Consider the following 72,089-nt stretch of genomic DNA (forward strand, 5'->3'; position numbering starts at 1 on the left):
CGCTGGCAGACATTTGCTCCTCTTCAGTTTGTGATTCTTTAAACTGTGGGTCAGAGCTCAGGCTAATGAAAATCGGTGAAGGAAAGGAGTTGGTGGGTCTACGCGGGGAACCCAAGGCTTTTTCTTAGGATAAAAAAATACGCCAGCATTTTCTCTGGGGAGGCTGCTGATACTCTTCCCTACACCCAACTTGCTAAGTGGCTTCGGATCCACTCAGAGGGCCTGTCACTGAGTGGCCCCTCGGCCTTGTAAGGATGGGGGTGAGGCCTCTGTTCAAGGTCTGTCTGTGGGGCACTGGGGGGGGGGGCTTTGTGTGGACTGTGTGGTCTCTGGTAAGATCTGGGATCTCTGAGGTGTTTCTGTAGGAGGTCTCTTTGAGAGGTCTCTGTGTAAGATCTGGGCGGGAGGTCTTTGTGGGTAGTCCCTGGATACTGGCCTCGGTCAGAGCTCTCTGAGAGATCTGCGTGGGTCTCCGTCAGAGGTCTCTGTGTAAGCTCTTGGTGTGGGTCTCTGTGGGAGGTCTCTGTGGAGGTCTGTGTGTGGGGTCTCTGTCAGAGATCTCTGTGGGGGTCTCACAGTGCGGGGGCGTCCCTTTCCTGCCTTACTGCACCACCGGCAGGAGGAGGGCACAGGGGACTTGCTCCTTCCTGTCTCCTGCTGCTCCCTGGGCATCCTGCCTGTGGCCCTTCTCCGGAGGGGCCTGTGGGGACCGCGTCTACCTCTCGATGCCGCCGAGAGGACCTGGGAGCAGCCAGACTCAGGGACCCTGAGCTGTCAGCACAGAGTTCCCGGGGACCCGGGTGCTCTCTGTCCTGGTCTCCTCTCCCCGCAACCCCCCAGGTCCTGGCCGCACTGTCACTGCTGGCCCCCCACTGCTTCCCCGGAGAGAAGCTGTGCCTGAGCAGGCCTGTGCCCGCTGCCCACCTGCGGGGTCCTGACCTGCGTGGGGGCAGGGCCACCCCTGCTGCGGTCTTCAGGGTCCCTCCTGGGGTGGGACTCCGCACCACGCCAGGGAGTACCCCCACCCTGACCCCCACCCGCCTCGGGGCCGTCCTTGGGCCGTTCGTTAAGTCCCAGTCCGCCCGGGGCCCCCAGACTGCGCAGAAGGGTACCTGCCCGGCCGGGCCTCCTGTGCCAGCCTGGCCGTCTGCGGAGGGGCCCCCGGCAGCCTCCCTCCCCCCCCCTCCTCCTCCCCGGGCTCCTCGGCCGCAGCGGGGGCGGGGGGGGGGGGACCTTGGGGGTGAACCTCAGGAAAGGCTCCTCTCCTCGGGGCCTGCAGGCGGCAGTGGGCACCGCGGGCTCCTGGGTCACCGCACCCCGGGGCAGGGCGCGCCGGTCCCTCGCGGCCTCTGCGCCCCCCACCCGCTCGCTCCCCGGGCCGGGAGCACGTCCTCGTCCCGTGCTGGTTCTGAGTGTGAGAAAGCAGGGGGGTGACGCTGAGCCAAGGGCGGCTCCCGGCCGATCTGCACCCCAGCCCCATCAGGGGTCCCGGGGCAGGCGACGGGTTCGGGGGGCAGGATTCCACCCACCGCTGCCGTCAGGGCCAACCTGGCCTCCAATCTCCGCTCGCGGCTCTGACGCCTGACGCTGTCTTCCAGGTGCCCCGGAACCGAGGGGTTTCTGCCCCTGCAGACCCTCCCCTACAGCCGCCCAAGGTCAAGGTAGAGAGACAGCAGGACAGGAAGGGCGGAGCCAGATCCCGGGGTGGGGTCTTCTGGGTTGTGTTCCTCTTTCGTTTGTTATGGAAACCGAAGGTGTGTGAGGGAGGGGGTCTGAAGTATACCACGTGGCCACCCTCCTTCCAGGGCTCCATTCCTGGGAGCCAAAGCAGGCACTGGGGGAGAGCATGCCCGGATCTTCCCCTTCCTCCCCCCCCCTCCCCCCCCCCCCCCCCCCCCCCCCGCCCCGCGGGGCACAGACAGAGGCCAGCTCCTCTCATGAGAAAAATTAAAAAATAACATATCTTTTGGGAAAATAAAAATTGTGGTGGGAAGAAGCCATTAGCACATAGAGGATGTGCTACCCTGAGAAAAAACAGGCTTTCTGTGCATATACTCAATTTTTTCTTGAAGAAAAGCTTTCCTACCAGGAAAGGCATGAGAAGCACCCGCTGCTTGATGGGATGAGCCACATTTTTGAAGACTGCATACTGGGTGACGGTGGACGTGATCTGAGGCTCCTGCCACCATCGGCTTATGGTGGCAGGGCCCGCTTGGGGACCCTGGCTCCCTGGGTGGGAAGGTTGGCCTGCCATCCCTGTCTCTGGTTCGTTGGCTCTTGTTAGGACAGCTGTGGGACTTGGGGGTGGCCTGGTGATTGGAGGCCGTCTCTCTCATCTCCCTCCTCTGGTCTGGGTAGGGGAACCCACTGGGCCCTGGAATTATTCGTGCTCCTGCTCTTTTACCTCTGAGGCATGAAGTCCTTGGTGGAGTCCCAGTTTCTCCACCAGGATCTGTCCCACAGTTGTCACAATCGTCTGAGTTTCAACAGCTTTGCCGCCACCAACCGATCTGCTTCTTACTGGTCCTCGGCCCTGGACAGTGACTGACGCAGGATTAACTTTTTGAAGGGGATCTTCCAGTCCTTTGCCTTTTTTATTGAGATGAAGATAATGCAGAAAGTACCTCATCTTTTTTCTAAAGTGGCTTTCTGGAAAAATCTGTCCCTTTTCTGGCACGGGCTGGAGGCATTTGCTCCCAAGGCTGTCTCCTGTTCCTCTAACCTGGGGAGGGTGGCTCAGCCTACTGGCTTGGGAAGCCCTCAGTTCTACAAACCCTTTTTCATTCCCTTCTAGTTTGGGACTCTTCTGGTCTTTTCTCTCACCAGTGGAGGCAGTCATCTTGCTCTGGCTCTTACGTGGCTCATCAGCTTTTGGTATACTGGGCTCCTGCTGCCCCTGGCTGCTTGGTCGGCTGGATATCAGGTCAGTTTCTGGCACCAGGGAAGCTGGTGTGTCCCTGCTGGAATACTGACCCTGGGAACCGGAGGATGACTTCAAGATGTCTTCAGCAAGGAAAACATCAGTGTGAGAGTCTTGCAGGAGCACACCGGTGTCACGGTCTTGGACAAGAATGCCGGTGGCAAAGTCTTGAAGGGCGATGTTACGGGGAGAACCTTGAAGAAGTACACCAGTGGCACAGCCTTGAGGCTGGCCCTCTGACTCTTCCTTCTCTTGGAGCTCAAACTTAATAGCCACCTTTGTTTTAAGGATTGGTTCCTTTGGCTCTTGGGCAACCAACTCTGTAGGTGGTGAGGGGCTTTTACTAGTCCCTGGAGACCCCCATCTCCTCCGATCCACATAACTGGTTTGACTGTTGGCCAGCACCCTGGGTCCTAAGATGACTTTCCAAGCAGGGGCCTTCTCAGCCTCCATCGTCTCCCTGGCCTCTTCAGCTCCTGAAGATTGGGACCTGGACTTCATCTCCAGTATTGCTGCTTTCTCTTGTGAAGCCTGAGCCCCCCTTTTCGCCCTTAGCTCATTCCTGGCTATTTCTGAACTTAGACTTGGCTCCAGATTGCCTTTCTTGGCCCCCATAACTGTCTCACTCTGAGGGGTTCTGTTTATGAGGCTGAATGTGAAGGTCGGAGAAGGTGAGCTGCCCTCCTGTCCAGGTAAAGCGGCCTCTGAGGGCTCATGGCTGTCACCTGGTGAGGTCCCTTCCAGGGATTTCTGGATTTCCTCAGATGGGGGTGAGGGGGCAGGCAGGGAACTCCCTGAGGTGGGAAGAGACTCTTCTGCTATCCCCTTTTCTCCCGGATAGGGCTGAGGAGGTTTTCCCAGGATCTTGTAGAACTTGGCTTTTGAGTGGGCCCCAGATACACAGGTGGCCAAGCAGGGAGACGGGGACCGGGGAAAGGGCAAGGGTTGAGCTTCATATGGCTTGAGATTTATGGACTCAAAGGCTCGGAGGGGTGGGCCCCACTTATGCTTCACCCGAAACCTTATGATGTGTGCTTCCAGCATCTGTTGAGTGAGTGAATTAAGGAAAGACAGCTCATGGGAGGTGTTTACGCAGGGTTTCTGACCCTTCAAGGGTGCTAAATTTCTGATTTCCGTGTGAGTGTGGCACTTGGGCAAAATATGGTTGGCCACAAGCCAGGATCGACGTACACTCACGGGGATCAAACCCTCGCCGATCTGTCCCAATTTCTTGCGCAAATGAACTTCCAGGGTTTTTTCTACACGTTTCTTATCTGGGCTCCTAGCCAAGTATTTTCCTGAGTCCCTCTTCAAGGTCCTCATCAAGTATCTTTCTAACTCCTTCTCAGAGCTAGTTCCTGGAACCTTCACTGGGAAGTTGGCCGAGACCCTGGAGAGATCTGTTGGGATCCTTCTCAGACATCGCTGTAGACCCATACCAAAGTTGTCCTTTAGTTGAAACCTTGCTCGGCCCTTCCTACGGGAACTTCTAGGGTGTCTGGACCTGGTCCTCTGTGTGGCCTGGCTGCTTTTGGATTTAGATGCAAAGGACCTTGAGAGCCCCTGCTTGTCCTGTGCCTGACTCACCCTTGGGAATTCACCCTGAGGCCACATCGGGTCCAGAGACACTTGGACCCTGTGGGCCAGACTGCCCTGGTGTTTATCCTTGCTAAGCCTCCTTTGAAGGTTTTGCTTCTGGATATCACAGATGACAAAATCCCTGTGAAAGATGGAAACTGACTCGTGGGCCTCAGAGGCCTGGCTGTCCTGGAGAAGCTTAGGAGAGATACTGCTCAAGAATTTGGGAGATATTTTCAGCACTAAGGGTAACGTCCTTTCCCCTTCTGGTTGCTTTTGCAACAAGGGCTGTTCCCGAGGTTGAATTTCAGTTGGAATAAAAGATGGGGTCTTCTTCTGGGATGGAGGGCCAGATACCCCATGGGTCCTCATCTGGGGTGGAGGAGAAGGAGGTCTGATTGGGACAGAGGGTGCAAGGTGGGCCTGGGGCTGGGACACGGTTGGCGTGGAGGGTTGGGGCTGGATCCCACGGCAGGGCAAAGGTGGGGCAGGGGGAAACTGTGAAGATATTTGCTGCTGAATTAGAATTGGCAAGCAATTAGAGATAACATTGAACAAAACAGAGGGAACGTGTAGCTGAGAACTAGAGGCCAAGGCAGGGGCCTTGAGGGACTCACTGTGCAGAGAGGGGAGACCCCAGAAGAGCTGGCTGCATTTCTGCTGTGAGTTGCCCTCCAAGACCTTGGGGAATGACAGCCGCCGAGGACTGGGCAGCTTCTCGAGTTTGTTTTTCCGGTGCCAGAAGGATCGTGGGGTCGTGGGGTCCTGCTCAGCACCCAGCAACTTCCACAAAGTCCCCCCAAAGTTCAAGGGGTTGTCTGAGTCCAACTGCTTCACAACTGACCCATCTCTTTCTTTCTCCTTCCAAATCTTCTGTTCCGTCCTTTTGGTGATGAGTATCTCCAGCAGCTTCTGGACGTCCGGGTTGACAAATGAGGGGTTACGAGTCTCTATCTGCCTTTTGGAAGGGCCACCCCAGGACAAGGCCTCTTTTGGGTGGCAGGTCAGGTGTTGTTGGTGGCACTCGCGCTGTGCCCAGATGGGGAAGAACCAGGACTTGGTGCTTTCCCACCACCAGGACAAGGACAAGATGGGGTAGCTTGCATGGCCAAGGCCTGAGACGGCTGGAAGGAGAGGTGCCAAATGGGAATTGCCTGGAGGTGAGCTCTCTGTGACTGTGTCCGCTGGGGTTCCCTTTAAGTTAGATTGGTCTTCTTGAGGTCCTACTGGTAGGATGGAGGCCAGGCGTGGAGGGTGTTGGCTGAGAGTGGGGGACGCCGGCGGGGCCGTGGCGGGCGCGGCATCTCTCACGGGCTCCCCGCGGGGCTGATGGGCTCCGGCAGGTGCTGCTTTGCCCTTGGCCCCAGGGGCTTCTTGCCCCAAGAGCTGATGAAGGCCTCCCTGGTCAGAGAGCCGCCCCAAGTGGCTGTGGGAGACACGAGGAGGCACGCGCTGCAGCCGGAAGCAGACAGGGCCGGGCGTGGCCATCACCGCCCTCCGGGCCCCCCCGCACCCGCTTCACAGCACTCCCGCCCTCCCTCCCCCCCCCCCCCCCCGGGGCCATATCCGATCTCCGTCCCCAGGGCTCCCCCCGCCCCCTGCAGCCCTGGGGTCCCACCGGAGGCTCTGAGAGGCCCACCCGGGAGAGAAGGGGCAAGATTCTTTACCTCTGCAGAAGGGAAACCAGGTCCCGAACCGCTTCCAGCTCCTGCAGGCAGGTTCTGTAAGCTGGAGGCGGGAGACCCGGTCACAGAGCCGAAGGCGGGGGCCCGGGGGTCTTACGGGAGGCGGGTGCAGTGTCCCGTTAGGGGACACCTTTGGGGGAGTAGACTCGGGAGCCCCGAACATCGGTGTCCGAGGCCACGTGGTCTCACGGTGGCAACAAGACCCACGGTGGGGGTCGCTTGGTCCTTTACGGAGAGCTTCCCCACTCGTGACCTTGTGGGGGGAGAAAGGGCCGGGTCGCCTCCCCGAGGAACCGGAGCAAAGTTCCACAACTTAGCCACAGCTGGAGCTGGAGGTCCCAGGCCCCTGCCGGGCGACACCCGTGTCCGGCCCCTCAGGCTGGTTCTGGCCCAGAATCTGGGAGGCCTCGGGGTTCCGCCCTCCGTCCCGGGAGCCTCCCGGGGCTCTGTTTCCTGAGGGACGGACGCGGTGTCCCGGAGACGGCGGGGCTGGGCGCTCGGAGCAGGAGGGACACTCGCCAGGGGCGCAGGGCTCCGCGGCGGCCCCTTACCTTTCAGGATCTCGCTGTTCTTGCCTCTGGTGCTCCTTCGCCGTGGCGCCACCTGCTGCAGAGACGAGAGAACACGGGGTTGGGGGACGGGACCCCCAGTCTCTCTCGCCTCTCTGGCTGCAGGTGCTCTGTGTTCAAGAACAGCGCGACTTCCTACATTCAACTCATGGGGCGGCGGCGGGGGTGGGGGGGGGGGGTGGCTTTCTTTCCTGTTCCTCATTTGCAAAGTGGACAAAACTGTTCTCGGTTTTTCTACTTTGAAGAATGGACGCGCGGATTTTCGATGCGAGAAATCTCTCCGTCCCTGTTCCTCTGCTCGAGAAACGTTCCCAGACCTGCGGGTGCGTCTCAGCGCCTTGAGGAAGCACCTCGCTTCCCGAGCCCCGAGCCCCGCTGCCGCCCCTGCTCTGGGCCTCCCGGGCTCGGCGCCGCCCTCGATCGGCCCCAACCGAGGCCAGCTCTCCTGAGACACCTGCCCCGGGAAGGTGGCTGCCGGCCCGGTGCCCAGCAGCCTGTCCTCCCCCGGGCATGGAGCTCTGGGCCTCCAGTCCTCCGGTCACTGTGTTGGGGCCGCGGCCCCGGAGCCCTCTGCCACACCCGGCCTCCCGGCCGAGACCTCCCGGGAGAAGCCCTCCGGCCCCTCTAACCCCTGCCTGGTCTGGCCTGGCCTGGCCTGGGAGGATGGTGCTCTCTTCTTCCCCCGAGAACACCGTTCTGCTCTTTCCCAGCTCGGGAGTCTCCCCAGTGACTCAGAAAAGTGGAAACGATGATAGAAAAGAAGACGGGTCCCCTCTGCTGCGTCCGGGCCAAGGTTCCTTGCCTTTCTGCTGCTTCTGCGTTTCCTTCGTGGTGCTGAGGATGTTGGGTCCGTCTGGAAGCAGGAGATCAACAGGAGGAAGAAGGACAGTCCACCCAGGAAGCAGAAGATGGTCTGGGTTGTCCAGGAGGGGAGGCTGGAGCTCAGCCAATCAGCGCTAATGCTTCTCAGAGCGAAGAGAATATTCTCCATCTCCTTACTCGAAGCGTTAGTGCCTGATCCCACTACTGTCCTCGCGCTGAGCTTGTACCTGGGGACAAGAGCCCTAGGCTCACATCACAGAGCCATGACCTGGTCACAAAGGGCCCCTGAGGGAGGGGGAGGGGACAGAAGAAGAGCAGGCTGGACCACAGCCCCTCTCCCCCCTCCCCCCCAGCCCTGTAGCTCCTCATCTCCCCCCAGCTTCCACACTCCTCCTCTTGATAGGCACCAATCTCTTCTTTGCATCTATGAGTCTGAGTTTTGTTTTGTTTGTTTGTTTTGGTTTTTGATTCCACATATAAGTGAAATCGTGGTACTTGTCTGGCTTATTTCATTGAGCAGAATACTCCCTAGGTCTACCCATGTTGTCGCAAATGGCAAGATTTCATTATTTTTTTATGGCTGAGTAAGTATTCTAGTGCGTGTGTGTGTGCACGTGTGCATGTGTGTGTGTGCATGACATCTTTATCTGTTCATCCCAATACATATGGGTCATTTAAGGTCGATGTTTTCTTACTGATTTTCTGTGTGGATGACCTATCCATTGATGTAAATGACGTATTAAAGTCCTGTATTGTATCAGTCCTGTATTGTATAGTGTAATTATTGTATCACTGTCCCTTTCCCTCTTTAGGTCTGTAAATATGTGTTTTATACATTTTGGTGCTCCTGAGGTATGTCGATACGTATTTGTGTTTTTAACAAATGTTTTTTCTCAATTTTATTTATTTGTTTTGAGAGAGAGAGCAGGGAGGGGCAAAGAGAGGGAGAGAAAGAATCCCAAGCAGGCTCCACACTGTCAGCACAGAGCCTGATGTGGGGCTCGATCTCACAACCCGTGAGATCAGGACCTGAGCTGAAACCAAGTCTGATGTTTAACTGACTGATCCACCCAGGTGCCCTCATATTTGTGTTGTCTTCTGGTTGGATTGTGCCTTTTATCATTACGTAATGCCTTTCCTTGTTTTCTTTTAAAATATAGTCTTTCTTTTAAAGTCTGTTTTGTCTGATAAGAGAACAGACACACTGGTTTTCTTTTCACTTCCATTTGTGTGGAACATCTTTTTCTATTCTTTCCATTTCACATTTAGTCTCTGTGTGTCCTTGTTTCTGAACTGACTCTTTTTTTTCCCCAATATATGAAATTTATTGTCAAATTGGTTTCCATACAACACCCAGTGCTCATCCCAAAAGGTGCCCTCCTCAGTACCCATCACCCACCCTCCCCTCCCTCCCACCCCCCATCAACCCTCAGTTCTCAGTTTTTAAGTCTCTTATGCTTTGGCTCTCTCCCACTCTAACCTCTTTTGAAGTGACTCTTTTATAGGCAGTGTGTAGATGAGTCCTGTTTGTTGTTGTTGTTGTTGTTGTTGTTTTAATTTATTCTGCCACTCTATATCTTTTGATGGGAGAATTTGGTGCGTTTACATCAAAGTAATTGTTGACAGGTATGTACTATTGCCATTTTGGCTTTTTCCTGGCTCTTTCTGTGCTTCCGCTCTGTTCTTTCTCTCTTTTTCTTTTTCTCTCTTCCCTTGTGATATGATGTCTCTCTTTAGTGCTACACTTAGATTCCCTTCTCATTTTCTTTTATATATTTACTACAGTTACTTTCCTGTGGTTACTATGAGCGTCACATATAACACCTTATGTATATAATCATCTGTTTTATGTTGCCACTAACTTAAATGTGAACATATTTTAAAGATCTGCATTTTTACTTCTTTCCCCACACGTTTAATGCTTTTGATGTCACATTTACCTCTTTTTATTTTATGGATCTCTTAAATAAGTATTGTAGTTCTTGTTAATTTTACTATTTTTGTCTTTTAACATTCATACTAGCTTTATAAGTGATTTATTCACTATCTTTGCTGTGTATGTACTATATATTATCTTTTCTGTTAAGAATTTACTTTAACATATTTTCTTGTTATTAACTATGCCATTACTTTTCAGTTTAAATAAAAGTCCCTTAAACATCTCTTGTAAGGCCAGTTTAGTGGTAATGAACTCCTTTATTGTTGCTTATTTGGAAAACTCTAAATCTCCCTATTAATTCTGAATAATAACCTTGTTGGGTAGAGTATTCTTGGTTGGAAGATTTTTTTCTTTCTGCACTTTGAATATGTCATGCTACTCTCTTCTGGCCTACAGAATTTGTGCTGAATAATCTGCTGATAGTGTCATGGGGTTTCCCCAGTGCACAAACAATTTTTTTTTTTGCTGCTTTTTATATTCTTTCTAACTTTTGACATTCTAATTATAATGTGTCTTGCTGTTGGTCTCTTTTTTTATATTTGAAACTCCCTGTGATTCCTGGACCTGGATGTGTGTTTTCTTCTCCAGGTTAGGAAAGTTTTCAGCCGTGATTTCTTCAAATGAGTTTTTTGCACCTTTCTCTCTCTCTTCTCCTTTTGGGACCCCTTTAATTTGAACATTATTTTGCTTGATGTTGTCCCATAGGTTTCTTAAGTTATCTTTAATGTATATATGTTTAATGTTTGTTTATTTTTGAGAGAGAGAGAGAGAGAGAGAAACAGAACATGAGCAGGGGAGAGGCAGAGAGAGAGGGAGACACAGAATCCAAAGCAGGCTCCAGATTCTGAGTTGTCAGCACAGAGCCCCATGCAGGGCTCAAACTCATGAACTGCAAGATCATGACCTGAGCCAAAGTCAGATGCTTAACCAACTGAGCCACCCAGGTGCCCAGTTATCTTTAATATTTTAAATTCATTTCTCTTTCTGCCACACTAGCTGGGTGAATTTTAATGCTTTGTCTTCCAGCTCTCAGACCCTATTTTCTGTTTCATCCAGTCTACTGTTGAACCTCTGTAATGTACTTTTCAGTTTAATTATTGTATTCTTCAACTCTGTGACTTCTAGTTGGTACCTTCTCACACTTCCTATTTCTGTTGAAGTACCCACTGTGTTCATGCATTCTTCTCCTAGGTTCGATGAGCATCTTTATGAAATTGGAGTCATTACATGTAGATTACTTATCTCCGTATCGTTAAGGTTTTTCTGAAGTTTTATCTTCTTCTTTTATTTGGAACATATTTCTCCGTTTCCTCGTTTTGCTGGACTTTCTGTGTTTTCCTATATTTGGCAAAACAACAACTTTTCAGTCTTGAAGGAGTTGCCACATGTAAAGATGAATTTTCTCGCTCACCCTTGTCCTAGTTCTTGGTTGTTTCCTACCTTTTGTCATTGTCTAAACAGGCAGATTTATTTTGATATGCTCCCACTGTTGAGGGGGTGCCAAGATCTGGCAATGTTCCAAGGAGAGGAATCTAATTTAGCCCTTAGTTTCAGGCTGATTGGAAGCCAGACCCTCAGGCAGAAGCTTTTAAAGTGTGAATATATTTATAGTCCTGTAGGGCCACAATCATAAACCCAGCTGGACTCCAGATTGGGGAACCTGGAGGTGTCCCTGGGTAACAGTTTAAAACATCAGGGCCCTAGATAAATGTTTAAGGTCCTTTCTGGGATGTTTGGCAGAGCTATAGTGAGGCCAGTGGGGTGCCCAGGGATGGTGTCTCCCCGCTTCTATTCCCTGGGAGTCTGAGAAACCTGAAGCTTGTCCCTCAGGTTGAAGGGTAAGTAAATCGGTCTTTTTCACAGGAAGACTGGGGGTGTGTTTCTGTCATCTGTGCAGTGCCCTGGGGCAGTTGACCTGCCAAGGAGTGTCTTTCCAATTGTTATGGTCCCCTGGAGCCTAGCAGTGCTGACTCCCTTGGCCACCAGGGCCATGCAAACAAGGGGCATCTCTTGTGTGGTTTGCACATGCCTACTGGCTTTAGCAAGGCAGCTGGTATGTGTAGGGGGCAAAGCATGCTCTCTGGCTTCAGAAAGAGAACACGAAAATGCCTTGAATGCATGCACTCATGGCTTTCAGCAATGCTGCAAGAGATCGCCCTGTCCCAGGTCCCAGGCTGGGGGCAGGAAGATGCCATGACTCGTCCTGCTAGCCTGCCCTAGTCAGGGAGTGAACTAGCCCTAGTCAGGCACAGGTGTGCCCACCTGTGCCAGCAGAGTAGGTGGAAAGCCCACAGTGTCTGCCAGAGCCTCCAGAGAGGCCCCTGACTCTCCCCTGCCCCTCCGGCAGATACCCTCAGGTGAGCAAGGGTCTCAGAGACTTTGACGTACAGTCTAGGCGCTCTTAAAATTGGTGCTTTTGAACAGGCTCCCCCGGTGAGTGAGACCGAACAGGAGCCATTTAAAAGGAGAATCTCTGTTTCCTGTAGCACTTGGGTTCCTGGGATGGCAGCCTCCATGGTTTTCTAAGCCAGGCATCTTTGGGAGTTCATCTCTCTGCTGCAGATCACAAGGGTTAGGGTGCCTGACGTCAGGCACCAACCCCTCACTCTTCCAGAAGAAGCACTAGACTGGTGAGATCCCTCCCTATTGTGTGTTGGGACACTGGGGGTTGAGTTTTTTTTGTGAAGACCTATGTCTCTGCCTCTTCTACATGTCTCGAGATTCTTTTATCCTTTGTGGTGGGGAAGCAGTTCATCTAGATTTCACATCTTTTTCACAGAGAAATTACCCATACATAGCTGTAGATTTGGTGTGTCTGTAGGAGGAGATCAGTTTAGGGTCTTTCTTTGCTGCCATATTGGATCCCTTCCCAGAATACGTTTTTATAGTGTCTTTAAAAAAAAAATGTTTGTTGACTTCACTCATATGAGGACTTTAAGATACAAAGCAGCTGAACATAAGGGAAGGGAAGCAAAAATAATATAAAAACAGGGAGGGGGACAAAACGTAAGAGACTCTTAAATGTGGAGAACAAAAGAGCGTTACTTGAGGGCTTTGTGGGAGGGGGGATGGGCTAAATGGTTAAGGGGCATGAAGGAATCTACTCCTGAAATCATTGTTGCACTATATGCTAAGTTGGATGTAAATTAAAAAAAGAAATAAAATATAATAAGATAAAATAAAATGAAAAGTTTATTTTTGAAAGAGAGAGAGAGAGAGAGGGAGGGAGACTGAGAATTCCAAGCAGACTCCATGCTGTCAGTGTAGAGTCTGACATGGGACTCAAACCCACAACCTCTGAGATCACGACCTAAGGTGAAATCAAGAGTTGGATGCTTAGCCAACTGAGCCACCCAGGCGCCCCAACATTTTTATAGTATTTTTTTATCGTACAAGACAGTACATTTCCATGCTAATTCATCAGCATCTATCAGGTATATTATGTAATGGATTTTTCCTAAGGTTGTTGTTCATATCTATGAGATAGTGTTAGTTTTACTCTTCCTGACCTGTTTCAACCTTTCCACCTCTCTTGAGTCCTAAATGCATGTTGCCTTTATTCCTAAGATCCTGGGAGTGTGCCCAGTTTAAAAGCCTTTATTTTTTTGCCATTGATATTTACTGTTATGCCTTGGCATGGGGCTGATTGATGAGGGTGTTGCATGAACATTGCCCTTGCTTGTTAACTACACTTTATGGGAGTGATGTGAGCTTTCTGTTTTTGGTAATTTACTATATTCTCCACGGAGGACAAAGTAGGGAGTGAGCATATTGCTGTAAGGCCAAAGAGCATGATTGATAGTGTGGATGTAAAACAAGCCAAGAGTCATGGTCCGTGTGTGTAATAGGTTTTGTGAGTGAGGCAGAAATGGGATGGAGGCAGAGGGAGAGAACTGAAGTGACGCTAAGAAGTAATCTCTCTATTTTTATCTTCTTTAATGGCACCAGCCTGGATCAAAACATTTCAAAGCACACAGAACCAATGAGTCAGAAATTATATTGTAATTATACACCCATTATTCTCATATGAGCTCTTGGATCATGATTTATCAGAGATTTTTCTGGACATTTTTATGGATAAATGGAAAGGTGTTTTTGACAGATATCAGTCTAGCAAATGACTTCAGAGACATAGAGAGCTGGCAAGAGCATTGCTGGAAATTAATTACTTTTTGCAAGCTCATCAGAGAACTGAGATTACAGAAAAACACGCAACATGAAATCTAAAAAGTGACGGGCATCCACGGGAAGAAATAAGAGCTCAGCATTACTTAGGACAGACGCAGACTGAATAAGCTATAAGCTCAAACAAAGGTTAAACTAGAAAATCCTTAACAAATTTTTATTTGTTAAAATAAAACACAAATCCTGGGTCATATCTCAAAGAATAAAATAAATGTCCATGCATCCATATAAATATAAATTATTGACCATAAAAATAAATAACAGAAAAATTATTAGTAATACAGATGCAAATATTCCTGACTCAAAGAAGTAGAGCTTAACTCCCTTCCTCTTGAGTGTGCACTGGATTTAGTGATTGGCTTCTAACTGATAGATACTTTTGAGAAAAGAAAATGTAGCTTTACAGAGGAGAAGTCTGGCGGGCACCACCAAAACCCACGATCAAGCTAACACCCCCGGTGGTTAGTCATGTTGACGTCATGTACCCCTTGGGGGTTCTCACCTTCGTGCTATACTTCGTCCAAACCATAACCTCAGTCTAATCAATAGAAAGTATCAGAAAAATCTAAGGGAGAGAACTTCAAACGGAAAAAGTCATGAAAAACAAGGAAAGGCTGTGAGAGTATCACCGATTAAGGATGACTAAGCTGATACATAACGAAATTCTATGCGTTATCCTTATTTGGATTCTGGGAGAGAAAAAGGACATTAGTGGAAAAACTGGTGAAATCTGAATAAAATCTGTAGTTTAGTTAACAGTATAGTACCAATGTTGATTTCTTAGTATTACAGATGTACCATGGTTATATGAGATGTTAATATTAAGGGAAGCAACTTCTAGAAGTCATCGCTTTTATCCTTACAATAAGAAAATTCTGGACAGGTTGGAAAGCAATAGCTTTTCTCGGACTCGTCAGAGAACCAAGGCTTCAAGGCTAATTGCTACCCGCAAGGCTGGGGAGACAGGCACAGGCAGAAAGCTAGGAACTGAGACCTGCTTGCTGCTTCCTGAGATCTGTGGCAGGCACCACTGTAGCCCTGTACTGGTAGGAAGACTTAAATGATAATTCTGACAAATCGCTGGAGGCTGTGTGACTCATTGAGAATGAGAAAGTCCTGGAGGCCACAGTCTTGGGGCTTCTCCATCAGGACTCTTATAGGCTCTCATGGTGAAGAGTGAGATGCCCTGGTGGCTCTGGAGGGGGCTGAATGCAAGGAGGGGGTGGTGGGAGACAGGAATTGTTTGGAAACGTGAGCAGAGCTTTCTATAGAGCAGAAGGATACTCTCCAGGAGAAAGAACTTGGACAGAGTGCAATTCTGAAATCTTATCCCAGTTAGGGACTAAATAATCCCCCACTTCAGCCCCCTGCATCCTTCCTTTCTCATGTAGGGGGATGGGTGGGTAAAAGACATCGACAGGTGATAGAGCTGCAAGAAATAGATAGGGAATGCTGCAGTTATGGAAAGGAGCAGGGGCACAGGCAGAGAGATATGTCCCTGCAGCAGAGTCACAAATATCTGTGAAGGTCACAGCCTCAGACAGAGGCCCACTATAGACTGGGACTCCCTGGCAAGTTCTAGAATGCTTTCTCTCCCTGAAAGTCTACCATGATACCAACAACCTGCCATGACAGCAACAACCTGCCATGACAGCAACAACCTGCCATGACACCAACAGTCCACCATGACACCAACAGTCTACCATGACACCAACAACCTACCATGACACCAAAGCCTACTATGACACCAACAGTCTACCATGACACCAATCTAGTAAGAATGAATTATAGCCAAAAGAACAGGAAGACAAAGATTCTCTCTGAAGAAGAGTACTTAGGGAAGCCCAAAGTCAAGAGGGGAGACAAAAACAAGAACACTAGAGGCATTTGAAACCTCTGGCACCAACATTATCGCAAACATTAAACATGACCAAACTGATAAAGATTAGAAAATTGGATCTACATAAAGGAGGAGCTTCCAGGAAGGAAGGAATGAAGGTAAAATGGAATCCTTGAGTTTTCTGATTCTTAATTGATTTCTAAAAGATAACTATTTAAAGCAACAATACTAACAATGTGTATGTAGTTACAGAATCTGGATCAGTGAAACGAATGACAAGGATGTCCCAGGGAGGAGGGGAAAGAACTGGCAACACTCTGTTATAAGGTCCCTGCACTACACGTGAAGTGGTGTAATGTTATTTCAAGGTGGCTTTAGATTACTTAAAAATATGTGTTGTAAACTCAAGGCCAACCTCAAGAACTATAAGGAAGGAATAATAAATTATACCATAAGTTAGGAACTAAAATAGAAATATTAGGAGAAATTGGGAACTTTGTACAGGGAATTGTGTGCATTTTTCTGCATCTTTGCTAGTGTTCTAAAGTTATCCCCCCAGATAGTAGGAGTTCAAAATGTTCTTGAAGTATAACTGCTTAATTATGAAATTGTTTCTTAAATAAATTGATGGTGCATCTCTCTCTCTCTCTCTCTCTTTAAAAAAAATTTTAAAATGTTTTATTTATTCTTGAGAGAGAGAGAGACAGAGCATGAGTGAGGGAGGGGCAGAGCAAGAGAGGGACACAGAATCCGAAGCAGACTCCTGGCTCTGAGCTGTCAGCACAGAGCCCGACATGGGGCTCGAACTCATGGACCACGAGATCATGACCTGAGCTGAAGTCAGACGCTCAACTGACTGAGCCCCCCCCAGGCACCCTGATGGTGCATCTCTTGACCTCAGTTCTCAGATCGGTTGTTTTAGAGACCTGGAGATCAGGCATCTGAAAAGAGGGGTGCCATAGATGAAAAAGAGAAAATACTAATATAAAATGTTACAGTAAGTCAAGAGACTGTAGCCTCTCTGTATCATGTAAAAATGAAGAGACAAAAATTAGTAATTAATTTTCAGTATTTTATCTTATTTATAAGTGACTTGGGTACCCAAAGAATACTATTTTTTAAAAAGTTTTATTTATTTCTTTCAAGAGAGAGAGGGGAGCAGGGGAGGGGCTGAGAGAGAGGGAGAGAGAGAATCCCAGGCTCCACACTGTCAGTGCAGATGTGGGGATAGAACCCGATGTGGGGTTCTATCTCATGAATCGCGAGATCATGACCTGAGCCTAAATCAAGAGTCAGACTCTTAACCACCTGAGCCACCCAGGCACCCTTCCACAGGATACTATCAGCTCAGTTTAGCATAAGTTTAAGGTTTTAAGTTATCTAAAGAGATTGGAAACTATTTTCATACTATGAATCGTAGTTTCGTAGTACGAATCGTAAGTACTGTTGAAATAACTTTGGTCGGAAGAATGGTTCAATTTGGTTAAACACAAACGCACATTTTTAATAATCTGAAGCATCTGGTAGCTACAATGCTGGTTTATTTAACCCAGAAAACTTAATTTTTTTGTTGTTTTAAAAGTATTTATTATTATTGTTGTTATTGTTATTTTATTTTAGACGGTGTGAGCAGAAGAGAGGAATGGGGGGGGGGGAGAGAGAGAGAGAGAGAGAGAGAGAGAGAGAGAGAGAGAATTTCAGGAGGCTCCATGCTCACTGCAAAGCCTGATGACCTGAGCTGAAATCAACAGTTGGAAACTCAACTGACAGAGCCACCCAGGTGCCCCTAATCAGGAAACCTTTATAAGTTTAGGAGAAATACGTCCGAATAGAATAAAAACGTATGACACTGAAAACGTAGCCATTTTTATTCAACCAACAATATCAAACTAGTCCTGTTTGCCAAAGATTTACATAAATTAGGTGAACTTGAATCTTAAAAAATCTTTGAGTTCGTTTCATTAGAGTACTTCTTTTTAAAGTATATGAAAATATCAGAAGCGCAGTTCCCTGAATTTCTCAGAACTCTAGTGTGAAGTGTTCATCTTTAGAGCAGTCAGAAAAGAAGTCCCTTTAAGAAATTTATGTTCTAATTTTGTAATACCATCCAAAGGCGGGAAACTATCACGTATTCACAGACATGAACACATACAGGCAGACGCAAACGGAGAGCTTGAATTCGAAAACTTCAGCCATGCATCCCACAAAAGCACAGAAGTAAGAGCACAAGATCCCCATTTCTGGTTGTGCAAAAGATCTGGTTGTCATCATTGCCGTAAATATTTGTGGAGGAGATCTTTGAGATTTCCTTTGCCCTGATGCGTAGTCTTATGAAGGCTGTGGACTAGATTTGGGGCGAAGGGCCCCGAAGAGACCCAGTGGACAATCTGGATGTCTCCAAAACCCATCGGAGTGGCAAAACATCCCGCCTCATCCTTCCAATGGGCTTTTCAGCCCCAGATGTTGGCAGCTGTTGTGTTTTAGATTAGTTAAGTTTCCGTTTCTACAGAAGGTTGAGCAGGGGACAGAGTGTCGTAGTAGAGGAAGAATTTCCTTGGAAAGGGGCTATATTAGTATATTTGTCAGTCAAGGAGTTTCTTTGGCTTTGGGAGGTCTGGCTTCTAATGTGAGCTTTGATTTTGCAAATTTGGTTTTGATATTTTATAGTGAGTCTTCTAACCGTGACTTGGGTTCTATTTTTGATGGGTCTTCTTGCACTGTCATTGAACAGTGTTTTCTGTTAAAGGGGGCAGAGGGGTGGTGACAGGAATAAAGGGAGGTCAAATTGTCAGTAAGAGCCATTCAAGGGCCAAAGTGCATAGGCATTGAGTCAGGGGACTGGAGGGTGAGGCCGTCAGGAGAGGAAAGAATACTGATGTTCCAACTGGAAAGCTGTTCTCCTTCCAGAAGGTTTACTGTGGCCATGAGACTAAACAGAAAACCATGCTGGGTAGTAAGAGATTTCTAGTGAGATAGGAAGAGGTTTGGATAAAGGCATGTAACATGGTACACATCACAGGTGCATGTCATTTCTAGAATTCTCTGCACCTCCTTGGACTGAGTGGCCTCTGTTAGAGAAACCTATAGGGATTCGTATTTCTATTTTCCTACACAGAAGGCCAACCTAATATAGATGTTGTACCCTTCTAGCACAACGAGCGAGACCTTCCACTTCTTTCCTATTATAAATTATGCAAACTGAACATTGCAAAGGGAGGGATAAAGGATCAGTCTCTTGCTTAAGCTTGGCCTCTTATCGGAAGCCAGTTGTGTCTTTCTGCTTTAATGGGATATGCTGTTCATAGGAATAAAGTAACAAGGCAAATGAGTCTGAGAGGTCCGAGCATCACATAATAAACACTGAAGGAGGGCTGATTCCCACAATCTTATGTCAGCATCACTAGGCACAGAATGTTCTAGACACACATGAGTGATTAGGGACCGCTGGGTCAGGGTAGCGATCATTTTATGTGAAGTCCAAATAAATAATGAGTATGTGTTCATGCAGAAGAAATCCTGTTTACAGTAAGCTAATTAAGGATGCCCTAGGATGGGAACACAAAAGAGAATCACTGTACTTATAGATAATGGAGACTACAGAATAGTGACATATGTCTCTATATCAGTTTAATTTGTAAATTTAAAAAATGTGAAGTTTAAAGCGTTCTTTACATTTTTATTTTTAGAGAGAGAGAGAATGCAAGTGGGAGAGAGGGGCAGAGGGAGAGAGAGAATCTCAAGCAGGCTCCACACTCGGTGCGGAGCTCGACTCGGGGTTTGATCCCACGACTGTGAGATCATGACCTGAGCCAAAATCAAGATTTGGACGCTCAATCATATGAGCCATCCAGGCTTCCCAATGTGAAATTTTTACTTGTTTGTAAACAAAGCAAAGTTTAGAAAAAAAAATCCCTTGAGCCAGACACATAATTCTTATTTGATTTCAATATCATTAGGAACAGCAGTGCGATACTCTTAAACATCCTAATTGACAGGCAAGCACATAGAAGTCCAGATGTGTTCATGATATTTCATTGTCATGCAGACACTGAAGACTGTAGGCATCTTGGTATGGTGAGTTTGCTAGATTTATATTTCTTAGTGAGGCACCTGTGGAGGTACGCTTTTCAGCTCTCCCTTTCAAAAGAACGTATCGTGACATATTGTAAGGGGCAGTAGGGGCAGTAGGGACAGCAGGGACAGCCCCCAGCTGCTGCATCTCTGGGACTTTTGGGATCCCCCCCAGGCCTTCGAACTGGGGCCATGCTCTCCCCCAGGCTTCTCCCAGCCAGTGACTGGATGGTAGAGTGGGGCCCTCCCTGCCTGGTGTGGGATTCCCCCAGTGGGCAACCTTTGCTCTGGAGCTCCCCATCTGCCTGGCCAAGGCTTTCTCAGAGCTGCATCGAAGTCCGAGGCTCTTCTTGCTTGATCCTGCCTCTTCCCCTGTCTGGTCTCTCAAGTGTCCTGCATCGCAGTTGGAATGCTCTCCCCTTCTACCCCTGCTTTTTTATTCACCACGAGCATTTCCCGGGCAAATCACTTGTGTGTCTGATTCCATCTTGGTATCTGTTTCCAACAGAGTCCAAAGTGAAACAAAGTTTTCCCTTGGGCTCTTCTAGACTCCATCATGGGTCCTTTTAGTGAATGGTGATACTCAACTCAGCGTAACATTCAAGGCAGGAAGGCCAGGATTGGTTTCCACCCCAGATAGTGAGTGATTCATTGTAGCGACATATAATAAAACTTGGGGAATGATAGGAGGCATCTCCAAAGGGCTGGAAATGCTTCATCGAGATTTGATGCAGACAAGGCATTGCCTCCCAAAACCGTGCAGATCTTAAATTCGATCTGCATGTGTGTGTGTGTGTGTGTGTGTGTGTGTGTGTGTGTGTGTATTTTTTTTTTTTTTAATTTTCCAAATCTAGGAAGACCTTAATGATTCTCTTAAGCTTAAAATATTTGCATGACTCACGCCAGGTTAATTCTTCTCACGGATTTTTAAACTTTGCTTTTACGTGTGATTTTCCTTTTCTTAAGATGCAAAGTAATGCAGATCCTAATTGAGAGAATAGACACCATGTACGTCTTCCGGCCCACCCCCTTTTATACCCTAAGCGTTGTTTCCTCTCCAACACCATCTGTTTGGTCTCCCCATCTAGCTGAGCACCTTCTGGCCAGGTCTCTAACTCATTAGCTAAGAATCCTTAGTTACGGCACTTAAAAGGGGAGGTTTTGCCTCTTAGAACAGCTAGAAGCCACTGCTGCTGTCTGCAGCCCCCTGTACCTGGCACAGCCCGTGTTGTCACTCATGTCTACACAGATGACCTACCACAGGAGACACCCCCATTTCCTTCCGATGCTTCCACGTGAGGTAGCCTTTCCCACGTTTTCCCCCTTGGTTTGTCTAACTAAAATTATTTTTCTTTCTTTGCTGCCTTAGGAATTAAGGAAATGCAGATTAGAACACAGACACCATTTCTCAACCACAAATTGGACACAATTAAAAAAACTGACACCATCAACTGTACATGGTGGCATAGAGCCCCTGAGTCATATGTTTTACTCATTTATTTTTGAGAGAGAGAGAGAGAGAGAGAGAGAGAGAGAGAGAGAGAGGATGTGAAGCCGGGTCCATGCTGACAGCAGCCAGCCAGATGCAGGGCTCGAACCCACGAACTGTGAGATCCTGACCTGAGCGGAAGTCAGACACTTAACTGACTGAGCCACCCAGGTGCCTCTGGTCTTGTAACTGATGGTAGGGATGTAACCACTTTGGAAAACAGTTTGTTGTGATTTAGTATATGTGAACACGTGGAAACCTTTGGACACCGCAGTTGTACTGAATACAATCTAGAGAAATTCCAGCCCCGGGATCCCGAAGCCTAAGAATATTCATAGCGGTTTTCACTGTGATATCAAAAATGGGAGGAAAAAACCCAATCCAATCAACTAGAATGGATACATTTGCTTGACATAGTTTTATGATGGGATACAATAAAGCAATGACCGTAGGCCACGATGAAACTTTGTAGGAGTTAGTATTATAAACATGATATTGAGAGGTGCCTGGGGGGCTCAGGTGGTAAGCGTCCCACTCTTGATTTCTGCTCAGGTCATGATCTCAGGGTTCATAGGATTGAGCCCCACATCAGGCTTTGTGCTGACACCCCAGATCCTGCTTGCTCTCTCTCTCCCTCTCTCTCTCTCTCTCTGCCCCTCACCCCCTTAAAGAAAGAAATAAACTTAAAAAAAAAATAAACGTAATATCGAACCAAAAATCAAGTTGAAGAATATACACAGTACGATTCCACTTATTTGAAGTTCAAAAATATGCAAATCAAAGCACTGTCTTATTTAGCTGTATATTCATATCAAATAAACTATAAAGAAGAACATGGAGTTAACAGCAGAATGGGGACCGATCTAGGCCCACAAAGACACAAGTGGGTTTTCTTTCCTAGGTGGAGTGGTTGCACTGGGCGTCCATTTATTTTTATTCCTCATGTCTTCCGCATAACTTACACACACATCATTTTGCAAGTTTTAAGAGATAAAGCAAAATAACGATGTCAACAAAAAACCTGGGGAAAAGAAACATAACAATAACAACACCAAAAGGGGGGCCCTATCTGCCAGAGACTATTACCCAGGGGACAGAAAGCACTGTCCGATTTCTGCACCAGAGCCAAAGCTTGGTTTCATAACATCTTAAGGACTTAGTGACATGTCCAGCTTTTGAAACAGTGGTTCTCTGCTGCCTCGCTGCAACAAACCAGGTTCAAATAAAAGGACTTCTGATAAAGTACATTGCTAAAAGGCAATGTAAAATTCTATTTCTTCTTTGATACATGCCCCTTGAATCTTTTTCTGGGGTCAGACTGTGGTTATTTTTATATATGTGGGTCTCACGCCATGATGTGGCCACACCTGGTCCCTGGGATGCCATGGCAAAGCCTCTTAGATGGGAAAACTAAACCCACACTAGCTGGAAGGCAGGGGTACCTCAGATCAAATGTGTATGGCTTCCGGCCAGTGGCCCTCTACATTAACAGCCTTGGGGCATATGTACAGTAGCCAGAAAGGGTACTTTTAAGGAGAGAAAATACATATTACTGCAAAGAAAATTAAAATACATAATTATCTTCATCAAAATTTAAATACAATTTTTATACATACAACAGAAATATAAAACACCTCTGTATATGTGTATGTACAACATGCTCCCTTTTGTAAGAGCTGTGAGGATTGTAGGTATTCATATGAAATAGTCAGAGTGAGCATTTTACGATTGGCTGGCTTTGACATCCCAAACCTCACACTCTGGATGAAGAAACTGATGATAAGAGAGATTAGGTAATTTTTTGTTTGTTTGTTTGTTTGTTTTTCCCACCAGCAGTCAGACTGAGCTGATCAGAGCCCAGATCTTCCTGGCTTGGTGCTTGGTCCCTCCTCTTCACAGGACGGCCCTCTCTGGAAAGGTTTGGGACCATGACAATAGCATCTTATCATGTGTCATATCATCTTGTCCTCTGTGATTAATGCACTTACTTATGAAGCTTACTCAGTGGTCCAGGACACAACTTCCCACCACCTTTGAGTGTCTCTACATCATTTACCCGATCCACAAGATGGTAAACCAAGGACCTTTCCCAGACCCTGGGCCGCAGTAGAACACATCTCAGGCAGGGTGGCATGTCCTGGAATAAATTCTTACGATCTATGTCAGAATATAGTAACCCTGTTGGATTCTCTACAACCTTAAATTGCATATCCTTTTTTAAATTTAAATTTAAATTTTTTTTGAGAGAGAGAGAGTACACACAAGGGTGCACGCATGTGTGAGAGTAGGGGAGGGGCAGAGGGAGAGAGAGGGAGAATCTGAGCCACCCACGTGCCCCAGACTTCATATTCTTAATGCAAGACTCTGCAAAACAGTTTAGAAAAATACAGAGAACAAACTGAGGGTTGATGGGGGGCGGGGGAGAGGGGAAAGTGGGTGATGGGCATTGAGGAGGGCACTTGTTGGGATGAGCACCGGGTGTTTTATGGAAGCCAATTTGACAACAAATTATATTAAGAAAAAAAGAAAACTAACCAAATGAACCAAAATCCAGAATGTGCTGTATAAATCTCATGGAAACATGGTTTGTTATAAAATATTTTAGACATGAATTATAAAAATAATGTAACATATTTCTATGTAGTAATATTAAATAATAGAAGATTATTTTAAAAAGAAAGCAAAGGTTTTAGTAAATTAAGACAGGTTAGCAAGATCCCCAGTGCTTTTGTTCGTTTCCATTTCCTACTTTGTGAGTGTTCCTGCTGCAAGTAAATGGTATCCCTTTATTTATTTGAAATGTGCCACATTCCATGTTGGAGAATACCATGGCAGTGGCATGGAGGAGGCGAGCTAGCACGGGTGAGCGCAGGGCCTCCCTGTCCCCGGCGGAAGCATGACACCTGTGAGCAGTAGACAGCCATCTGCACAAACAGAGCTAGGCAAGAACATGGCAGGCTTCAGGAGCCAGATATCAACCAGCATTTCAAAGGGATTCCAAAGGTAAAGAAAACTGTTCTATTGGAAATGAGAAAAAGTCAAGACAGTGGTTATTGACAATAAAAGTGAGTCTAGAGATTATAAAATCGGTAGGTGCTGGGGTGCCTGGGTGGCTCAGCCGGTTAAGCATTGGACTCTTGGTTTCGGCTCAGGTCACGATCTCATGGTTTTAGGGTTCGAGCCCACATCGGGTTCTGCGCTGACAGTGCGGAGCCTGCTTGGGATTCTCTCTCTCCCTCTCTCTCTGCTCTTCCCCTGCTCTCTCTGCCTCTCCCCTGCTCTCTGTCCCTCCCCTGCTCTCTCGCTCAAAATAAATAAATAAACTTAAAAAAATTTAAATTGGTAGATGCTGAGATTAAGGTCAGGAGCAGGGTTGGTTTGAGTCGAAGGGTCTGAAGGAGGAGACGGGAAGCCGACCCTTGAATGGCCCTTTCCAGGGGTCCTTCTCTCAAGTGTTACCCACAGCCTCCTCCTTCAATCCAGTGGTGTTTCCCAGGGCTGGTCCTCACCGAGTTCCTCCTGACATCTTCCTCCACAGACTCTGCTTCTCTGGTGGACAGGGCATAGGAGTGAAGGATAAACTTAGGGCTGTCAAATAAAAGGGATGAGTAAGAGGAAACAGCTAGATGTCTCTGTCCTAGAAACTCAGGGGAAAGGGGCTGTCTCTGACCCGGAACACATTCCCTTTTCCTCAAATCCTTTTAATTCTTTAAAAGCTGGCGCTGGCAAAACTCCCAACAGAACCCGTCTTTGGGCAGGAGCAAGGGAAGGTTATTTTTGGACACACCGATCCCAGAGAACAATGTGTGTTGTAAGTGGTATTGAACCCACTATAAGGAAAGAAAACAAAGAAAAGTGTATGAGTTGTAAACATCCCATCCAGACTCCTTCAACCTCTTCTTTCAGAAAACCTTTCACAATGATGTAAAAGGAAACTATTTTACAAACCCTATTTACTGTTTTTTGGTTTTTGGTTTGTTTGTTTTTGCTAGATGCGGGAGCCCATTGTTTAACTACCTAGAAAGGCAGAATTCTTCCTTTTGAATCTGGCCTCCCAGTGAACACCAGGATGCATCCTGCTGATGCACTGATAACCAAGTGTCATTCTTGAAAAAAAAAAAACGTGGAGTTTCTTCCTATTTTCCAGTTTTACAACCAAATTTCTTTTCTTAAGGTTTTATATTTAAGTAATCTCTATGACCAGTGTGGGACTTAAATCCACCATATTTCTTTCTTCTTTTTATTACTTTTAACTTTTTTTCAATGTTTGTTTTTGAGAGACAGAGAGTGAGCGGGAGAGGGGCAGACAGAGAGGGAGACACAGAATCCGAAGCAGGCTCCAGGCTCTGAGCTGTCAGCACAGAGCCCAACATGGGGCTTGAACTCACGAACTGTGAGATCATGACCTGAGCCGAAGTTGGATGCTTAACCAACTGAGCCACCCAGGCACCCCAAACCCACCATATTTCTAAAATACATGGTAATGCTGGTTTTATCAATACACTCCACTAATTCACCTTATGTTATGAATATAGATTATGATTCACCACTGATTAGTTCAGTTCAGTTTACTTGTATTTAATCCCCAGCAGTATATAAAAACTAAGAGTGTAGAATTATATATTACATTTTGTTGTCAATTTTTAGCCGGTCTTGGGGACACTCTTTGTTCTAGGACAAAGCCACACTTTCAAAACAAGTGCTTTGGGATGGTATTTCTCAAACTTTAGAGGACCTAAGAATCCCAGGCTCCAGAGTTTCTGATCTAATAGTTTGGGAGTCAGGGGACAGGGAATTTGCTTTTTTTTTTTTTAAGTTTATTATTCATTTTGAGAGAGAGTGTGAGAAATGCACAAGTCAAGGAGGGGCAGAGAGAGAGGGAGACAGAGGATCCGAAGCGGGCTCTGCGCTGACAGCAGTGAGCCCAATGCAGGGCTTGAAATCCAGAACAACGAAATCACGACCTGAGCCCAAGTCAGAAGCTCAACAGATTGAGCCTCCCAGGCAGGCACCCCAGAGAATTTACTTGTCTTATAAAAGATGGCAGCACACTTTGAGACGCGCTGCTTTACAAGATTCCTTGTTTATTTCCCCCTCATTATTGTGATGCTCGGCACACTCAGTCATTAGAATTCCCCATGATAACGTAACTAAAGAGAGATAAGTTATAAGAAACTTCACTCTGTTTAATTGCTTGGTTTGAAGTCATGCCCTTTGCTAAACTAAGACTGGTCATAAGAATGTAAATGAACCCTTTAAACTCTAATAGGTAGCACATCAAGAATTGAGAATGTGCAGTTTGAATGAACAAGACACCCTTGGTATCTCAGTACAGCCCTCAAACAAAGAAGATTCCAGGTGCTGTCTTGAGTATGATGTCATGACGGCAGACTCAGAGCTCACTCACCCCCCCTGAGGTTATTAGCACAGTGACAGTTGCTACTGATGGCATTTTCTCATTAGACCTTACGTGTAAGGTGCTTGGATAATGGAGGGATACTCAAAATCGTCTCACCTTCTCCTGGTTTGGCCCATCGCCACTCAATTTGAATATTTGGTTTATCCAAAAGTTATATCCATTCAAAGAATATTATTGGTTTTTTTTTCATAGGTTCATAGGCGAGGATCCCTTGAGAGACCTGATCACTCCCCAGGGCTGGTGACTGGCACTCCCTAACCTCGGGTCCTTTCTGGCTGTTGACAAGAGATACCGGTGCCTTACCTTGTGGGCTTGTTCATACAGCAGCATACAACATGGCAGCCGGCTTCTTCCAGAGCAGGTGATCAAGAGAGGAAGGGTAAGGTGGATGCCACAGTCATTTTGTCACCTAACTTTGAAAGTTATAGTTCTGTATTCGCTTCTGCTGTGTAGTATTTATTAGAGGCAGGTCAATAATTCTAGTCCATATTTGAGAGGCAGGAGGATTACGCAGGGTGGGAATCCAAGCAGATAGGGGGTCACTGGGGTCACCTTAGAGCCTGCTTCCCACAAGCGCATTTTTGAAATGTTCTCTAAATTCATAACGTGAACTAGTCTCCTCAACTTAATCTTCATAAAATTTCGCTACTCAGTTTTTAACATTAAACCAACATACATTGTGACTAGCCTTAATTATTGGCACATTATAATAGTTATTGTTTCTAATTTGGGTAATGCCACTGCAATATTTTATCACTTTAAATTTGATCATTTGTTCCCTGGTTTTCCTATACAACTTGTTTTATTAAAAAAAAAAGATGAAAGGCCAGTTGTGTACTTAGATGTATACTTTTTAGATCTTAAAATCAGAGAAGAGCATTGTCCATTTTACTTTGGGGTGATTAAATGATCATTAGAAACTTCCTTAGAGTATGTATTTGCCTATAGAAACTTTCTTTCCTGTTATACAGAAGAAGCTAGGGGAGGGTTGTCTGGAAAGACATGTCTGTTCCTTCTTTGAACTCAACAGCTACACTGCCTGGGAAATCGCAGGTCTGGGGTCAGACGTCACTCACCTGAGCTCACTTGAATTCCACCCTGATAGCAGTGAGTTCAAGGCAAAGGCAGTGCAGGGCCAATATCCTGCACTTGAACACACTCTTGCATTCGAGTGTGTCCTTGGCCTTATGAGGCCTCAGTTTCCTCTTTTGGTAAAGTAGGGACCTTACGTCAGACAGTCTTAATACAATACCAAAAACACCTGTGATTAAAGATAAATTTGTGTTCGTAAAAATGCAGACATCCTGAACTTCAAGAACACCATTAACAAATGGAAAAACAAGCCCCAGATCAGGACCCAAATTTTTCAAAACATATGTATGATAAATTACTTGTACCCAAAGTCTGTTTTAAATGCTTACAGCTCAATTATGGGAACACAAAAATGCAATAAAATTTAAGCTAAAATTTTGAATAGACATTTCATCAATAAGCACATGGCATGTTTCTCAGTATTATTAGCCATCAGAGAAATACAGACTAAAGCCACAGTAAGATGCCATTCACAAACGCTAGGATGACTATAGTAAAAACAATGGTCAACTACAAGAGTCAGGGAGGCCATGGAGAAATTGGAACGCTTATCCATTGCTCATGGGAAGATACAAAGGTGCAGCCACTGCGGAAAGCAACCTGTCACTTATTTAAAAACAAAGGCATAAATTTACCATATAACCCAGCAATTACTTCCCTGAATATCCATCCAAGACAAATGCAAATACGTGTCTGTGAAGAGACTCATGCATGACTGTTCATGGCAGCATGATTTGTAACAGCCAAAATGTAGAAATAATGCAAATGCCCTTCCATGCTACAACAAAAACAAACCTCCAATATATTATGCTAAGTACATTTTTAAAAAGCACAGATTTTGAAATCCCATTTATATGAAATGTCCATTAAAGACAAACCTACAGAGGCAGAAAGTACATTAGTGATCACTTTGGCTTGGAGTGGGAACACAGAGCTCTGGTACGTGAGTATGAGGCATCTTTATGTGGTGATGGAAATGTTCTAAAATTGGATTGTGGGAACAGTTGCACAACACTACAAATTTACTAGAAATTACTAAATTGTGCACTAAAATTGGGTGACTTTATGACATATACATATTTTGCATACTATATTCGTTAAGTATATATATTACAGTATATATATTATGCTATATACTATATATTACATATACATATAGTATCTATATAATACTGTATTAGCTATGCATATACTTTGTATCATATATTAGCTATGTATATATATTACAGTATATATAATACTATATGTTATATGTAATATATAGTATATAGTATATATATAATACTGTATTAGCTATGTATATACTTTGTATCATATATTAGCTATGTATATGTGTATGTGGTAAAAAATAAAATAGTGACCTTCAGGATTGCTGTTATAAGTAGAGTTTAAGTGCTCCCTATTGACTAGGGATTAGTCAATAAATTGCTTTTGTCTTAATGTCTGACTCTGCCATTATTGCAACTTCACAACTATTATGCAAGATTATTATCCTAAAAGACCAATCCTGCATATGTATTAAAAAATGGAGTGCTAATCCATGCTTTTTGCCATTGTCTTGTGTCATTTAGATAAAAAAAAGAATATGAAAATTGTATATCACCAGTAGATGAAATTATGCCCATGATTTAGCCAAACCTTATCAATATTTGAGATTATTTCCCCTAAATTCTAATCCATAAAGTAAAAGCTCAATCATTTCTGTTAGAAATTTTCACTTTGCAGTGAAACCAAATTATTTAATAGTATTTGTATCAACCGAATCTTAGGAAGCCATTGATATTTTTAAAACTTTGGTAGTTTTCTTTTATAATGCTCTTGTGAAATATAAAAAAATATCCTTTTAGCTTATAGTCTATAATTAGAGATACAACCAGGAAAAGAAATAAAAACTGAAATCCCAATAGCAGAATGGATTTTACAGGCTAATTAGAAACTTTGAGAGCCTCAAATTTTAATTAACACTTTCCATTTGCAAATTAGCTGTAGAAATGGTTGCATTTTGCTGTCCTTCTCTCCGTAAGGAGCATATTTTAAATAGTGAATGGAAAAAACAAAATGGGAAAACAAACCAAGAATGCAAATATTTTGCTTGCTTTATGTATTCTTAAGCTTCTCCTCCAAGCCTCACGCCTCCTTCTTTTCATCATTAACGAATAATCCTCTACTAGAATGGGGGTAAAGCAGTCAGAAAATACCAGTAAAACCAAAGTTCTGAAAACAATTTTAACAAGAACAGTAATGCTAAATACCTGGAATTTTGTTTCATTGCAGAGTTCTTAGCTCCCTGTTAGACAGAGGCTAGATGTGGTCACGTTCTTCAGATTTCAGAATAAGCCACGAGGGTGCTAGATGCCAACAGAATTCCCGAGTTGATGAAAATCTTCTTTCTGATTTATTTAGATAAATCCTGGGATCATCTGTGATTTTAAGAGGTAAGAAAATACATTCTGAATATAAAAAATCAAGAAAGTTAAAGCAACAGGAAGTTACACTACACAGTGGGAAGCAACGGGCAAAATTCAGGTCAATGTAGCCCTTTTGGAGCAGAGGGAGAGGAGAGTAAATGCGGGGAAGTGGCGTCCATGTCCTGCGGATACAAGAAGCGCTCATGAAATTAGGTCTCCAGCTCCCCTAGGAGAGAAAGAGGAGCCCCTGGGTCTAACAGTGATCTGTGATCCCTGCTCTGCACCCCTAAGTCTATTGCAAGGAACCTTCCAAGGACCTAATTGCTGTAACATGTAACTCACCCTCTCTTCTGGGTGGTGGTGCTGTCTCCCCACCCCCGGATATTTATTGTTCTGTCACGTGTTCTCTTTCTGAGAGAAACGGTCCACCCCCTTCCTCTGTGAATTTTCTGTTAACTCTCTGCAACCCCTTCCAACCCCATGATCTTGATGGGAGACGCCAGGGTCTTTGTTGACCCGTGACTCAAGGTGGGACGACCAGGTTTCTTCCTAAGGAATCTGAAGTGGGGCTAAAATGTTTCAGTCCCCACTCCCATCTGATTCGTCTCCTGAACAAAAACCATAAACTTAGCTGGCTGCATTCATTGAAGGAACGAAAACACCATTTCACCCAGAGGCATAATAATTACACACACTTGCCGAAAAAAGCTGAGAAAAGAGAAAAACTATTGTTTTCTTTGATTTAGGACATTAAAGTTGGATTTCTAGAACTTTTAAAAAAAATTATTACCTGACATATTTCTAATACCAAGACTATAGTTGTAATAAATGTCCATTGGGTCCCCCACCCCTCTTTTTGTAGATAGGATATGTTCACTTCAAGTTTAAAAACAAACTGTGGAATCTTCAAAAAACTAAAAATAGGATTACCCTATGATCTGGCAATTGCACTATTAGATATTTACCCAAAGGATACAAAAATACAGATTCAAAGGGGCACATGCACCCTGATATTTATAACAGCACTACTAACAATAGCCAAACTATGGAGAGAGCCCAAGTGTCCATCGACTGCTGAATGGATAAAGATGTATACTCAACCATCAAAAAGAATGAAATCTTGCCATTTGCAATGACATGGTTGGACCTAGAATGTATTACCCTAAGTGAAATAAGTCAATCAGAGAAAGACAATTACCATATGATTTCACTTATATGTGGAATTTAAGGAACAAAACAAATGAACATATGGGAAGGGGAGGGAAGAGAGAGAAACAAACCACAAGAGGCTCTTAATGATAGAGAACAAACTGAGGGTTGATGGAGGGAGGTGTGTGGGGGATGGGCTAGATGGGGACTAACAAGGGCACTTGTTGGGAGGAGCACTGGGTGTTGTATGCATGTGATGAATCGATGAATTCTACTCCTGAAACCAGTATTGCATTGTGTGTTAACTGACTTGAATTTAAAATAAAAAAAAATTATTACAGGCAAAAACAAACAAACAACCAAAACAACACAAAAAAACTCTGGGCCATTATCTAAATATTCAAACCAATTTCATGACTGCTATTGAGATATTACACGCCTTCATACATTGAAGGACAAAGCTCTCAGAGAATGATGGACCAATGCCACCCTTCTCAATGACAGATCACTGGACATTAAATATTTCCTTATCAGTTGAATGAAGTCTTGCCCCCTTTCTCTGCCAAACTGCATTTCACATATGAATAAGAAATAACCTCTGTTCTTTATCCACTAAGATTTTTGGAGTTTTGGTGCCATAGCATAAACTTACCTCTCCTCACTGGCATGATTATATATATATATATGTTTTTCGCAGATCCTGAGACACTATCATCCCGCAGTGTTTGCATGTCTGACTTGCATCTCATACGGGGGGTGGTATAATTAACTGGTGTATACCCCTAAATTAAGTCAGCCACATGAGCAGAACCTTAATAAACGTTGAATGAAATGAATTTGTTTGGGAATATTTTCCCCCTGACATGTTCAAACTTTCATGAGACTCTGATGTCAACTCCATTTTCACAAATCTCGAACATCAATTTCATCTTCACGAAACAGATGGTCCTTGTTGTCTCTTCACCTGGTTGACTACCCACACTTTTCACGCATTTTATTTTTCCCAGCTCTGTATTTTATTTTTCTCTACACAGCTGGAAACTTTTGTGCAAGTCCTGGTTCTCAGTATGGACTTCTTCTTGTCCTTATTTTGTTCACCGTAAGGGTCATCAGCCACTTCCCTTGACCCTGCCTGTTCCATCTTTGTCCTACATGATCCTCGCCAATGGATTCCAACTCTTCTCGTTTTGAATCATTCAGAGAGTATGGGTTGCTGGGTTTCCTCCTGCAAGTGCATTCTCTTGGGAAGTACCGTCTCTCTCCTGCCCTTGATTTTGATCTTAACCTTTGTTAAGGACATTTAGGTTAAGACCCACTGTTTTCTCTGTCCTCATCATAGAGCCCACCCTCCTCTTTTTTTTTTTTTTAATTTATTTTTGAGCAAGAGAAAGAGACAGAGTATGAGTGGGGGAAGGGCAGGGAGAGAGGGAGACACAAAATCTGAAGCAGGCTCCAGGCTCCGAGCTGTCAGCACAGAGCCCGACACGGGGCTCGAACCCAAAACCGTGAGATCATGACCTGAGCCGAAGTTGGATGCTTAACCGACTGAGCCACTCAGGCGCCCCCTCTTTTTTTAAATTCCATTTATTTAAACTGAAAAATGAGAACAGTTTACCAATTTCTTCCACTTCTCGCCCCCTGATGAATAGTTATGTAGCTTTTAACATATATTTTTGACTTTTAATTACATGGAACTCATTTCATTGATGTTTGATATGAGATTATAGGATATAGGGCTTCACGTGACAATTTTAAATTAAATTGTGTGCAATTATACAATTTAATGTTTATTGGCTTTTTTCTATATACATCTCAGGAAGAGTTATAGCGAAATTATATTGACATTTTCAGTAACTACTATACAAGCTTAAGAATTATTCTTGAAAGGGAAGAAAGTATGGCAGCGAATTAATTAGAATCTGTGTTTGACTGCAAGAAATACTATCCCCAAACAATTAAGGTGTTTTTTTTTTTTATTATTACCATTAGATGCTTATTTTTTCTTTCACATAAAAGGACACATTGGGGCGGCACATATCACCTCCATGATATGATTACAGGGCTCTTTCTAACAACGGCTCTACCAGCTGAAAATGAAAACATAACAAAACCCACTCATATTTGCTGTAATTCTCATATATATCATTGACCTACAACTACTGTACAGCAGGATCCTACTAACAGTTACATTAAACTGCTGTATCTTATTTTGTTTAGTGCTCTTCCAAATGCACGCCATTTCACATCTTCTCCCAACTTCCATCAAAATTGAACACACACACATTTGGTTCATGCATGAAACACCATGGATACTGCTCTCATGGAAATAAGGTTTGCAGCAATCTTCGACTTCAGGGATTTCCATCAGTAGTAATGCATATTATCAAGGCTCACTTGGTGCTGACAAGATGGTCCCAGCCCTGTTTGGGATAAAAGAACAGAACTCCGAGTCTGGAAGCAGGTCAGAGCAGTATATGACGTTTCCGGCTGCATTTTTTTTTTTTTTAATTTTTTTTTTTCAACGTTTATTTATTTTTGGGACAGAGAGAGACAGAGCATGAACGGGGGAGGGGCAGAGAGAGAGGGAGACAGAATCAGAAACAGGCTCCAGGCTCCGAGCCATCAGCCCAGAGCCCGATGCGGGGCTCGAACTCACGGACCGCGAGATCATGACCTGGCTGAAGTCGGACGCTTAACCGACTGCGCCACCCAGGCGCCCCCCGGCTGCATTTTGATATGTGTATGCACACGGCCAGGGAATCAAGGAAAGACAGAATATAGAGAACGTGGTCCCCAAAGTTGCTTCTATACCCTTGGCCATAAAAAGTTTCTTAAAACTGACTTCGGGGGCGCCGGGGTGGCTCAGTCGGTTAAGCGTCTGACTTCGGCTCAGGTCACGATCTCGTCGTTCTTGAGTTTGAGCCCCATGTCTGGCTCTGTGCTGACAGGACAGGGCCTGCTTGGGATTCTGTCTCTCCCTTTCTCTCTGCCCCTTCCCCACTCTCATGCTCATTCTCTCTCTCAAAATAAATAAATACACTTAAAAAAACAAACAAACCCGACTTTGTATTAGAAGACAACCAGCACCACCACATTAACATTAGCAACAGGTAGCACAATAAAATACGATGTAACCAACGATATTGGAAACATTAAAAAAATTAGCTGCTTATGTCATGAAATGCTGAGAAATTCGTTATTAAAAAAATTGTTTTAATGTTTATTTATTTTTGAGAGAGAGAGAGAGCATGAGCAGGGGAGGGGCAGAGAGAGAGGGAGACACAGAATCTGAAACACACTCCAGGCTCTGAGCTGTCAGCACAGAGCCCGATGTGGGGCTTGAACTCACGAACTGTGAGATCATGACCTGAGCTGAAGTCGGACGCTCAACTAACTGAGCCACCCAGGTGCCCTAAGAAGGGTCAGTTTAAATCATTGTGTGGATAACACGACTTTAAGTTGAGCCCAATCAGGCTAAATGAACTCGCTCAGAAATTCCAGCAGGAGGAAAAAACCCTAATACCATCTTATATGGGCAAGCTCTGGACAAGGTTTCTGTTTGTTTGTTTGTTTGTTTTTTACTAACAGTTTGCTTGAAGTACAATGAAATGTGTAGTGGGTCGAATAGTGTGCCCCAAATTCCTGTCCTCCCAGAGCCTCAGAATGTGACCTTATTGGCAATAAGGTCTTCGCAGATAGATTGAAGGTAAAGATCAAGACGAGATCCCATGAGATTGGCACAGGTGCTAAATCGGGTGAGATTGTCCTAATAAGAGGCAGAAAAAGACACAGAGGCCCAAAGGAGAATGACACGTGAGGACAGAGGCAGAGACTGGAGTGGTGCATCTATAGTTGGAGAAGTGCCAATGACAGCTGGCTGCCTCCGGAAGCCAGGAGGGAGGGGTGGAGCAGGTGGCCTTCTCAGAGCCCCCAGAAGGTACGCCCTGCCCTTACCCCACCAAAGCCTGGATTCTGGACCTCAGGCCGGATGTTGTTTTAAGCCACCAAGTTTGCAACAATTCGTTATGGCAACACATGAGGAGAGAGGCTTCAAAACCGGGTAAAGACGAAGAGTTTTGAGGCCCATGACAGGAAAGGCCTGATTTTTTAAAAATATTTATTTATTTATTTATTTATTTATTTATTTATTTAGAGAGCACAAACAGGGGAGGGGCAGAGAGAGAGGGAGAGAATCCCAAGCAGAGGACTCGGGGCTCGACCCCCACGAACTGTGAGATGATGACCTGAGCTGAAATCAAGAGTTAGTTGGACGCTCCACCCACTGAGCCACCCAGGCGCCCCAAGGCCTGATGGTCTTGATGAGAAGCGAAAAGCATGGATGGTAAGGGCGATTCTGGTGACAACTCGGAAAGAAGCCAGAGGCCCCTGCCGAGAAAGTTTCTCATTGCGAACATTCAGTTGTTCCTGAACAGAATCTTGGCAGAAATACAAATGTTAAAGGTGCTTCGGGTGAGATCTTGGAAAGAAATGAGGAGCATGTTATGGGGAATTGGAGAAAAGGTCATCTTTGTTAGAAAGTGGTAGAAAACTTGCCTGAACTGTGTTCTTTGTTCGGCGCAGAACAGAATTTACAAGTGATAGACTTGGATGGGTAGCTGAGGAGATTTCCGAGCTAAACTCCTTCTGCCCTTTAGCACAATGTGTGAGGGAAGAGATAATTTGAGGAGGGGAGTGCTCGATAAAAGGAACTAGCACTCGATTGTTTGGAATGTTCCAGGCCAATCCCGATGACAACGGATGGGAAGATGAGGCCATTTGCTACGGGGAATTGTGCTCCAGAGAGGAGGCCCAGGGGGAGGCTGGACAAGCTTTTGCTGAAGAGATTAGGTGGGGGTCTCCGGGACCCAGTCAACCATCTCAGCGGAGGCAGGAAGAGAGATGGGGTTTTGAAGGAGAGATCTAGTGTCATGGGTCCCCATGACATATACCACGGACCAGCAAGGTTCTTGAGAATGTTGCATCAGAAGAAACGGTCTCAGCTTCACCTGAAGGAACAGAGACAGGAAGGCACGAAGGGGAGGCTGTCAGATTCTACAAGCAGGAAATGGCTTTGCAGAGCTACTTGGTGACAAACACGGGCTGTCCTTCAGGAACAAGGAAGAACGACTCCAAAAACACAGATGTGAACATGAAGGCAGAGGCCAGAGAAGCAGGGTCAGGGCCAGGGACCAATAGGACAGCCTCTTAGAGCCCTGGGGACAGGGCATCAAGTCTAACAGGAAGTTCCCAGCCTGGAAACCTAATGGGATTTGCTCTGCTGGGTTTGGACTTGCCTGGTGACCCCTCTCTTCCTTCCTGTTCCCTCTGTGGAAATGGGAATATCTATCCTATACCTGTCCCACCATTCTGTTCTGGAAGGAGATAGCTGTTTTCTAGCTTCACGTGTCCATGGATGGAAAGAAAGTCTTCCTGAGCATGGCCCCTACCCATTGTCACACCCATGCCTGATGTCGATCATTCAGAGGTTGAGATTTGGGACTTACAGGTGATGCTGGGATGAGTTAAGACCTTGTGGGATGTTGGGACGGGATGAAATTATTTGGCACATGGGAGGGAGGTCAATGTTGACTACCTGGCAGGTGATGTCATTCGCTACTACTCCATTATTCAGAGTTTTACTAAAGTTTTAAATTTTCCCATGTGAACTTCAGAATTGGCTTGACTAAAGGACCGTACCACTCACTAAAACAAAAAAGGAAAACCAAAAACTGTTGGTGTTTTAATCGGGGTCTCATTAAATGTATAAATGAACTTAGGAATAGCTAATATTTTAATTACACTAAGTCCATCTACTCAAAACTAATGTTCAAGACAGATTTACCTGGCCAAATTACTATCGATTCCTGCTCCCTCTGCCCATATTCCTTGAAATGCCTCTCTGTGTATATATCGAGTCTATTTCTTTGTCATCTCAGTTCTACGTATTTTAAAAGATACAGTGTAGAATTAGTGATTCTGCTCACAAGCTGCCTATGGTTTCCTAATGAAGATAAGAAGAATGCATTTATAATTCAAATCTGAGAGATAAAGGAGTAAGAATCCAACAAAACCAGAAAACCTTCTTCAGGATCTCAAGAGCCTAGAAGCAAAGGCTAAAAGGTCTCCATTCCCCTTTGTTATTTACTGGACTACTTATTAGATTAAATGTATCAGTGGGCAGTGGAAAGTGGGAAGGATTTGGACTTTGCAACAGGCAGACCTGGGTTCATTGCCCGGGAGCAGGGCTCTGGTAAGGGAACTTGCCTCAAATTTTGGAACCAGCTTTCTTGCTTGCCTAGTGGAAATGTTCATATCTTCTCTTTAGAGTTCTTTCTTATGGAGATGAAAAGAAATATTCTTCATAAAACATCTATTAAATAAGGCATGCCCTTTAAGTTGCACTGCCTCTTCTGATATACTTGGGATCTAAAGTTCAGTGAGTCCCTCACAATGGACACAGCCCACGAAGGGAATATATTTATTAAAATGTACTTTGAGAACTGTATGTCTTTTTTTAAAAAAAAATGCTTATTTAGAGATAGAGAGGAAGAGAGAAAGAGGGCATGCGAACAGGGGAGGGGCAGAGAGAGAGGGAGACAGAGAATCCCAAGCAGGCTCTGTACTGTCAGCACAGAGCTGGTTCTGGGGTTTCGTCTCATGAACCCGTGAACTGTGAGATGGTGGCCTGAGCTGAAATCAAGAGTGGGTTGCTTAACGGACTGAGCCATCCAGGCGCCCTGAGAGCTGTAGGTCTTAACTTCTGTCATGTTTGTTACAGATGGAAATTGCATATCCTTCTTTAAAGTTAGTAAATATCACTTGAAATTTCAAAGCCATAGGTATCATTACTAGAAATAAATCAAATAAATAGAACAAAAAAGACTTACCTTGTATCAAACAAGTTTTCCTCACGGAGGTTTTGTACATTACTTTAAAACATTCTTGCGATATCTTCTGATTTTTTGTTATTGATCTTGTTATGTAGATGAGGTGGTTTCTTTCTGTTTCCTCTCAATGGTCGTTGATTACAGATGTATCTTTTTATAGTGCAATTCAGTCTAGAATAGAATTCTGCAAAACACGCAAAAGTGACACAGTTATAAATGCAGATTTTCTTCTGCAACCCAGCCTAAGTTAATGTGTACTATTAATCCATACCTTCTTATCAGAAGTTCATTAAGGGTGTGGATGTCTGGAATATAATTATACTGCATCTCTGTTGATAATTGTAAAACTATTGATCTCGCTTCATTCATCTTGTTTTATCTCCTTAAATTTTTATGGATTTAACCATAAATCCATGGTTCTCCAAAAGATAAGTTATTGCTGATAGTGTCGGGGTGGTGTAGTAACCCTATAATAAATTATTCCTAAGAATCACAAAATTCTTGAGACTTGATTTGCTAAAGTGACAGATGGAAAGAGCATCTCCTTTAAATATTAGTTGCTGATGGGAAAAGCAAGATTAAAACTGTAATATCCGTTGTGTGTGAAGGGTAGGGGCTTTTTAACAGCTTTATTGAGATGAGAGTCATACCATAAAATTCACCCATTTAAAGTGCGCAGTGTTCTTCAAGCACAGTAACAGGGCACAAAACCATCCTGACAATGAATTTTAGGACATTTTCATTACTCTCCTAAGGAAACTGACACTCACTAGCAGATACTCTGTATCTTCTATGCTCCACCCCACCCCGTGCTTACTGTAACTAATTAGCAATGTTACTAAAACACTTTCTGCCTCTAGACATTTGCCTCTTCTGGAATCGCAATGTAACGGGATCATAGAGCCTATGTGGTCTCTTGTGACTGGATTCTTCTACTTAGTGTAGTATTTTCAAGCGTTCATCCATGTTGAGCATATATCAGTACTTCTTACACTGAGTATTCCATTGTTTGGTATACCGTATTTTCTGTATCCCTTCAACAGTTGATGGACATTTGATTGTTTGCACTTTTTGGCTCTTACGAACAATGCTGAACATTCACCCGCAAGTTTTTCGTCGGACCTCTGTTCTCACTTCTCTTGGGGTTATGTTTACGAGTGGAGTTGCTGACCTGAGCCCAAGTTGGGATGCTTAACTGACTGAGTCACCCAGGTGCCCCTCCCAAACAGTTTTCTAAAGCAGATGCATCATTTTGTATTCCCATCTGCTATGTATGAGATTCTCCATTTCTTCACATCCTCACCAACACCTGCTGTTGGCTGCTTTTTTATTTTGGCTATCCTAGTGTGCCTAAAGTGTATCTTATTATGATTTTGGTTTGCATTTCCCTAACGACCAATTATGTTAAGCATTGTGGGGGGGGGGGGGGCTAGTTACCACTTGTATATTTTCTTTGGAGAAATTTCTATATAAATCCTTTACCCATTTTCCCCATTGGGTTAGTTATCTTATTATTGAGTTGTATGAGACCTTTACATATTTTGGATATAAGTCTCTTATGAGATATATATGCTTTGAAAATATTTTCTCCCATCCTGTGCTTTGTCTTTATTTTTCATAGTACTAATTATTTGGTAGAGCACAAAAGGTTTTAATTTTGATGAAGTCCAAATGATCCATTTTTTTTTCAATTTTTTGTGCGCCTTCTCTAAGAAGTCATTGCCTTCCCCAATCATGACGATATATTTTTATGTTTTCCTCTAAGATAAAGACGCTGCACTGAATGTGTGCTACTGCATCTAAGACCCACCGCACTGTCCTTGGATGTAAGTTGACGGTGGAGACGGGAGATGCTGGAGAGGAAAGCCCCTCAGGGGCAGGAGCAGTGGTGAGCGTGAGAACCAGGAGGGCAGGGGTGCCGTGGCCCCTCCCACATCGGTGCTCACTGTGGACTCTGCCCACCAGCAGGCATCCTCGCTGTGCTCCGGGAGCCTGACCTTGACCAGGGCGCTCAGCAAGGCAGGGTGGAGGCAGGTGGTCCCCGTAGCCCCCTTAGTTCCTCCAGCTAACAGAGAGGCCCCCCTGAACAAAATCAAATCACCGTTCCCACTTTCCAAATGCTGTCACATTCAGACTTAGGGGGTGTTGATTACAAATGTATCCAAGGTAGAAAGCTGTGCTAAAATGGTAAAGAAATGAACTTGAAGCCCTTTGGAAGTAAGCATACTAAAACATTAACTCCTCACTTAACGGGAGTTGGGGTTTTGAAGGATGTGTATATCTGCCTAAATCATTTTCTATTTCCCAAATATTTTCTAATAACCATGAATTCCTTTTATAATTAGAAAAAAATTTTTTTAAATAAGTAGACAAGGATATTCTATATTATTTCAGATTTCTTGATTTTTTTTTTTTTTTTTTTTTTTTTTTTTTTTTTTTTTTTTTTAGCAAAAAGAGACACTGCCAAGGAGTGCCTGGGTAGCTCTGTCGGTTGAGCCTCTGACTCTTGATTTCAGCTCAGGTCATGATCCCAGGGTTGTGGGATTGAGCCCCGCCTGCTTAAGATTCTCTCATCTCCTGTTGTCCTCTCTCCAAAAGAGAGAGAGAGAGAGAATGCCAAAATAGACTGCTGAGATCAAGTTTCCACCCAGGTGCTGAACTAGGTGCCTGTTCCAACGTTTGCAACGTTCCAGTTAGTGGTCCCAGACTCTACAGTGTCCAAGATGCTAGCATTAGTCTCCGGCAGAACTGAAACTTGAACCCCATCTTTCAACTTTGGCTCAGGTCATGATGTACAGTTGGTAAGTTCAAGCCCCACATTGGGCTGTCTGCTGTCAACACAGAGCCCGCTTTGGACACTCTGTACCCCCCTCTGTCTGCTTCCTCCCTGCTCATACTCTCTCCCTCTCTCTCTCTCTCTCTGTCTCTCTCTATCTCAAAAATAAACATTAAAAAAAAAAAAAAGAAGTGCAGGTGGGGCTTTCCCGTCACCCACCACACGCAGGTACTTGCGACCATAGGCATTTCTGGGCCAGGAACAGGTGACAGTCAGGTGGTGCCGGGGTTACACGTAGACTGTGAGGGTGGAAGGGAATTACTCCGCATTGATTGCCCTGCGGGGACACACAGCCCCCCTCGCAGTTTGAAATCTGCTTCATGTTTGCTGCGGCTGAAACACGACTCCTTCATTAGCGCCCTGCCGCTGCCTCGATTTCTTCCGACCGGGGGGAACATTCGAGCACCTCACCCGCAGGGCTCCCACCTGCTGCGGTGTTAAATAATGAACACACAAAAGATTTCATTTTCCCACTTGCTAAAGATTTCTTGGTGTTTCTTACAGTAAATATAAAGACATATTTTTTCTATACTTCATCGCATAAAAAATAGGTTAGTGTCGAGTAGACAACTAGATATTGGTATTATTGATCCTGCTTTCTGTTATTTATGATATTTGCTTTTAACTAAGCAGTTGTCCATGAATCGATGTATAGGATACACAAAATAGATAAACTGTTTTTGGCTTAATATTCTCTAGTGTTTTAATAGAGATCATTGGAGTTGTGAGCAGCTCATATCATACTTCTAATATCCTATTTTTTTCTGACTCGGATAATCCAATTTATGATTCTTTAACTAATTTAGAGAATTTTTTAATGTTATTTTCAAAATGCATTAATAAAGGACTGCTAATCACTTTTTCCATCAACTGTAAACTCCATTAATTGGGGCTTTTGAATCATATAGTGTCAGCTGAGATTCTGAAAAAAAGCATTCGATAAATATTTGTTGTATGAATAAATAAGCTGGTTAATGATCCTGAGGCACTATAGTGCTGAATAGTCAACTTTTCAAAAATTTTCTCACTGTTAATTTTTTTTAAAATTTTTTTTTAACGTTTATTTATTTTTGAGACAGGGAGAGACAGCATGAATGGGGGAGGGTCAGAGAGAGAGGGAGACACAGAATCTGAAACAGGCTTCAGGCTCTGAGCAGTCAGCACAGAGCCCGACGCGGGGCTTGAACTCACGGACCGTGAGATCATGACCTGGGCCGAAGTCAGACGCTTAACTGACCGAGCCACCCAGGCGCCCCTCACTGTTAATTTTTTTAAAAAATTTTCTTTACGTTTCAGTGTGCATGTTGTGCAATCTGTTTTCTGTGTATAGCTGTATATATGCCTATAACTTGCTAAAGTGAACATTTAATTTTTTCCACACTGTTATCCACTATGCATTGAATCTACTCACTCGAGTAAAAGAATACAAACAGAAAAGTCAATACATTTGGGAGCAATTTTCACATTTTAAAATTTCTATGTATTTCTTTTTTTTTTAAGTTTATTTATTTTGAGAGAGGGAGAGAGAGAAAAAACATGCAAGTGGAAGAGTGTCAGAGAGAGAGGGAGACAGAGAATCTCAAGCAGGCTCCATGCTGTCCGTATAGAGCCCGATGGGGGGCTCAAAGCCACTAACTGTGAGACCATGACCTGAGCCAAAATCAAGAGTTGGACGCTCAACCGACTGAGCCACCCAGGCGCCCCAGTTTCTACATATTTCTCATAAAATGAAAGCAACTATGCTTTTGTTGTTCACAAGTCATAAGAAAGGTAGCAATAATATACTTACAAAACCGGAATCTGAGGATGAAAAGATGGCGAGGAGTGTGGTTTGACAGTGGCTTTGAAACCATGTCCGGAAGGAGTTGCTTATGACACTCTCAAACCCCTCTCCTTGCCTGTGGCCAGGACAGAAGTTCTGCAATGGGAGAGAAACACAGGAGGCCGAGGACGTAAAGCGTTAGGGACCCATTGCAATGAAGACAGATCAAAGTTAAGAATAACCTCAAAAATATTTGAGAACGAGGGAGAGTTTCCTTAGTGTGTTTCAAGGAGATTAGTCGCTACAGATCACTGGAAAAACGTGGAATCTTAATATTGGAATCAAAAGACAGATTCTGTGTTTTGATATAAAATTTAGGCCTTCTTGACAATAATTAGGATAGAAATGTATGTCCCTGGGTGAGAGACTTATTCATGGCAGACTAGTGCCCTCACTAACAACAATGAAGAAAACTGGAATAAATTATACAACATTACGTGTTTGAAGGCATCTGGTATATGGGGAAACAGCAGGATTGAATGAATGAAAATTTCCAAGAGGGCAAACCTTTCATAGTGAACTGATGATAAGCAGTTGTTACTCTTCCTATTGGCAGAGTTTGACCAAGCACAGCACCGGGCTGCAAATGGGAAAAAAGAAAACTAACAAAAATGTTAGTAGTCACATGGAGCTAGAATCACAAAATTGGAGACTCTGACGAGACCCCAGAAAGCACTTTCCGATTTCTACGTGAGAGAGTAAAAGGCATATTCCAGAATCTTCTGAAAGGCAGTAAAAATCTCCACTAACTTCACAATCTTTAGGAAGCAAGCATCCCCCCACCCCAACCCCCCCTAGTCTGGTGAAGGTGAAGAGGGCCAGACAATAAAACAGACATGAGAAGAAAGTTCTAGAGAGAGCGGTGAGTCGGCACTGAGGAACACAGCTACGTTTTACTTGGATATAATTCGTGCGATTATCAGAGAGCATCTGCTGGGGGCAGAGAAATTGGGAGAGATTTTAACACTTAGAAAAATGCATTTAAGATTCAGCCATGCTATTTTGTGAATCAACAACCCACTGTCTCTTATTTCTGCATAGAATTCCATTGTACAGGTGTACAGGGTGTTTATCTTTCCATCTGCTCAAGGACATCTTGGCTGTTTACAGTCTTTGCCAACTGTGAATGGCAATTATATTCATGTAAAACATTTATTGTTCTCATTTTAGCAATTCTAATTGTGGTATCTCATTGTGTTTTTAACTTGAATTTCCCTAAAGACCAATACTGTGGAGTTCTCTGCTATACTCCATTGATGTATGTTTTTTTTTTTTTTCCATTGATATTTTTATTCCAAGCTAGTTAGCGTGGTGCTATGGATGAAGTTTGGGTGATGGCAGAATTTTCTGATTTTCCAATTGAACCTGAGTTTTGGGCAATCACTCTAAACATTGGTCTTAAGACCGAGGTAGTGTTCCTACCCCTCCTCCAGAAATAGAACTTCATTTTCCCCTCCTTCATGTTGAGTGGGTTCCCATTACTGCCCCAGCCTGCAGTTTCATCACTGTTCCCACTGCAGGCTGAGGCTTTTATTCACTTGAAAGATAGGGGAGAAGGATCTGGGTAGATTTCAGTGGTGGTCTCATTCCCTTTCCCCAGGGCCCCAGACTATGGTTTAACTGATCTTCCCTCTGTAGATTAAGACTTTTGGTTTTTAGGGAATATAAGGAATGGGTCTGGGTGGAGTTTTGGCGATGGCTGCTGTTCCCTCTGCCAGCCATTACCTTTCTTGGGATTCTCCCCATCTTCCTTGTGGTTGTCTGGTGGGGTTCCTACAGGAAAAACCTGCAAGAGGGTGAAATCCCTCCTTTATGTCAGTGGTTTCCAAGGGTTTCACGCTCTCAATAAAGTCCATGCTTAAAAATCCTGTTAAAAATTTCTTGTTTGACTTTTCTACCTGTTCATATGATTTTGACCACTTCTTTTTTTTTTTATTAAAATTTTTTTAGTGTTCATTTATTTTTGAGAGAGAGAGAGACAGAACACGAGCAGGAGAGGGGCAAGGAGAGAGGGAGACACAGAATCTGAAGCAGTCCCCAGGCTCTGAGCTGTCAGCACAGAGCCCGACACGGGGCTTGAACTCACGAACAGCGAGATCGTGACCTGAGCTGAAGTCCCTCCACTGACTAAGCCACCCAGGTGCTCCCAACTTTTAGCCATTTCTGTCTCAGGTAAGCAAATGTTCTGTTGCTGTCCTACACACAGGCACCTGTCTCTGTAGCTATGACTTCAGTTCTTTTGTGGTCTCATAAAAATGAGTCAACTTCCAGCTTCATAGCTTTTTTCTCACTTTAAGGATGGGAGTCATGCTCTTTCTAACTCTCTATATAACCAATCTAAAAATCAGAATTCTAGTTGTCCAATTCTGAAGCTGTTGGGTGGAAGACTAAAGAACTAAGCTTTAAAATCCTCAGAGGACAAAAGTGGATCTCTTAAACCCATCTTCTGTGTTTTAATTTTAGATACTGTACTTTTTAATTCCAGAATATCCACTTAGGTCTATGGTATTTGGAAGACCTACCAATTTTTCAGTTAACAGCTTTTGAGGGCCCCACCCTAGAGGAAGGATGAGGGAGAGCTAAACTAAATCTTAAGCAACCTGAAATTTAGTAATTAGATGACAGTTACCAACCACTTATTGTTTATGCCTGAGAGACGAGAGAGATAAGTGATGGGAGATACTACCTGGACCCTCAGAGTTTCTTTTGTCCAAAATATGCTACATGCAATTAAAAATTACAAGACATGCAAAGAGGTAATATGGTACGGCTAAAACCAACAAGAAAAAAAACGCAAAATAATAAAGCTCTAAAGAAAGTCTGACAGATGATCCAGAAAATAACCTCTGCAAACCATACATTATAATTAATATGCTGAAGAAAATAGAGAAAGACCTAAAAATGAACATATGGATAACTTTTTCCGAAGAATTAGACATCATACTAAAATAGCTTATAACTGAAAAATATGTATGTGGAATTAAGAACAGAATGGATAGGCTTAAGAGCAGATTGGACGGAATAAGATTACTGAACTGGCCAATAGAAAATGTCCAAAGGATGACACAAAGAAAGTAAAGAATAGCAAAACGTAGAAGAGACTTGTTGGACTTGTCCAAATTCCCAGTATGCATGCAGTTGGAGTCCAAATAGGAGGGAATTCAAATGGAAAAGAAAAAATGTTCCGAGAGATATTTTATCTATAAACATATCATGGCAATGATATCAGCAAAATGACAAGCTAGAAAGTTCCAAGGACTGATTTCTCCACATAACACACACACACACACACACACACACACACACATACACACACGCCAGAAGCTGTATATGAGTCAATTTCTAAGAGTTCCGAAAACAGTAAAAGGCTTATAGAAACCAAGCAAGAGTCATCCTAACCCCATCTCCTGCCAGACTTTACCTGGTGAGAGTCTTGATCTTAAGCAAGTAGTGACCTGGTTGCCAGCTCTCCCCTCAATTTAGAGAAAGTGCAACACATTAAAAAAATTTTTTTTTAAGTTATTGTGTACACCTGCTGTGATCTGAGGATACCTGAAAGTCTGATGAAGGCATTCATTTCTGTCTTGCATAACTTGGAACATAGCAGGAAAAGTAGTGGAAAGTCTGTACATACAGATGCTTGATGCAAGAGATTACAGGTAGAAATATAGAATGGACCATCTAAGGCCCAGAGAAGCTGGGGTTAGACTCTTGGAAATTAGGATATTCAGAAGCAGTTGCATATATGGGGAGAATTTAGAAAGCCATGTGCGTGCCCAGACAAGATGTACGCTTGGAAAATATCTGAGAGTACATTAAGCTTTCTCCCTGGCTGATGGCTGGACCAAGAGGGTTCACAGCAAACCTAGATAAGTGTTGAAGGAATGCCCCAGCACAGAGCCAACCCGGAATAGCAGGGGAAGGAGGTTGTTCACTTTGGGGGTTTATTTATTTATTTTGTATTTTCTTTGTTTCAAGATTAAGGCATTCAAGAAATTCTGTGTCTGTGTAGCTAAACATGAGATAAGGGAACAGACTTCAGCAATCACAATGGCAAGGAAAAGTTTTTGAAAATTAGTTGAGACAAATCTGAAACAAATGGAGTACTATAACCTTTAATAATTAAAATAAAGCAACCCCCAAATCATTCCTGAGTCCAGATAGCAGACTTATTAGAGAAAGTCTTTAAAAAAACTGTTCTGAATATACTCAAACTAAGAGAAAACATGGACAAGTAACTAAGGAAACCAAGAAAAGGAATATAAGGGCAAAATGAAAATTTCAGCAAAGAGATAGAAACTGTAGAAAGGAACCAAACAAAAATTCTGACGCTAAAAATGTACAATAACTCAAGTGAAAAATTCAGAGAGATTCAGCATCAGGTATGAGCATGCAGAAGAAAGAATCTGTGAACTTGAAGATAAGACAACTAAAATCATGGAGTCTGAGGAGAGAAAAAAAATTAGAAAAAAAAAAAAAAGAATTAATGATGTATAACACTCTCAAGCAGACCAGCATAAGAATTACGGGAGTCCCAGAAAAAGACAAGAGAGAGAAAGGGATGGAAAAGATATTTGAGGAGATGACATAAAAAAATTTCCAAATAGGATTAAAGATATAAATAATGCAAATCCAAGTTCAACAAATTCCAAGTAGAATTTGAAACACACTGTAATGAAATTATTGAAAAACAAAGACAAAGAGAGAATCTGGAAAGCAGGAAGAAAAAATGAATTATCACATACTGGGGACATTCCATAAGATTATCAGTCAATTTCATACCAGAAACCTTGGAGATTTGAAGGCAGGGGGTTGATATGTTCAGATAGCTGAAAGAACAATGTTACCAACTGAGAATTTTATAATAAGCAAAACTGTCCTTCCTTTTTGAGGGAAAAATGAAAGAATTTAGACATTTCCAGATAAACAAAATCTGATAGAATTCCTTACCATAGACCACTTCCATAAGAAATGCTCAAAGAAATCCTTCAGATTGAAATGAAATGACTTCAGGGGCACCTGGGTGGCTCAGTTGGTTAAGTGTCTGACTCTTGACTTTGGCTCAGGTCATGATCTCATGGTTCATGGGTTCAGGCCCTGGATCAGGCTCTGTGCTGACAGTGTGGAGCCTGCTTGGGATTTGCCCTCTTTCCCTCTCTCTCTGCCCCTACTCTGTGCATTCTCTCTCTCTCTCTCTCTCTCTCTCTCTCTAAGTAAATAAACAAACTTAAAAATTTTTTTTAAAAAGAAATGACTTGATAGTAAATAGAACCCATATGAAGATATAAAGATCTCTGGTAAAGGTAAATACATGAGCAAATATAAAAGCCAATATGTGGAATATCAAGGAAACCTGAAAAGCAAAATCATCCTGAAAAGAACAAAACTGGAGGGCTCAAACTTCCTGATTTTAAAATTACTATAAATCCAATAATCAAAACAATATGGTATTGGAATAAAGATGGAAATATAAATTAATGGGATAGGATAGACAGCCCAGAAATAAACTCTTACACATATGGTCAAATCATTTTCAACAAGGTGCCAAAACATTTTATTGGGGAAAAATAAACAGCTTTTTAAACAAGTGATCCTGGGAAAACTGGATATCCGCAGAAGAAAGAATGAGTTTGGGCTCTTACCTTATATTGTATATAGAAATTAATTTAAAAAGTATCAAAGAGGGGTGCCTGGGTGGTTCAGTGGGTTAAGCGTCCGACTTCAGCTCAGGTCATGATCTTGGGATTCGTGGGTTCGAGCCCCAAGTCTGGCTCTGTGCTGACAGCTCAGAGAGTGGAGCCTGCTTCAGATTCTGTGTTTCCTTCTCTCTTTGCCCCTCCCCCACTCACTCTCCCTCTCTCTCTCTCTCTCAAAAATAAATAAGCATTAAAAAAATGTATCAAAGACCTAAATGTAAAGGCTAAGACTATAAATCTTCATGACATTGGCTTTAGTAGTTACCTTCTAAGTAATGACACCAAAAGTATGGGCAACAAGAGAAAAATTAATTAGACTCTATCAAAATTAAAACCTTCGTGTATTAAAAAACATTAGCAAGAGAGCAAAAAAAGCCCCCTAAATTGGGAGATAATATTTGCAAATTAAGTATTTGATATGGGGTTAATATCCAGAATATACAAATACTACATTTCAATAACAAAAAAACCAAAGAGCTCAAATAAAAAAATGGGCAAAGGACTTGAACAGACACTTCACCAATGAAGATCCACAAATAGCCAAAAGCGCATGATAAAGTCTCAATATTACTCACCATTGGAGAAATGTAAGGCAAACTCCAGTGAGATAGCACTCCACACCCTGTAGGATGGCTATTATCAACAAAGCTGAAAACAGCAAGTGTTGGTAAGGGCATGGAGGAATGGAGATTCATGGACATTTGTAAACGGTGTGGCTGTTGTGGAAAATAGTTGGGTGGTTCCTCAAAAAGCTAGACGATATGATCTAGCAATTCCATGTCGAGGTATTTTCTACCCACCACCTCTGCATTGGAAAGCAGTGACTTAAACAGATGCTTGCACACCAACATCCACAGCAGCATTATTCGCAACAGCCAAAAGGTGAAAACAACACAAATGTCCATCAACAGATGAATGGATCAACAAACGTGGGATATACATTCAATGGAATATTATTCAGCCTTAAAAAAAGAATAGGGTTTGGCACATGCTCCATAGATATGAACCCTAAAAATATTATTACGCTAAGTGTAATGAGCCAAACACAAAAGAACAAATATTATATGAATCTGCTTCCGTGATGTACACAGAACAGTCTGATGCATAGAGACAGAAAGTAGACTAGAGGTTGCCTGAGGCTGAGGGAAGGGGGAAATGATGAGTTATTGTTTAGTGGGTATAGAGTGTCTTCAGTGATGAGAAAGTCCTGGAAGTGGGTTGTGGCGATTAGCACTGTAAATTTGGATGCTTTTAAAGTGTACAATTAAAAATGGTTAAAATGATAACCGTTATGGTAAATGGTAAAATAGTATATGCTTGTTTTTAATAAATAAATACATACATACATAATTTAGAAAAAAATATATGGGATTTATATTTCTACTAAGTCAAGCAAAATTGGTATCTGTTATTTTATCTTTTAAGTTTATTCATTTATTTTGAGAGAAAGAGAGAGAACCAGCAGGGAGGGGCAGAGAGAAAAAGGGGCAGAGGGTCCCAAGCAGGCTCTGTGCTGACAGCAGAGAACCCCATCTGGGGTTACTTACAAACTTATGAACCGTGAACTTACGAACCGTGAGATCATGACCTGAGACAAAGTCAGGTGCTTAACCGACTGAGCCACCCGGGCGCCCTAGGTATCTACTATTTTATTTTATTTAACTGAATGATTAATCTTGCACAATAGACCAACTAATGCTGGTGTTTGTAATGTTTCTGGAAATTAGCATTCCTATTTTGTGATTATTAAAGCTGTAACAATTTTTTTTCTTGAAATGAATCCAGGAGTATTTTTTCTTTTATTAAACCAAATGATAATCATTTTTAAACAGTTTGAGATGTCTATCATGAACACACGATGATAATTATATCTAAAATTTTATCCATTTCTTAGTAAATATTGTGATTGAAGTAATCAACAAAACCCCGAATTGGTAGTTATAAGTAAAAATATTATTGAAGAATCATATGCTTGGAAATGTTGAAAACAGCAATAATAAAATACAAAAAAATACAGTTGGTAGAAATACTCGGCACAAAAATATTGACAACAGGCAAAACTTTACTTAGTAAGATGTTTTATTTGGTAAAATATGGACAGATAATTAAAATATTTTTTACAAAGTTGAAATGTTCAAGATCTTGAATAATTGCATTTAGTTAACAACTGTGTACCAAACAAAATACACATTGACATAAGGTAGACTTAGTAAACTTTGATCAGTAAATCAACTTTTTTTCCCTACAGTATTAATTAATGAATTGGAACCACTAAAAATACATTTAGTGAAAAAAAAAACTGTAGATATTGATATAGAATATACTATGTTGAACATAGGTTTTATCTATAGTGTCAAGGAAGTGAATTAAGTGAATTAATTGAATATTTTAATGAGACTTTCTTAATTTTGAGATGCATTTGATTAAAATTTTGTATTCTTTTGATAAATGTGGAAGCAGCCAGGTCAACACACGAACTGCATCAAAATGTCAGTAACAAAACTATGGAATCAAGAAATCTTGTAACATCAGTTTTTCTGGTCCTTTGCCTTAAATTTTGAAAGGCTTTCATTCTTCTCTGAGAAGCAAAGAGGCGGATAATACACTTACTCGCTTTTGAGCCCTATACCTGGCGCTGAGGACAGGAGAAACATTTTCTTTCAGAAAAAAGATACACTTTACCAATTTTCTTTCCCTTACCAATCTTTTCTGATTCTAAAAAGACCTATATTATCTTTATCTTCAATACATTACTGTGGAATGGTCTCAACTTCTAAAGTTCTGTGTATTCCTCTAAGTTTGAAGAACTCTAGGAGTATAATTTTGTATTATAGAAATGACAAGATCAGATTTATTTTAAAAAGTAATTCTAGGGGCTCCTGAGTGACTTAGTTGGTTAAGTGCCTGACTTCAGGGGTCATGATCTTGTGGTTTGTGAGTTCAAGCCCCGCATCGGGCTCTGTACTGACAGCTCAGAGACTGGAACCTGCTTAGGATTCTGTGTCTCCCTCTCTCTCTGCCCCTCACCCACTTGTTCTCTCTCTCTCTCTCTCTGTCGCTCTCTCTCTTTCTCTCTCTTTCAAAAGTAAATAACATTAAAAAAAGTAATTCTATATCTCAAAAATGACATGATCTCAATAAATTATTACAACTTTTCTACCTTCTTTTTCGGAACAACTCTTACCTCATACATTTAACGTGAAGATTAAATAGAATGCTATTTGTAAGTCACTTGGCATATCAAATATTATTTGATAAATCACTTGTCTTCCTTCCAGTAAGAACTGTGAACCAAAGCCAGTTCATTAATTCCTTGTTTAGGTCAACCTCAATTCAGTTTTGCATCCAAGCATTTTCATATTCATACTCCAAATTCAATATTTAACTGATAGATCTCATTGCTAAGTCACATAGTATCTTATACAACTGATCTCATTGCTAAGTTACGTAGTACCTTATACATCTAACTCTGATTCAGGCAGGCTGTTTGAAATGGAAGGACTCAAGTTGGTCTTACTACGTCAGTGGGCGTTTGTGGTTGGGACCCTGTGCCAAGGAGGGAGGCAAGGTTCATGCCCCGGGATAGGTTGTCCTGCAGAGAGGATCTTTGTTAAACTGGGGAACTGCGGGGATCCAACACAACTTGAAAGGCTAAGGTATCTCACCGGCTCCTTTAACTGACACATAGGGATCATAACAAACTTTTAGCATGATTGTTCAATCCAAGGCTATTTATTCAGCATACAACCCATGGTAGACAGTGTGATAGGCTGAAGCAGATTTTTATCTCAGGGTGGGTTTGTTTTTTTTTTTTTGGTATATATGTGTTTTTTAAATTCCTAAGCATAAGATACAATGCATATAAGTCTATAGGTGGTGGGAAATAAAATTACCACACCTCTTAGGAAAAGCATTTTCCGGTGAAAGAGGAATCGTGTGGGTTGGGGGCTCTCTTTCTTGAGCGGCAAGGTTCTGGATGTTGTCTAAGAATAGCTTCAACAACATCAGGCCTCAACGAAAATGTGACATTAATGAGAGAACTGCCATGATAAATAATTCTTTTTCTGCTGTCCCAAAAAGTTTTCTGGGGCAGTACAGCACATTCCAAAGGAACGTATTGTTAACAACACATTATAAATCTGAAATGACAAATTATGGTGATAAAATTTAGGGGAAAGAGTAAGGAAAATTAAATCTGTAGACTGGAGTTTTGTTTTCAGCTATATTATCTTAGGAAAGTCTCTTTAAACATACTGGCTGATTTTTCTCATTTGACTAATAAGGGAATTAGAGTACATTCAGTTTGCAAGCTCAAATAATTTTAAGTTTCAGGCAGGTTAAAATAAATAATTGATAGTTCTTTGACAGCCAAGGTAAATTTTCACAATAATAGAGAAAGCTTATTTCCACATCTAAGCCAGGAGTTGGAAATAGTTGACTGGGTCTTGCCTGGTGCTTGTAAAACCAAAATGAGTTTAGAAGTGTGCGTGTGTGTGTGTGTGTGTGTGTGTGTGTGTGTGTGTGTGTGTAGCTGATAGGACATAGTATTTTATGATGAAATATTCTTCAGGGTAAATTCAAGGTTTAAAATTCCATGATTTTGTAACTTTTCTTTAACTGAAGCTTCTTTACCAGAGAAGGTTTTAAGCTGACTTCTCCTGTTTCTGGCTTCATAAAGCTTATCGTTTTTACAGTTTTACTTCTTTATTTTTTAAGTTTACTTATTTAGTTTGAGAAAGTATAGAGCATACGAGCAGGGGAGGGGTAGAGAGAGGAAGGGAGAGAGAGAATCTCAAGCAGGCTCCGCACTTGGGAGTCGGGGCTGGATCCCATGAACCTGACCCCAAATCAAGAGTTGGACACTTAACTGACTGAGCCACCCAGGTGCCCCTAGACCATTTCATCTCTTAGATGAAAAAGATAACAAACAGAAATTAGAGAAATTTTGAAACAGCTGTACCAACCCCCCTCCTCCAATCAGGATCAATGTGAATATGGTTACACCTGGTTTTATTTCATTCTCTAAGAATTATTTTTTAGAAAAAAAATTTTAATGTGTATTTGTTTTTGAGAGAGAGAGAGAGAGAGAGAGAGAGAGAGAGAGAGAGAGGGAATGAGTGGGGGAGGGGCAGAGAGCGGGAGACACAGAATCCCAAGCAGGCTCCAGGCTCTGAGCTGTCAGCACAGACCCTGATGTGGGGCTCAAACTCGTGAACTGTGAGATCATGACCTGAGCTGAAGGTGGATGCTTAATGGCCTGAGCCACCCAGGTGCCCCTCTCTAAGAATTATTTTTTAACAATTTTGTTGGGATATAATTCACATATTATAAAATTCTCCCATATAAAGCGCACATTTAATGTTTTTAGTGTATTAGCAGAGTTGTGCGTTGATAACAATTATATAATTTTGGAATATTTTCATCACACCAAAAAGAAGCTCTGTATAAAAGAGCCATCATTCCGTATCTCCCACCACTAGCATCACCCAGTGTTCAGCAAACACTAATCTACTTTCTGTTTCTGGAAATTTGCTTGTTCTGGAAATTTCAGTAAATGGAATCATACAATACATGGTGTTTTGTTTTCCTCTGGTCTAGCATCTTTCATTGAGCACAATGTTTGCAAGGTTCATCCATATTGTAACCTATATCAGTACTTTATTCCTTTGTATTGTAGAATAATATTCCTCTGTATGGGCATACCACATTTTACTTATTCATTCATCAGTTGATGGCCATTTGGGTCATTTCCACTTCTTAGCTATGTGGATAATCCTGTTTTGAATTTGGGGAGATCAATGTATAGGGATTTCTTGAGTTTCTACTATGCATTAAGCATGACAAATAAAACAGTGAGCAACCTCATGTGTCTATAAGCTAGAGCTAACAAGTAAGTGAAAAAGGAATATACATATACACAAACAAAAAATTATGACCCTCAGAGTGCTTCAAAAGGAACAAACAAGGTTTGGAAGAGAATAATTAAAGGATCCCACTTTATTTATTTATTTTTATTTGAGAGAGAGAGAGAGAGTGCATGAGGCGGGGAGAGGGGCAGAGGGAGAGAGAGAGAATCTCAAGCAGGCTCCACACTCAGCGCAGAGCCCAACATGGGGCTCAATCCCATCACCCTGGTATCATGACTTAACCCAAAATCAAGAATTGGATACTCAACCAACTGAGCCACCCAGGTGCCATGAAGGATCCCACTTTAATGAGATCCAAGAGGGAGCCAAGTCAGGCAAAGGCTGAGGGAAGAACATTCTGGATAGTGTGCGTGAATGGTAATGGAAAGATGCATCATCGGGAAGAGTCTGATTTCTCTGCGAGATTGAAAAATGGCATCTGTGACGACAACAGAGGGAGAGAAAGACGTAAATAACACGGTAAATGGAAACCAAACGACAAGGGTGTTTTAGCCCAGGGAAGGCTCTGTATCACATTCTCTATTAAATGATAAATCTTTGAAGGGTTCTTGGCAAGGAATGAAACCACCTTGTTTACATTTTAAATAATCTGTAGTCCTTGGAAAACCTATGAGAAGCCTATGAAAGAAAAACTAGACAGACAAGTTAGGAGTCTACTGCGATTTCTTAGTGAGAGACAAGAGTGACTTGGGTCCTGGGGGAGCCAATGGGTGTGGAAAGTGCAGAAGGATTTGGATCTGCGTTGGATTTGGAGAAAGAGTGTCACCCCAACGGTCCCCAATGATGCCTCACCTCTCATCTACACTCTTACGTGATCCCTCTCAATGACTCGACTTGGCTGGCTGGCATGTTTTGACCAACAAGACACTAGCAAGTGTGGTACAAACAAGAATTTGAAATGTGCCTTCACCATGGCGTTTGTCCCTTCTTGCTGCCCTTAGACCACCACGTGAAGAAGCCTTGGCCGGCTTCACAGCCGATTAGACCCTCTGTAGCAGATACAGGTGGTCACCGCTGAGGCCTCCAAGCCGCCAGGCTCCGGCCAACCCACCAGCTAATTCTGCCACTTAAGTGCATTCAGTAAGACCAAGAGAAGAGCCGTACATTTGTATCTAGCCCAAATCGCTGACCAGCAGAACTGTGAGATAATAAAGTGTTTGTTTTTTTAAGCTACTAAGTTTTGGGTCATTTTTTACACAGCTAGGTAACTGATACTGAGACAGAATTAGCTGAAAGGGTGGAGACATCTGGGAAAATAATGAGCCAAATGTGTTACAGAAGTTTTTGCTTGAGTGGCTGAGTTGATGGTTTTAACATCTGGAAATGTGAGTCGGCACAGGACCAGAGGGATCAAAGGTGTGGATTTAGACGTGTTAATTCTTACAGAGTTCCAACTTACAGCTATAAATTAGGGAAGTTGCAGGATAAAGTTGGCAGAGTAAAGTCTGAAAAATAAGCTTATTTTGCAGACTTTATGTTTTCGTAAGCCAATATATTTAAAAATGCACTTTAGAAGAAAAATTTTACTGTTCTTGTCTTTTTTATTTATGGGATACCTATTAGTTTCTTGGGAACAGCAATGTTTGGTTTGAAAAATGCTGAACAGCCCAATCCCTTTATTCTACCAAGGATTACCCATGCTGGAGGAGGGAAGTAACTCATCTGAGGTCACAGAGCGCATTACCGGAGGTCCTGATGCACAAGCCTGAGTCTCCTGACTTAATCATTGTCCATGGCCCCTTCTTCATGGTACACCCTCTTATTTAAGATAGGCTCTGCATCAGACACTCATATTACTCCCAGGTGGGAGACAGGTAACATCAGTGAGAGAATGCAGACGGTAAATATAACAACCACAAGATGCCCGACCTCCGCATTGGCTACACAGTGAGGGGGAGGGGAGGGATGTGGCAGGGTGGAGAATCTCATACTTCAGCCTACAGATGCAGCCGTTTTCCACTCTTAACCAGCTGCTTGCTGCTAAGCTTGGCAGGTCTTAATTTTTTAATTTTGTATTAAAAAAAATTTTTTAAACATCCATTTATTTTGGAGAGAGAGAGAGAGAGAGAGCAAGTGGGGGAGGGGCAGAGAGAGAGAGGGAGACACAGAATCCCAAGCAGGCTCCAGGCTCTGAGCTGTCAGCACAGAGCCTGACGTGGGGCTCGAACTCACAAAGTGAAAGATCATGAACTGAGCCAAAGTCGGACGCTTAACAGACTGAGCCACCCAAGCACCCCCGTTTTTAACTTTTTTAAATAAGAAGTTGCCAATCTACATTAAAAAAAAGCTTTGATTTAAATTCCAATCAGTTAACATGCAGTGTGATATTAGTTTCAGGGGTGCAATATAGTGATTCAACACTTCTGTACAACACCCGGTGCTCATCACAACAAATGCACTCCTTAATCCCCATCACCTACTTCACCCATCCCCCCACCCACCTCCCCTCCGGTGTTGGGAGAACTGGACAGTTACATGCACAAGAATGAAACTGGACCACTTTCTTACACAAAACACAAAAATAAATTCAAAATGGATTAGAGACCTCAAACCATAAAAATCCTAGAGGAGAACATAGGCAGTAACTGCTTTAGCACTGATTGTAGCAACGTCTTTCTAGATACGTCTCCCGAGGCAAGGGAAACAAAAACAAAAATGAACTATTGGGACCTCATCAAAATAAAAAGCTTCTGCACCGTGAAGGAAACAATCAACAAAACTAAAAGTCACCTTGTGGAATAGGGGAAGATATTTGCAAATGACGTATCTCATAAGGGGTTAGTATCTAAAAAATATAAAGAACTTATAAAACTCAATACCCCCGAATTGAATAATCCAGTTAAAAATGGGCAAAAGACATGAATAGACATTTTTCCAAAGAAGACATCCAGATGGCAAACAGACACATGAAAAGACGCTCAACATCACTCATCATCAGGGAAATGCAAATCAAAACCACAATGAGATACCACCTCAGACCTGTCAGAATGGCTAAAATCAACAACACAAGAAAGAAGAGGTGTTGGCGAGGATGTGGAGAAAGGGGAACCCTCTTGCACCGTTGGTGGGAATGCAAACTGGTGCAGCCACTCTAGAGAACAGCATGGAGGTTGCTCAAGATGTTAAAAAGAGAACTACCCCACGGTTCAGCAATTGCACTCCTAGGGATTTACCCAAAGGATAAAAAATTACTAATTCAAAGGGATACAACACACTCCAATGTTTGTAACAGCATTATTTACAATAGCCAAATTATGGAAGTTAGCCATCTACATTTTTATTAAAAATTTAATTTTTATTATTTATTTATTTTTTAAGGTTTATTTATTTTTGAGAGAGAGGGTGGGGGTGGGGCAGAGAGAGAAGGAGACACAGAATCTGAAGCAGGCTCCAGGCTCCCGGCCATCAGCACAGAGCCTGGTGTGGGGCTTGAACTCACAGACCGCGAGATCCTGACCTGAGCTGAAGTCGGACGCTCAACCGACTGAGCTACCCAGGCGCCCCCAAAATTTTAGTTTTAAATGCAGACAGCAAGTTCATTGTGAAGAACAAGAACAAAACAAAACATGGAATGGATTCGGTCTCTGGGCCACCAAACGTCAAGGGTGGGAGTGATGCAGGCCTAAGAGCGTTTGGTTCCAGCAGAGAATGGAGAGCACTGAACCATGGTGGGTCTGTCCATGTGAGGACCCCCCAGGGACCTGTGTCAGTCCCTGTAGGTGATGCTGGAGGATCTGAGCTACTTCTGCGTCCTGAGGATACTCCACTTTCTAAAATGCAGAGGTCCTGATACTCACCCCTTTTAGGAGTCTGTATTCTTAGAATCCCTAAACTGGAGACTCCCAAGTTCTTGGCCGTTAATGATTCCTCGAGAAGTAAATACCTTTCTTTTTCCAAAACCACATATGTTATCTAACTGAAGTGTGTCCGTTAAGCATCCTCTAAGGTTCAAAACAAATCCACTTAGGCTCCAAACTTCTAAAGCCTAGTCACCTTATGCTCTTTTGTGCTGTGAGGTCTGCAAGATGTTGACATTTGGGGTTCGCGAGAGCATTTTTGATCACTTTGTGATGTCTCGTGGATAAAGGGTGCCCGATCAGATGAGTTTTGAGGCTGTGATTTAGGGTATTATGTATGTAAACCGAAGCACTTTCCAACTCACTGAGCGCTAACTGTGCATGAGACATTGCAATATGTTGTCACAACAGCTCAGTTCCACTTGTCACATCCAACGTGGTAGATTGAAAATGAATAGATTCCTTGCACTACACTGTATCACCAAGTTGGTTAAAAGTCTGTCTCCATCATGTTAAGAAGTTCTTCATCACCACAGTGGTTCTCAGTGACAGCAAAGCGCCGAAGCATCCATTATTAGAAAACTTGAAATTTCAAAGGATCCATGAATGCTCTAGAATGTCAGAAAGCTGTTAGAAGTAATGCAGTACCAGAAATAAGGTTAAAAACCACCACGTTGATGAAAAAGGATGAAAGAGAATGCAATCAGTGGCAAAACACAATGCTATTTTGCACACGAAGCACACGCACGATGTTAGGAATCATGGAAGGAAAGATATAAGTGGGCAGAAGGAGAAGTGTCTATGCTTTGCAGGGTAATTAGGATTGGAGTGATTACAATGGGGGGCTGGGAACGTTGAGGGAAAGTAATGAAAACAGAACAAGGGACACGGGGGTTCTTTAGGCCACGAAGTGGGGGTGCACTTGTCCCCCCTCGGGCACTGTCACCACTAACTTCCCGTGGTTGCATCTTATGTGGATGGTATTTGGGGGGGATTGTGTCAGACCCTAACACAGTTCTATCCCTCCCTGAAAGTCCTGGGCCTCAGAGACTCCCAACGTCCCACTTCTGCCAGTCGGGGAGCTTAGTTTCAGGGCTTTACCTCCTGGCCTCACCTCAGAACCTCCTTGCTGGCTTCTGATTTGCCTGGTTTGTCTTCTGTTGCCCCTTCTCTCATGCCAGCCTCCTGTGGGATGTCTCAGGAGGGCAGTCTGGCTGGACTTTCGTCTGGCTGGACTTTCGTCTGCAGGACCCGGTTCCCGCCACTGACTCTGTTGTCTCCCATCTTCCGGAGCACAGACATCAATACGTGGGCCAACCCCACTCGCCTGGGACTGGAAACAACTCGGCCTGCCGCGTCCCAGGGCCCCAGGGTCAGACCTGTCAATAAGCGGGCCCCAGGCAGGCACCTGCACTTCAAATCTTATGAGGAAGGCACTTGATGAGGGAACAGGCTTAAAACCATATAAGGCATCGCATAGTCACTGGCAGTGAAACGTGTTGCTGGAGACTGTTGTACGCACGTCAACTAATGGCACAAGAGAGCAGCCAGGTGTGCATTCTAATGTAGTTAGTGCCAGCTCTGCTGAGAAGCGGAACCAGAGTGCAAGACTGCTCATCAATGGGGCAGACCTGTCAAATATGTCCATTGCCAAAGTGGGTTGGGTCTAGGAGCTCTGAGAGACCCAAGTAAGCGACAGCAGCAGTCTCAGCCATCGGGAACTTCTTACAGAGGGAGGAAAAACCACCATTTAGAAGACGGGACTACTGTCAGGTTCTGGGACGTCCTCAGAACCCAAGGGAGTGGACAAGAGGCCAGGTCTGAACAGGTGAACTGCAGGGTGTGGTGAGCATTGCTGTATAACAAAAGACCTGATAAAGTAAGGCAAAGAGGCTTGCGGACTCGGAAGAAAAGCAGAGGGCAGGGTGGTCCAAGCAGGAAGTGAGGGTTGGTATCTGGGAGATGAAGTTACAAGGATCGAGGATCTAGAAAGAACACAGGAAATTGAAGGTCTAGGTCAGAATCAGGGACAGACCTGGTGTGACTGCCCAGAGGGCAGGCAGGGGGACAGGGAGGCTCCTCTAGCCTAGGGCTACTGCACAAGTTCACAGGCTGGTCATGGGGTGAACCACACTGGAGGGAAGAGGACAGGGTATTCCGAGGGACCAACTGGGGGCACTGGCATCCTTAGATTATTGAATTATGGCCACAGTCATGGCTACAAATATATAACCAGGCACAGAGTCTAATTCTTTTAGCCAGGAACTGGATTTGGGTTTGGGGAAAATCAGAGAAAACCTCTGCTTTCTCCCTCAACAGCCATATCTGTTGATTGGCAAGTCTCGGTGCTATTAACCCTCAGTGTCTTTGACCTTCTAGATCAAACCCTTGCTTCCAGCCCACATTGCCTCTTTTCCTTGGATTATTTTCCTTCGATGTTCATCACTTTTACAAAAATTTTTAAAGAATTACTAAATCCATAGTTTAAAAATAACTATGGAGTGTTTGTTCCCGGGGGCGGGGGGAAGATACTGCAAATGTCTCGCATTTTTCTGTTGGACCCACTCAGAATCGTACTGGATAAAATAGAGAGCCTTTGAAAGCCATAAAACTTAGAGCAATTGTACTTTTCATTTACTTGTTTCTAAAGGTTGTTCACTGAACTGAGTCTGCAAGTGACATTTCAGTTCATCGGCCATCCACACGTATATTTTAGGATGTGCTCTTTCCCAGAATTTGAGAAGGTTAAAGCTAACGCAGGCCATCAATCTGTTATGTGTTTGCCAGAAAGCCAAGTGCAGTTGAAGTTCATGTGATCAAAGAAAAACAGCGGAGCGATAACTCGGGGACTTGCAGGCACTTAAACATTGAACGAGAGTTTTTCAAATGGAAAAAAAAAGTGTGCACTTTTTCAAATCTTGTCCTGTTAAGATAAAAATGAACAGGATTTTGTGTACGAAGGGGATTTTTTTTTGACTCTACATCACAGGTAAGTATATTTTAATTTATTGTTCCGTAGGGTATAGAGTCTTGATTTGTCTCCCAGGTCTTTCCTTCAGAACCAATTCTGAGAGCTTAATAAATGCTTCCTCGTACCATGGGACTTTACATGTGCTGTTCCCTTTCCCTGAAATGCCCTTCCCTCTTCTCCTTCATTAACAAGAGCAGTTCTCAAGCTGCTGTCATCCCCTTGTAAGTGCCTCTGTTGGGCATTTTCTGAGCTCTACGCCTTCATTTCAATTGTCGCAGAGTATAAAGAGAGAGTTTATTTTGTAGTGACTTGTCATTGCCCTCTCTTGACCATAAGCTCCATCAGGGCAATGACCGCTTTTTGCTCCTTATGGTATTCTTCACATCTGGTTCAGCAACTGTTTGCTGAAAGAACAAGCGTGTGTAATGTGCATGCCTGTGTATGTGTGTGTGCATTCTGCACACAGCTCTGTGGGCATGTGTGAGCAGTGCGCATGTCTGTGTGTGTGGGGGGGCGTAGGTATTCTTTCCAGAATGATCCACAGAAAGCCAGAACACTGAGGGAAGAGTGGAAGGGCACGATCTCTGTAGGAAAGAACTCAAAGGGGACCCAAAGCAGAGTGCCAGGGCCTTCCTTGGACTTACCTGCTAGGCCTGGGCAGTTCAGCCCTCAGTTGCCCTGCAAAAGCACAGCTCTGGGACAACGTCATTGATTTATTTAATTTAGTTTTTACATGTTTATTTATTTATTTTGAGAGAGCGTGTGTGAGTTGGGGAGGGGCAGCGAGAGAGAGAGAAAGAGAATCCCGAGCAGGCTCTGCACTGTCAGCGTAGAACCCCATGTGGGGCTCGATCTCACCAGTGGTGAGATCATGACCTGAGCAGAAATCAAGACTCGGATTCTTAACCAACTGAGCCTCGCTGGTGGCCCTGGGACAGTTTTAGAGTGAAAGTCTCAGACTGCAGGATGGCAGGGATGGAGAATTAATGTGTCAAGCGGGTGGTCATTGTTGAAGCAAGATGTGTATTCTTGGCTTAGAGCAATGCCCATGGGAAGAGGTTTGGGTTTTCATAAAGGTAAGTTTGACTTTCAGAGGCAGGAAATCGGTGAATCTCCAGGAAGAAGACCAGATTGGCTTTTGGAGACCATGGGAAGGTCATGTTTCTTCACATGAGATCTCGACACAGGCAAGTTTATATCCGGTTTCAAGCTTTGTTGGGCCACATCACAAGTCCCCTTGGATATCTAGCCCCACACCATCAAGGATGTGAGTTACAATCACTCTTCCTTATGTCAGTAGTTCTTTGAGAAACTGAGGGCCTATAAAGGCACTGGTCTGAGGAAGCAATGGTCCTGAATTTCATGACTGCAGAATAAGGTGAAAAGACACCAAAGGGCGAGCTGAAAGTGAAGAAAAAAACCAGCATCTACAAAGCAGGTGAAAAGAGAAGCTGATGGGAAAGAAGTCTCTATTTTTGCAAAACTATAGGAAGACTGATCTCAGAAGAGCAAGGGTAGAGGGTAGACCCTCGGTAAGGGATGGAAAACTGGGGAACAGAGGGAAAGACAACAAGATTCGGGGATCTGCAGGAAGACACGGGATCCCATTGATAAGCAGGCCTGGCCTTGGCAGGAAGAAGTGGGGCCTGGGGAGTCTCCAGAGGTTTCCGAGTGCAGTGCAATCAGATCTGCGGTCCAGAATGACAATTCAGCTGTCCCTGTGCAACACGAAGGCGAGGAGGAAATTTTATGAGGATGGGACCAGCTGGAATGATCAGAACATCAACCTATTAAAAAGAAAAAAAAAACTTTTCTGTGACCTACTAAAAACTGACTGTACATCTTATTGAAAAAAGGGGGGAAGGCTCTACTTAGATATGCCAGGAAGGGGAGGAGGTGACTCGACATAAATTACCACAGGACACTGACAGCAGTCATCTCAGGCTCGTGTGACTGCAGCACGTGGATACCCTCCCATGACCGCGTCACACGAGACGGGGGTCAATCAGGAAATGTGAAAATGATTTTGGTAGTGCGTTCAGTGAACGTGTCTTTGAACTGTTAGAGAAGGAACAAATAAATTAAGGAAAATATATACGCGTCGATTGTAATCTATTTTCTGTACCGGACTCATCCTCATACTTGCCAGGTATGGAATCTGTAAACTGCAAAGCCAATTTTATGACTGGAGAGATCATCCTGATAATAGCTCTGGCAGAATTAAATGCTAGATCAGCAAGCTTCTAGGGCACTAAATGGAGTTGGGTCGTATGACAGATTATATGTACTTTGCATTACATAAGATCCATAAATTTAGGAAACAGGATAATTTTGTCCTGCAAGTGGATTAATTGCTTTAATATTTTCCAACTTTGCTGTGATCTTTAGTATGTGGCATAATTGATTTTATCTCATCTTTCCATTTGATGTTAAATATAAAGAAAACGGAGTAACCACGGACTGCCAATTTCTCTGATAGATTTTTAGACATACAGTGATGGAACTCCTGATACTTAGAGATTTTTAGTATTTTGATTTGGTCTTTATTTTTAGATATACTTTTATGTGCAGATGTGATCTCTAATAGGTGAAGTTGAGTAAATACTATGCCATGTTGCTCTTAAGCCCCCAAAGCCTTCGTCTAGAGAAAATATAGAAAATCAATGCAAAGTGTCGAGGGTTTCGGGAGGTAAGGCTTGAAAGGATGCTCCTTACAGAGATTGGGTACATTTAACGTCCTAATGACCCTGCTAGAAACTGGCAGAACCAGACTTGAATTCAGGTCCATCTGACCTTCAACCCCCATATTTTTAACCACCTGCCACACTGCCTCTTTCCAAAAACACAGCAATGCAATATTTAGGCACTTTTTCCTTCATTTGTTCAGAGGGGATTTAGTTAAGCATCTCTAGTATGACCTGTGTCGAATACAAGAAATACAAAGATAAGAAAAAAGCGGAAGCGTTTGTCGAAATAGATTTTGTGTCTCTATACTGTGACATTAAATTAAAGATTAAACTGTACACAAATATGTCTTTAGGATGTCTTTTTTTTTCCCACCATTTATTCGCCAGCCAATGGCATTAGTGCAAAAGACATAGGACACCATTAAATAAGATTTTTTTAAAAAGGGGATTGAAGAATATTAGAAAGCAGTTACTTCTTTACGCACACATCACTTACTATTTCCAAGTCTACATAAGAAGCTTAGGAAAGCTGGTTACTCAAAATGGCTCCAAGTCAGTGGCTCTAAATGAACAATCCCTTTGTCTGATTAAGAGCAATAGTCCGGGGTTGCCTGGGTGGTTCAGTCGGTTGAGCGACCGGCTTTGGCTCAGGTCATGATCTCACAGTTTGTGAGTTCGAGCCCCGAGTCAGGCTTTGTGCTGACAGCTCAGAGCCTGGAGCCTGCTTGGGATTCTGTGTCTCCCTCTCTCTCTGCCCCTCCCCCGCTCATGCTCTATCTTTGTCTCTCTCTCTCAAAAATAAACATTTTTTAAAAATTAAAAAAAAGCAATATTCTGAACATTGGGTGATATTTGGATTTAGCCATCAAAAGCCTATTCAATTCATAATGCACAAAATGGCTAAAAAGTAATTACAAAGTCGTGCAAGTCTGCAGTGGTGGACTTTGCCAATTTCAGACACTGAGTCGCGGCTCTGTCCCCGGCGCTCCCTCTGCTTGTTCCGACTTTGTCCTCATGGTCCCGCTTGGTCCCTCGTGGTCCCTTGTGGTCCCTCGTGGTCAAGAGCAGTGGAACAGCCCTAAGCTACACAGCCATATACTAGACCAGACACGGAGAAAAGGAGCATTGTTTTACTCACACAGTAAATAAACTCCTAGTTGTTACTCTGACTGAACCTCTTTAGCCTGCACACCTGTTCACGCTCAATTCACCGGGACAATGGTGATGACAGTCAAGCCTATCTGAAAGGGTCTCCGAAGCTACCAATAGTGCCAATTCCACAAAATCCTCATAGGTTGTGACATGGGAGTGATGCCTACTACAATACGCTATGACAACACAAAATACGTTTATGGCTTTAGATAATTTCGAAACAACACCCAACAAATCATTGATTTCTCATAGTGTCTCCTATTTAATCCAGTGCTATTGATTTGGAAGATCTTTGAGTGTAATTTATTTATTTATTTATTTATTTATTTATTTATTTAAAAAATTTTTTTGAATGTTTATTTTTAAGAGAGAGAGAGAGAGAGAGAGAGAGACAGAGCTCAAGCAGGGGAAGGGCAGATGGAGAGGGAGATTCGGATTCCAAAGCAGGCTCACAGGCTCTCAACTGTCAGCACAGAGCCCGACTCGGGGCTTGAACTCGTGAATCAGGTGATCATGACCTGAGCCGAAGTCCGATGCTCAACCGACTGAGCCACTCAGGTGCCTCTTTGAGTAAAATTCAAACAACCCTACCTGCTCGCAGTGAAATTACATCTACTTATTAAACAATTTTTAGATGTTTAGTTATTATAAAGCACTTCTGTGTTCTACTATTGAATTCTCCTAAGTTATCTCTTTGAAAGAAGCTTCCATTTCATAAAGTAAAACAAAGATAATTTGTGATTTATTTCAGTTAAACTTGTCTTTTTTTTTTGTATGGAAAGGATCCTTAAGATTAAAAGAAAAGTGTGATCGCTGTAGTCCGAAGGTGTGTATCTTCTTAGTTGATTATTTTCTGGGGAAGCTGAAAGTGGCTCTTACTTGTTTGGTGAATTCGGGCACGACTCTACATGTCCCGTCTTCAACTTGGTGCCGAGTCTTCCCAACAAAATGCACAATAAAAATAAAGCCACGAGGTCCATTCTTCCACCAAAAAATTCATTGATTTCTTATTAAAACTAATTGCACATGAACAACAGTGGAAGAGAAGATATCCAATTTGTTGAGTTACTTTATCAATCATCCTTTTAAAATATGAGATTTTAGACAAATATCACTAACATTATTATCGGAGACTGAGGTATTCAAAAGACAACTTAAAACAGGGAATCGGCCTTTTACCTCATTTGCAAAATAGGGTCATAAATGAAGATTTTTCCTGAAAGACTGACATCCTAACAAAACAGATTTAATGGGAGTTTAGAAATACTGAATTGAAACCACTCAAAACTTTTATATAGCATATCTGAGGTTTTGAAATTGTGTCTTTGGTAAATCGAACGAGTTTAATCGTAGATTGACTAATAAATCTAGCAACAGAACCAAAGACTGCTAAGATACTTGCTGTCATCTTTTCTTAAAACTTTTACCAATTGAGGGGCGCCTGTGTGGCGCAGTCGGTTGGGCGTCCGACCTCAGCCAGGTCACGATCTCGCGGTCCGGGAGTTCGAGCCCCGCGTCGGGCTCTGGGCTGATGGCTCAGAGCCTGGAGCCTGTTTCCGATTCTGTGTCTCCCTCTCTCTCTGCCCCTCCCCCGTTCATGCTCTGTCTCTCTCTGTCCCAAAAATAAATAAACGTTGAAAAAAAAAAATTAAAAAAAAAAAAAAAACTTTTACCAATTGAAATACTTTAGTAGAGCTCTGATGACAGAGAAAGACCCATGTCCAAGAACCCGAATGATTCAATGAAGATTAGGAGAGTTTTGCTGAACAAAGGAAGGCAGTGATTCAATGATGCATCGGATTCATAGAACAAATAAGAGTTTAGAGATGTCAAAGCCATGCATAATGCTGAGTAAGGACCCTGAAAAACACAGGGACTCACTCACTTGTTCAAGGTCATACAGGTTGAAATGGACCAATGGTCCTCAATCCCACCTCTCTGCCATGACATCAAATTAAGGCTGAATTTCAAGCCCCTATCCATGTCCTCTCTCTTCCCAGAGTCCCTTCTTAGAAAATATTGTAAGCATTTTATCCACATTCTGATCTTGGTGCCCGCGTTAAACACAAAGCATTTCTCGTGGTGACGTACTTGATGACATAGGCTGGGTACAGTCCTTATTCCTTAATAATAGGTACTCCATAAATGCTTACTAGTTTTAATAGATTTCAACACATTTTAAAATACTTTAAGCTGTATTCTAAAATTATATAATTGGAGCCATCCCAGATATATATTTTCCGAGCACAAAACATGTCTGCAAGAGAAAGACGCTAAAGTCAGAGAGCGTTGCTGTCTTCCAATAGAACAGATTTAGTGAGCCACGTTACTCTAAGAAATATTTTCATAAAGAGATGAGAGTGTTCTCTCTTTTTCTTTTTATTACTTTCATATTGTTGAATATATGGCATCAGAAATATGCATAATTGTATTTAGAGAAGTTCCCTTTAGGAATGCCATCTCTAGTCACATTCTAAATCTTGGAGTCATAACAACATCTCTTGCAATGTGGTATATGTACTCAGTAAATGCAAAGATTTCTCAACTTGGTATATTTGAGAGGACACACAGGCTTCATAGAGCATATTCATGGAATGTTTTTACTTAAAGGAAAAGGATAGAAGGCAGCAAGATAAAGATGGGGAAGCAGGAGGGGGTCCAAGCTCCGAAGCTCCCCAGGGCTCTTATTCACACATACAGACTGCCTTCTGGATTGAACCACCACATCTGCATGGGGAATCTTGACTTTGAAAGCCCAAAGCGGACATTCTCAGTGGGCTTTTATGCCCCTTTGGTCCTGAAGTTAAGCTGGGCGTCTATCTAGCTATGCCAGACGACAACCATATTTATTCAGTATGCTGTAATTTAAAACACTAGAAACACTTAAAGTGTCTCATTTCCTTGTAAAATACTTAGCAAGAGTATTTTGGACTGTGCCTGCCTTCTTTTCAGCACACGACTGACAAGATGGAGTGGCCATCTTTTCTGTGCCATGGAGGAATTATCCCACAAATTTCTTGGGATCAGTTTCCAACATCTTATCTTTTATGCTTTTCAGTGTTGGGAAACATTTTTGAGAATTGCTGTCATGTGAATTTATTTTCTTATGCACAGCAAAAGAGAAAGGGTTTCGACAGCAGAACTCTTAGCAAGTCATATGTCCAGGAAACAGCAGGTCCATCACTTCTGAGAGAAGACACAAGTGTGGGGTGTCTGGGGGCCTCTTCTTTGTTTAAAATTTTTTTTAATGTTTATTTATTTTTGACACAGAGAGAGACAGAGCATGAACAGGGGAGGCACAAAGACAGAGGGAGACACAGAATCCGAAGCAGGCTCCACGCTTCGAGCTGTCAGCACAGGGCCCAACGTGGGGGCCCTACTCGGGACTCAATGCAGGGCTTGAGCTCACCAACTGTGAGATCATGACCTGAGCCGAAGTCGGACGCTCAACCGACTGAGCCACCCAGGCGACCCTGGGACCCTCTTCTTATAGTAATCACCTCATATATTCAGGGAATGTCTGCCCTCTAGAGTGTCAAGCAGTTAATCTAAGTCCTATTCCTTTACGTTCAATTCATGTTTTTATGATTTCTTTCTGTAGTTATAAGAAGTCATGTCTTATGGATTGGAGAACTGTTACTTTCTTAAATTAGATGCATGTACACAGTCCCACAGGTGTTTTTATTCTATTAGCAAAAATCTTAACCATTTCTTCCCGCTGTTTCTATTTTTCTCCTTTTATTGTTTCTATAAAAAGATGCTGGTGGCTGGCCCCCACTTATGTCAAATAAATACCAGTAGGCTGCAGATTGATTTTAGAGAGAGAATAGAGGTCACAGCTGTGGCCATCCAGGGAGGGCACGGGAGCTCTCATTGGGTGACCAGCTATGTCCTGATGTTCAGCGACAGCAGGAGGAATTGGAAGCATTATCAGTGAGATGGAAGCATCTGGTATGTTTCTTTATTTAAAGGCCCATGTGTTATTTTAACCTACATTGAGTAGAGAAACCAAATCTACCAACTTATTTTGAAAATATTTCCTGAGAGACAGTAAGATCCATATTGCACTTTACATGCACTGCACTTGATGAATTCCTAGTAACTGATGAATGGATAAAGAAGATGTGATTTATACATACAATGGAATACTACTTGGCAATGAGAAAGAATGAAATCCTGCCATTTGCAACAATGTGCATGGAACTGGAGGGTATTCTGCTAAGTGAAATAAGTCAGTCAGAGAAAGACAGATAGCGTCTGTTTTCACTCATATGTGGAACTTGAGAAACTTAACAGAAGACCATGGGGGAGGGGAAGAGGAAGGGGGAAAAATAGTTTCAAATAGAGAGGGAGGTAAATCATAAGAGACTCTTAAACACAGAGAACAAACTGATGGTTAAGGGGGGGCGGAAGAGAGGGGACAATGGGTGGTGGGCATTGAGGAGGGCACTTGTTAGGATGGGTGTTGTATATAAGCGATGAATCACAGGAATCTACCCCCAAAACTAAGAGGATACTGTATACACTGTATGTTAGCTAACTTGACGATAAATTAAATTAAAAAAATAAATGCATTGCACTTGTATAAGTTGGGTGGGGGGAAAGGTGAAGCATTTTCTGAATGGGAATGTGGTGTGGGTGTCTAAGAAACCAACAGTTTTTATAATCTACTTTTGTGTTGTTTAATTATGTAGCCTTTGGCCTGGCCTCTGCATTTTTTCACATTAGTAAAAGTTACTTATTTTTTTCACTTTCTGATTTAATCTGGAAATTCTAAAAGACAGTGGACATTTGAATGTAGAATAAATGAATAGGTGTGTTGAGGGACACAGCACTTCCCTGGCAGGAATTCATGGCACCGGGTGGCCCCCTGTTATTGGGTCGTGGAACCCACAGGCTGCAGGAGACTCTTGATATTATCCTATATTTGTAAATGGCTTCAGTATTTGTCCGTCTGGGTCTATCCACTAGCCACATTAATGTTGACTATTGATAAAGGTCCACATCCCTTATCAGCAATTCTGAATTACAAAACAATCCAAAAGAAACAAGGACTGTCATGAAGTCAAAACCTGGCTGAACCTGAACTCATAAGCAGTAAAGCCTAACCTGACTGATGACATTTATAAAGTCTTTATCTTATTTAATATACATATAATGGGTTTTTTTTGGTTGCAGAAATCATAATGCATACAATTTTGCAGAATGAATAATGCATATTTTTTTTGCAAAATCATGATGCATATGATTATCAGTATATGGCATAGACACAAGGTGACCTTTACAACACATGAAAAAGCCTGAATTCTGAATCATCTTTGGATGAGTTCTCACCATCCACCATCTCACCAAGGACTTGAGATCAGGGACTGGGTAATAACCTACCAGTCCCCGAATGTCGGTTGTTCAAATGGTTTATATTTTAGCCTCCATCACTTATTAAAAAATGCTTTATATCAACTGCTCTTAAAAGGGTTAATGAAGTCTCTAGTTATGAATGCTATTTTCAAAAGAGATACCCTTGTATTAAGCAAGTGTGTGTGTGTGTGTGTGTGTGTGTGTGTGTGTTTTCGTAATTACTTAAGAAGTTTCACTATCTGTTACACTTTAGGCAACAGCATTACCTTCAGGTAATACCTTATTTTTACGACACATGCATAGTAAATAACCTGAGTTAAGCATCAGTCATGCCATTATTCGAACAGGATGGAATGACTGTGAATGCTAAGGAAAATGGCAGATGTGTGGGAGATGTGGGCAATTGTGTTTCTGCTTGCTGCTTGCTTGTCTAAGGAATCACTTGCCTAATAAGACCAAATGCTCAGAAGCCGTGTCAGGATAAAAGATTAGTCAGAAATCCAGCCTAACAGTGCCTTGTGAACATTCTGGAGGCAGGCTAAGGGATTATTATGTGATGACATTCTACTGACCAAAGCAGTAGACTGATGATCGCGGGCAAGTCCGTCACTTTCCCTGATGTCTCGTTCCTGCTTATTTCTGTGAGAATTAAGAACCAGAATCTCAAAAGAAATATACGACTTGCGATTCATTGTGAAAATTTCTCGAGGCTACCCTGTAAACCAGCAGATCTGAAGCTAAGCTCATTACTTTCCATTTTGAAAGGAACTATTGTGAGCTCTGGTCTGAGCTCCCCCTGCAGAGCCTTAGAACTGTCATCAGATAGCACATCTGCCCTGCTAAGAAGTCTGGCAGCTGCCAAAACAGGTTGGCAGAAGGCTTTGGCTTTCAGCGGCTGTAGAGGCACCTGTTGGGCCACGTATTGACAGCGTCCTGAGGAGGGCAGACTCCTCCAGTCCCTGCGTGTCCTCCTTAGCACCTGTTTTTCTCATGGTGCTGGGAGCTGTTGCAGTGTTTACTGGTTAGGGTCCGCACCCTCTGAACTGCTTTCCCTTCCTCCCCAGAATCAGCGAGCTGACAACCAAAGACCCATCTGCAGGGAGGCCGTGTTGGTGGCTTCCGTTGTACTGAGGCTCCATCTACCCTGGGGACTGTCTTCTAATGACCCTTGGTCATCTTTTCTTGTCATTTATTCATTTGTTTGTTTATTCGTTTATTTATTGAGAGAATGAGTGAGGGAGGGGCAGAGAGAGAGAAAAAGAGGGAATGCCAAGCAGGTTCCACGCAGTCAGCACAGAGCCTGATGCAGGGCTCGAACTCACAAACTGTGAGATCATGACCTGAGCTGAAATCAAGTCAGACGCTTAACTGACTGAGCCAACAAGATGCCCCTCTTCTCTTTTAGCTTGCATTCACTCTCTTCTTTATATGGCTGGCTCTATCACTTGCTGTGGTAGATACATATTGCTGCATAACAATGTTGTCACAAACTTAGCAGCTTGGACCAAAACACATTTATTATCTCACTGTTCCTGTGAGTCAGGAGGACAGGCGTGGTTAGTTGGGTTCTGTACAAGGGCACACGCAAGGTGTCCGGCAGGGCTGGATTCTCACGTGGATGGTGGACTGGGGAAGAGTCCGCTTCCAGGCTCACTCATTTGGTTGGCAGAATTCTTTCCTCACCATTGGAGAACCGAGGGCTTTGGCTTTGGGTTGTTCATCAGCCAGAGGCTATCTTTGGGTCCTAGAGGCTGCTTACAGTTCCTCACCAGGTAGCCACCCCACCCTCA

At 43.2% G+C, this 72,089-nt stretch overlaps 1 protein-coding gene across 1 annotated transcript; it reads right to left on the minus strand.

Annotated features, from left to right (window-relative positions):
* Positions 1–2,279: 2,279 nt before the first annotated feature.
* Positions 2,280–7,858, minus strand: LOC125149826 (spermatogenesis-associated protein 31E1-like). Its single transcript, XM_047828920.1, has 4 exons — positions 7,555–7,858; positions 6,735–6,789; positions 6,166–6,226; positions 2,280–5,924 (listed from the first exon to the last, which is right to left on the minus strand). Exons 1-4 carry the CDS (start codon positions 7,741–7,743, stop codon positions 2,381–2,383), a joined length of 3,849 nt encoding a protein of 1,282 aa, XP_047684876.1. The 5' UTR covers positions 7,744–7,858; the 3' UTR covers positions 2,280–2,380.
* Positions 7,859–72,089: the final 64,231 nt, after the last annotated feature.

This window comes from Prionailurus viverrinus, chromosome D4 (genome assembly GCF_022837055.1).
Source record: "Prionailurus viverrinus isolate Anna chromosome D4, UM_Priviv_1.0, whole genome shotgun sequence".
Taxonomy (NCBI): Eukaryota; Metazoa; Chordata; class Mammalia; order Carnivora; family Felidae; genus Prionailurus; species Prionailurus viverrinus.

What these genes read in the sequence shown, in the direction of transcription:
- LOC125149826 (XM_047828920.1), bottom strand. Translation starts at nt 7,743, where the DNA reads ATGGAGAATATTCTCTTCGCTCTGAGAAGCATTAGCGCTGATTGGCTG. An exon ending in AACGCAGAAGCAGCAGAAAG is followed by an intron (nt 6,790 to 7,554) that starts GCAAGGAACCTT and finishes TCGTCTCTGCAG; the next exon opens with CAGGTGGCGCCACGGCGAAG. An exon ending in GAACAGCGAGATCCTGAAAG is followed by an intron (nt 6,227 to 6,734) that starts GTAAGGGGCCGC and finishes TCCCGCCTCCAG; the next exon opens with CTTACAGAACCTGCCTGCAG.